Raw genomic sequence first — 60,948 nt, forward strand, 5'->3', positions numbered from 1 at the left:
CTTCGCTTCCAGGCAGGGCAGGTGACTGCAGACAGCTGCAGTATTGAAGTTGGGTGCTGTCACCGTGCCAGGCATGACACAGGGCTGCTTCAGTGGCAGGATAAATTGATGACACCATCGCAGGAGAGCTCACTAGTTGATGCCAGGTTTATTTTTGTAAGTGCAAACTAATGAAATTTAGAGTTTTTAATAAAAAAAAAAGTAGATGCTACAGTTTAAAAATGAAATTCATAACCGAATCGAACGACAATTGCATTAAGGAAACGACCAGCTCAGGCTTTTTCCCAGAATAGCCCCCACGTTTTTTGGCAAGAGGCAGAGAGCTCCAGTTTGTCCCGGTGGAGCTCCTGGCTCTGAACAAGCCATGGACCAGGGCTGTGAGGAGGCGGGGGCTGCGCGGGGTCCCTGCAGACACCACACCATCCGTCTGTCCTGCGCTCAAAGAGAGGGAGATCACCATGAGGGGCTTGCGATGCTGCTTGCCCTGCAGCAGGCACCAACCTCTTACTAGAGACCTTTTATCCCTTTCCCACTCCCCCACTGCTGAGCCGAGCAGGAACCTCACTGATTGTGTTCTAAATTTTAAAAGGCAGCAAAGAAACTGCTTAAAAGGCAGAGAAAGGGAAGGAAAAGGAACCATAAACCCACAGCAGAGGCATCCCAGTAAATGAAAGTGAGTATCCAGGAGGAGAGCCGCTCAAAGAAGACGACAACCTTGAACATCTCCCAACAGGAAGGATGCATAATTTAGAGCAACCTGGAGGCATTTTGTAGCTAGTTTATTTTACAGACTTTCTGCTCACTTCTCTCATACTTCTCCACTTCTCTACTCGCAGATTTGCCCCTAAATACTCTGCTAGATGAAGGAAGATGGAGGGGGTTATTTTCAACAGCAGGGACAGGCACATCCCCAGTCACTGAGCCCAGCAAGGGCTGATTCTGGAGATTTTCTGTGGTTTGGTTTTGTTCTGAAACAGCAATTCTCTAACGGTCATACACTAACATGCACCAGCTGCAAATAAAATCACCCAGACGGGAGACTTTTCAAAACCATCAGAAGTCTCTGTTCCAGCCCTTGGCTGCAAAATGTTTAGATCCTGCAAGAAAAGGGTTGCTTGTTTTTTTCTTGCTTTCCAACAGAGCCTGTTAAAATGAGCACGAGTGTGTTATACGGCCAGCACAGCTTGGCCTGGGCTTGTTTCAAGCCAACACAACCATGAAACACCTGCCAAAGGCAGGAGATGGGCAGGTGCCCTAAGCACAGTTCTTCCCCTCTCTTGGCATAGCCCCCCCCCCACTGGAGTTCGCAAAACCTCTGGAAATCCCCTGGGTATCAAAAGGCAAGTGAGATTATTCCCCAAATGTGATGGTTTTGTGGCAGCCCAGTAAAAGCTCTTGTGTGTGCCCGGGGAACGGTCACAGCAGGTCGAGCTGCGCCCAGGAAGTGGCTGCCAGAGGAATCAGGAGGTTGGAGACCATCTGAAGCAGACGGATTGCTTTTTGAGTCATCCTACACTCATTGCTATGACGAACCTGAAGGGCATCCGTGCTGCGACAGGCTGTGCCTGGGCTGAGGTTTCTCTGCTGTTGTGTTTCTCCTGCCAGCAATTTGGGCTCATGGGCATCCATCCCCAGCCCCAGCCCAAGGAAGAAAATGAAGCTGCTAAGAAAAGAGCAAATGAACACACCTGGGCAAGTGAGAGGAACATTAGTTGCCTGCACAGTAGCACGGCGAGCCTGAGCAATAAACAAAAAGTGGGAGCAACTAATTTATGAGAACAAATTCTGTCTGGAGAGCATGACTTAAACTTGGGGAGAAAATCCATGTTCCTGGAATATTAAAATCAATAGTTGTAACATATTTAGAAAGAATTGAGTCGGCAAAGAAGGTGCAGGAGGGGCAATCAATATCAGAAGTGACATTGCTCTGTTCTACGCACCACTAGAAACTTAAGAGAAAGTGACCTCAAATACAAAGAAAAGCCAGAAGAAGATGCTGCTCCAGACTATCAACTCTCACCAGAAAACAGGGACTCCCGGCTCCTTCAGCACATATCTGTAATATTTGAGAAAATTTTCCTACGTTGTCCTGGGGAATCTCAACTTGAATGATGTGAGCTGGAGGGCTTTTGGAATTTCTAAACGTCGTAGAAGAGAGTTTCCTGACCAAAACCAGGGGGATGCTCTACAGGATCTTCTTGGCAGCTGGAGAACGGATCGCAGATCCATAAACTAGCTATAGCCAGCACAGAGGTGAGCCTGCTACAATTGTACGTGCTGGGCACAGAGAGAAGAAAGCCTGAGTGGGCAGTAGGCTCCTTTGCTTTCCAGCCTTGTAAGCCAGGTCACCTGGAGGATTTTAAACAGAAGACATGAATGATATTTGGCAGCTCTTTGTTTAAAGGCACTCTGGTTTCTAGGGAATCTAGTAAAATCTCAGCACTGGGAAAGAGAAGGTTATTCTGGTTAAAAACAGAAGCTCAAAAGGGAGTGAAAGTAGGTCTAAATTCACAGAAAGGAAGGAACGGAAAGGGAGTAGTAATGAACATAAACCAAGCAGAAGGCTGTTAGGTGAAACCTACGGCTAGCAGAGCTGAGGGCAATAGGGAAGTGCTCTTTAGATATAAGAGACTAAAAGTAGTTGTCTAGACAGAATAGCAGACATTAAAAAAAAATGCATAAAAGGCAGACTCTAAATATTTAATTTCTCTATTTTGGGGGAAAAAAGCTAAGTGAAGCAGCAATGTAATATGATGATGTGAAATATCTTCAGTTCCAACTCAGGATGTTAAACAGCTGCTCCTACAGCTAGAGGATTTTTGTGATCAGCAGCCCCCGATATTCAGTGCCTGAGACTTTTAAAATCCGTCCCAGGAGCGCCCTGGGCCGGCAGCGTCTGCGAGGCGAGGAGTTTTCCAGAAGACTGAAGCAGCGCTGACTTTGTGCCAGTGCATGAACGTCGATGAGGAGGATGACTTGCATAATTATAAATCTGATTGTCTGATGTTGATTTTGTGAAAAATAATGGAAGAGCTGATAAGAGACTTGATTAATAACAATTTAAGGAGAATAATTAATTACAATCAACATGAGTTAATGGAAAACAGATCTTATTAAATGAAATTGATATAATTTTTCAAGAATGTGATTATAGATTTGATTGATTTAGTACATTTCATCAACACTGTTAAGTTTGACTTCTGCTAGGCGTTTGACTTAATGTAGTCTCATTTATTAGGAAGCTAAAACAATGCAAAATCAACACAGCATGCGCTAAACGGATGAAAACCCCGCTGATATGTTTAAACATATCAGAGAATCATCCCAAGTGGCTGTGTTTCAGTTCATTATTTTTAGCAAATCGTATAAAATCAAAACCCAAAACCCATTACAATCAAAGTTTGCTGGTGAGGTTTGGAGGAAGACCACAGTCAGTATGTGGATCAGCCTCTTCCTCAGACCTGCATCTTTCGTGAACCAGAGATAAGCAAACACCAGCCGGTTTAATGTGGGCACACACGAAGCCACACTTCTAGGAACCAGGATTTCACTGGGGAGAGGAGGGATCCTATTACACAAAGCTGGAAAGTTGATAAATAGCAGAGTGAAATATCTCCGGTGCAACATCTAGTGGGACACTGCAGCTATTTCTGGTGTCTGCAGCTCAAGAAGGATGGTGACGAATGCGAGAGGGCACACGAGAATGACTGGAGCGTTGCAAAACATGCCTTACAGTGACAGATTCAAGGACCCCAGTACGCTTAGCTTAACAAAGAGAAGGTTAAGGGGTGGCTTAATGACAATCCAGATGTATTCAGACAGGGGACAGAAATGCAGAAAGGGAGAGCTCTTCAATCTAATAGACAGAGCTATAAAAAGAGCTGGTGACTGGACGCTGACACTGTTAAATTCAGATGGGGAAGGGTATGCTTTTTAGATTGGGTGAAGTAACACCAGCACAACTTCCCAACAGGCGGTTTCATCATCACTGGCCATTTCAAAATCATGCTGAGGGTTTTTTTGTTTTAAGTCATATCCTGGATCCACCCAAGATCACTGTGAATCGACATACAGACACCTACACTGCATGGATGAGGTGGTCCTTTGGTTTTATAATGTTCCTGATAATGAGTATTTAAGTCATCATCCCTGAGTGCTAAGTGGGACAATTCCCTTTTCTCAGAGTTATTGGTCCGGCCTTGGTGGAGACTCACGCAGACACCTCAGTGTTATTAGTACTTCATCTTTGTCAGTGGAAAGGCTGGAAAAGTACTATAAAACCAAATAAAACAAACCCAGCCTACATCCCTCTGCTATAAAAACCCTGAAATGCAGTGCCAAAGAGAGCAGCTCAAAGCAAGTACATGAAGGACCTGCGTTCCAGTGGTCCAGTTAAATCCTGCTGATCTCTGACTGCTGCTTTGGTTTGATAGACTTTTCAGGGAAGTGACACATCCGTATTCCTTAAAAGCTGCTAAAACTGTGAGTAAAAATGTGTAGTTTGATAACACACTCATCTGCTCCCAGGAAACTGCAGAATGAGAGCGAGCCATGGTCTTGCATAGCAGGGCTTTCTGCAGGGGCTCTGCCACCTTTCTGCTCACTGGTTTGGGAGCTGCTGAAATTTCTCCTTTTGTGGAAATTCTTCAGCAGGAGCTCTGGCTGCAGACTCCTCGGGCGGGGAGCTCCAGGAGCCACCCATTGACTTCTCCTAAGACTGGTCTGCAAGCCCCAGCTGACATCTGACTGTGCATCCAGATGCACTGGGGACAAAACAAGTGTATATATATAAGTTAAATTTCTTTTTTTCTTTGGGTACTGGGACATAATTTCTGGGTCTTCGAGCTCTGAAAACAGTGTCAGTAAAAAAATTTCCTTCCAAAGAAATGCTGTGATGGGTAGAGGTGGTGAGATGAGAACTGATATCCAAAACCAGGACAATTAAAGTCATTTCATAATTGATTTATGTATAAGGGATTTTATCTTCTGGTAAGGTCTTTAGCTTTAAAAGCAGGTCTTTACCTTATATAAAGGATATAAAAGAGACGTAATTTGTTCTCTTAACTTGTAACGAGATCAGCAAAGAAAGACTTTTAAGCCTCTCCACAGCTTATTCACGAATTCTCTGTGGTTCTTCAATAGCAAAATCTATCTAGCTGTAAGTTTAGGGCCTTGTCCCTGAAGCTGGGAGGCTGCGACCTTGTCCCATCCCTGCTGTCCACGCCACGGATCTAGCTGCCCATGCTGAGCACCGCTAAGGACTCCGGGTCCTGAGCCATGCTGGATTTAGCTCTGGCATGATTCAAGCTGTCACTGCTGTCCCCACCTCCTGCCACCTCTTTGCTGCTGTGGCCAGCACCCGAGAGCCACAGATGATAATCCAGATTATTAATGAGTGGGGAGGAGGCAGCACCGTGGGATGCTGCCGACCGCAATAGCTAACCCCTCCTTGCCCCCTGTCACTTCTCTGTCTCCTTCTTAGGGCAGAGGGCATCAGGCAGCAACTTCCCCAGCAGTTCCCACCCAGCCAGCAAGAGCCCCCTGCTCCAAGTGCCGTTTAACCCAGCTCCATTTTAGCCAGCCAACAAGATTTCCATTGACTTCCGGTTTTGGCCCAGGAACCGTGTAGAGGTTTTTGGTCTGAACAACCGAAGCACAGCACTTCTGTTTTGTCAGAAAAGAGCCGAACCAGCAGAAAATCTTTTAAAGCCAGGGCAACATCATTACCATGGACATAAACATTACTTTAATGTGGCTCACTGTAACAACAGGCCGTTTATTAAAACACTTCACCATTTAATTTATTCATCATTTTATATTAAAGAGTATTTTCATTAGGATTCCACTGCAAAACTGAAGAAGACATTAAATCATATAACATACTGACAGCTCACTGAATTTCTTTAAGCATAGGAGTCTAATTCAAAAAGGCAGACCTTACACAGAGCCCTGTCTTTGCAGTCCTGGCATACAAGGTCCTTTTAATTTCTGGGTAGGGTGTTATACAAATTTAGTTTGAGACCCTTTGGTCAGCAACCTGCTGCGCTGCTGCACCTGCCAGAGCTACCCTTAGGAATCCCTCCTGGTGCACACCAACCCAGCCCCACGCTGTTTGCTCTTACTAATGCTTGCGAGCATCTAGCCCTTTGTATGCGGCATCTGGCTTTGTTTGGACCTTGATGGACCGCAGAGCAACAAGCATGGTTGGAGCAGCAGAGATCAGCAGGGAAACAGTGGCAAATGCAGCAAGCTCTGATGTCCTCAATGAAGCTTTCAGTGTAACTCTTGTTAATTGGCGTGCCTGGCTCTGGAGCATTTCGTAAAGTCTGGGAGATCCACTGCAATGTACTCCTGCCTTGGTTTGTATTGAATTAATGAGCGACACTCAGTTCTTCAGCGCTGGGGTGATGTATGGTCAGGGTCCACCAGCCCTGCCTGTGGAGGTTCTGGGCAGCATCAAGACTGTCCACAGCTGTCACATCAAAGCTGTACACCCTGCCTGAAGCAAAACCTCCACTCAGTATTCTGGGTGTTCAATTCCTTGGACAATCAAACCCTTGTGGCTTATTACTGATGTTCCCAGATCTGCTATAATAAATGGCAGAGAAGAAAATTGTCACCTGTGACAAAGCCCTGGGTGATATTGGGGTCCCCGGTGGCTCCTGGTTTGGCTGCTTTCCAAGACTGGTGTGGAAGCAGAACCTCGGAAACAATAGCACATTGTCAATAGGATGCACAGGACACCATTAATAAACATTAGGGAGCTTGATACGATCTGGCAAAAGCAGTACAGTGAAATGAGGTACCAAAAGCAGGACGGAGAGGAGGGAAGAGACCTGAACAGGGTGTTTAATGACTCGCCGGACTGTGAAATGCAGTGGAGAGCAAGGCTGGGCTAGGAAACCTTTTAATGAATTCAACATGTGTGCACCTTTTGAAAGCTTAGCTCCCCATTCCCCGGTAATGTTTGACCCCCCTGAAGATACTGATCATATAGAAAATAATAGCCAGTAAGTAATAATAATAGTAATAATAGGAAGAGCAGGACCTTCAACTCCAATTCATATTCATAATCCAGCAAACATCTCACCTAAAGCCAGAAGATTTATGGGTTTGCATCTATAATTAATATCCTTCCTTAAGCAAGAAAGGGTATATTTTCATACAAATAAATCTGGTGCTCTAGACCTGGATTTTTGAAGACTAACATTTAAATCCCCAGCAAGACACTGTTATTGATCGTATAGAAGTGCATACAATAGAGACACACCATGCACATGTATATAGATAGCATTTTACATTTATTTTTTAAATAAATAGATATAGTTTCACTTTCAAATGCAATCGATGAAGCTTATGTGGGAAAAAGGAGGAAGATGGGGAGGCTGGCTTGGTGTCTGCTTCAAACTGTCCCTGTTTCCCAAAGATTCAATTTGCATTAGGCCTGTTACTAACGGCAGAGCTGTTCCTGGGCGCCAAGACACATAAAGGGCTTTGAGACAAAGGCAATCGATCTCGTTTTAGTTTTATGAGGAAAATAAACAGTTAGGCTGATATAACAGTAAAAGGGTCAACCAGGGTCAGGGCTAATGAAGTGACTCACAGCAGACTAAAATTAAAACACCCTTCCTTTTCTCCATCCTGCCTTGCATACCTCTCCTCCACGAGTGACCCCAGTGTCTGCCCAAGATCACACGTGTGGGCAAAGCAAAGCACCAGCTATGGGCTGAGCCAGCTCTTTCGGGGCTGGAGGCAGGATTTGGCTTGGCTGAAGGTTTCCATCTCCCGCAGCATCCGCTGAGCGATAGAAACCTCTGGCCAAGGCAAAACCTGCCCTTCTGCTCCTTACCCTGACCACAGCGTGGGCCACAGTCACTGCATGCTGCCAGGGAAGCTGAAAGGTGCCCAGAATTGTTTGATCTGGTCTTGTTTAACATCTTCCAGTCTTGTTTAATGTCTCCGGTCTTGTCTACCATCTTTATTCCAGTCTTGTTTAACATCTTTATCAATGATCTGGAGGAGGGGATTGAGTGCTCCCTCAGTAAGTTTGCAGATAACACCAAGCTGGGCGGGAGTCTTGATCTGCTTGAGGGTAGGAAGGCTCTGCAGAGGGATCTGGACAGACTGGATTGATGGGCTGAGGCCAACTCTATGAGGTTCAACAAGACAAAATGCCGAGTCCTGCACTTCGGTCACAACAACCTCATGTAATGCTACAGGCTTGGGGAGGAGTGGCTGGAGAGCTGCCCAGTGGAAAAAGACCTGGGGGTGTTGGTCGACAGCCAGCTGAACATGAGCCAGAAGTGTGCCCAGGTGGCCAAGAAGGCCAACGGCATCCTGGCTTGTATCAGGAATAGTGTGGACAGCAGGAGTAGGGAGGTGATCGTGCCCCTGTACTCAGCACTGGTGCGGCCGCACCTGGAGTACAGTGTTCAGTTTTGGGCCCCTTACTACAAGAAAGACCAGTTGCTGGAGCATGTTCAGAGAAGGGCAACAAGGCTGGTGAGAGGTCTAGAGAGCAAGCCTTATGAGAAGCGACTGAAAGAACTGGGGCTGTTTAGTCTGGAGAAGAGGAGGCTGAGGGGAGACCTTATCACTCTCTACAGCTACCTGAGAGGAGGTTGTAGTGAGGTGGGTGTTGGTCTCTTCTCCCAGGTAACTAGCGATAGGATGAGAGGCAATGGCCTCGAGTTGCATCAGGGGAGGTTTAGATTGGATATTAGGAAATATTTTTTTACTGAAAGAGTGATCAGGCATTGGAACAGGCTGCCCAAGGAGGTGGTGGAGTCCCCATCCCCGGAGGTGTTCAGAAAACGTGTACATGTGGCACTTTGGGATATGGTTTGATAGGAGTGGTGGTGTTGGGTTGACGGTTGGACTTCATGATCTTAAAGGTCTTTTCCAATCTATGATTCTATGATTCTATGAAATCACCCCTCCAGGGCTGAAGTGGCCAACAGCAGTTGGAGGCTTCCTTTGAGGAGCTGTGTTGTAGGCTTGGAGCTTTGCAACCTCAGGGCTAGCTTGGGTCTCTCGGGATAACCCCATCACTAGCCCATGGCGGGTCAAGACTGTGGGCTCTGGTCTGCACTCAGGGTGTCTCCTCGCTCTCTGAATAGTCTCTACAACCAAATTTTAAAAGGTTTATTTGTTCTTTTTAATTATCACATTCCTGAGTTGTAACTAGCAGAGTGGGAATGTGCTGGGTAAGCAGTTGAACCAAAACTAGGAAGGGACAGCTTCTCTTGTGCAAGCAGGGATTTATCTGAAAAGCATTGAGAATTACTGGAAATTTAAACGTAGGCACTGTTCCAAGGTTCAGAGTGTAAGCATCACCTCACTTAGTGGTGCACTTACCAATGGAGGTAAAGTACTTCTGCTGTTCTGGATCCAAAGCGTAAAGATATGAACAGAGTCCAGATGCTTGTATTTATACTATCCTAAGCTGTATAGCATCCCCATTTAACTGAGATTTTAATTATTCATGTTTAAATACTATTCATAAAAAAAAAAATCCCTTATGCACTCGATCCTTTAAGGAGCTCATCAGTGATTGTCTGCCAGTGCAAGAGCCCCATTCAAACCTCACGACACTGGTCACCACAAGAGGGGAGGAGCTTCTTCCGCCGAAATTATGGGCTCCCAGAAGAGAAATTATACCAGTGGGAAGGAGCAGGAGGGAAATGGCAGCCATAACGGTGCAGTGCAGCCAGATTTCAGTGAGCCCCAGGCAGGCTGGCTGCACCCTACTTGGGGTATCATCTCCATCACCCGCGGGCTGCATGGACAGGCAGTCTCCTTCCTTCAAACATCACTTTCCAATGTCAGGAAACCTCTGTGGAAAGGGGAATAAAAAAAGAACCAAAGGAAACCTTCTGGCGAGCACATGAAGGAGTTGTGCTGCTCCAAGACCTAGTCAAAAGCTTTCCCTACAGATGTGTTGCCCAACGCACTCCCTATATTATTTTCACCCCCATGAGGAACACAGGCTATCGATGCCCAGACACTGCTCTTACCTGCAGCTGTGAAAGGGGGAATAAATTCACAGCTGTTACTCTCCAAGTCCAAGTACAAATAGCACAGGGGCTTGGGAAGCTGCAACCAGTGTGGGGTACTTAACCAAGGCAGAGCTTTTCTGGAACTTCATTTTCATGATTTAGCATTCCCCCTGTAAATAATTGATACTAATGTAAGTGAGATAAGAGACAGACTGTCTGTGGGCTGGGAGGAAGTGGATCCTGGTGACATCCACCCGAAAGTGCGCTTGTGGATTTATCTGAAATAAAAACGTTGAAAAGCCGAACGCAACATCTGAGCAGTGGGGAGGGAGGAGGGATAAGAAAGGTAATCTGTGGATCAGCTCCAAGGACTCTCATCTCTCTAAGAAAAAGCTCCCAATATTAATTTCATTACCAAGAGAATTCCTGCACTAAATAGCACTTTTTAGCTCTCCCTGAACATCGCTCTCACACCAGTCAATAAGCTGTGTTCATGCACTGCCAGAGAGCTGGGTGGGTATCAGCATGGTTTAAGAAATCAAAATGTCGTTACAGGGGATACATGGAGTGCACCCCTCCTCTTCAGAGACCACAGGAAAATGCCAGTGAGCTTGGTATATTTGATGCCTTTGGCTTAGGTTGTCTGCAAACCAGCTGACTACCGGGAAGGAGCTTTCCTGCATCTTAGACTTTGAAACCAGAGAAGGCAAAATTATATATCTGGTCCTGCGAGGGCAGCCGTGAGACGGGCGATGGAGACAGCCGCTGCTGGGGTGGAGAAGGGGAGATTTCCCTGCTGCGAGCGTTTGAATCCAGCGCGTCCCAGGGGCCAGTGCACAGTATCCATTTCTAAATGCTGATTTTTGAGGCTGCTGTTGGCATTTTGCATCCTCTGAGCAGTCTGTGCCCAGCAGCAAACGGACATTCACTTCACCTGTCAAGACACAATGCCCACTTTGATCCTGTCTAGCATATATAAAAAAAGATAGCGTCAGCAGAAAAAAAATGACCCCACCATTGAGCCACATTTACAACTCTCCACTAAACTTTCTCTCACTCTATCTTGACATCCCACCTGCATTAGCGGTTGCTCATCAGCCCAAGGACCTTCCTGTACCCATTGTAAAAGGTGAACGTGCCTGGTGTTTTAAATTGCTGGAGGATGCCAAACGCAAGGGAAAGAAGCCCGCAGTGGCAATTCCTTCATTTTACTCTATTTCCTTGTAAATGTAGTAGAGGGTGGAGAGTGCCTCAGATTGTGGGTCTCCCATGCCTAGAGCAAGCAGGTTCGTTGTACTCGTGTCCCAAATGTCATGACTTTTTACAGATGATTCTGGTAAGCACATATTCAGAGCTCTGAATTTGTTTTAAAATATACTTCTTAAACCATACGTTTCGTGCAGGAAGGCAGCTGCAAAGAGCTGCTTCGGAAATGCTAGCAAAGAGCAGCATGGACTCCTCAGTGATACAGAGGGAGAAAGCTAGAGAGACTTTCTCATCTCTAACGTGATTTTATGATTCAGTGAATAATGTATATTAGCATAATACTGACTAAAAAAATCCTTACTCATCATTTACTATTAATTAGTTATCAACATTATCCTATTATTAATTATTAACATTTACACTATCAATCAGCCCCTGGCTGACTGATAGCTTAAAATCTTGCATAAAGATTGTTACAATAGCTACAGTACAGCGCATAATGTGCTTCACAGTCGGGTTGTCGTATCCTCATCTATAAAGCTTTTTACTAATGCACTTTACAACATATCTTACAGTACACGGATGAAGAATGTGGCTGCCCCCAGTAATAATTCCATTAATTATGAATAAAACATTTACAAATGACATCCTTATTTAAAAATGGTGATGAACAAATTTTCTTTTAATGCGGATGCACTGTGTAATTTGTAATTCCATAAAGAGCAATGCTGGCAGCATGGGTCAGGGGAAAAGGGCCAAGATCTTACGATCTTTACATCAGAAAGGGGAAAAAACCAGTGGAGAAAATAATTGACAAATAACAAACATTGGGATGAAGCTTACCACACTCCAAGGTGAAGATGAGAAGGGACTTATAAAGGTGCCATGCAAAGTTAAAGGCCGAAAGACCTTATGCAGTGACTTTGCATTACAGCTGTGTCAATAAAACTCTATCCTACAGTAACAGTGAGTCTGTATTTTCATTGCTTTCTCTTATTGGCGATGTTTTCAGCTGGCTGGCAGCTCACCAGGACTCCTTAGCCGTGTAGAGGTTGCCTTTGCAGTACCTCGGTACCACTTTGTCCTATAGGCTTTCGGAGACGGCAGAATATTTATTACATATGATATTTCAGCAAGGCTACTTACGTAAAGAGGCTATAAATACATTACTGTTCCTAGTTTACTTAAGGGATAAAAAGCGAGTAGCTAAGTTTACAGATCAGGCTCAAGCTCTATTAATGTGTGGTCTGTTCATTTTCATATACATCTCAATTGTTTGAAATGATTTTCCAAAGTAATCTTATGAGTGATTCTTGACTTACTGATCATTTCTGAGTACTGCTGGTCGACTCGTGCAGCGAGTCTCCACATAAATATTCACAGCTTTATATTTATGTTGGTCATAGTTTTCAGGTGAGAGCAGTGAGCCAACAGCTTCTTATCCCTTCCCACCTTCACCTTGGAGTGTGGTAAGCTTCATCCCAACGTTTGTTATTTGTCAATTATTTTCTCCACTGTTTTTTTCCCCTTTCTGATGTAAAGAGGTTCAACCATTTCAAGAGTGCTAACTCGGGATGTAAAATCTGGACAACTTACTTCTGACCACACCGGTGAGTGGCTGAGAGCTTTGGTGGTCAGCAGAAAGTCAGCAAACTCCTCCCGATTATTATTTTCTTGAAGTTCATCGGTGTTTACAGCAGTCTGGCTCAACAAGGTGCCCGGAGAATTCACAGCCCATGGTGCCGTGTATTTGACAGCACACAGCCAAAGCACCGCATTGCGGTGAACGCTGAGCGTGGTGCAAGTTTCTGTAGAGTCGGAGGGTCCGCAGAAAAGAGACCTGGATCCGTCATGGAAAGATAAGAAAAAAGATTGCCTTGGGAGGGACCTAATTTTGGGTTCAGCCAGACCTTTTTGCAGGCGTCCTACAGAGATGAGGCTGCAAACCGGAGCCAAGGCAGCAGGAATTTCATGTGCATTATTTCCACTGTCCCTTTCAACATCCCATTCTGGTATTCACGGGCGACACTTCGGCAGTACAAAGCGTGACACCCGACACGGCCCTTTCCCCACATTTCCAAGTCAATAAACATAGTGAAAAGTTATTACATGGTGTTTATTGCCAGCACTGTCAAAGAGGACATTCTGCGGTCCCCCTCTCCTCTCCAACCCAGGGAAAGCCAGGCAGGGCAGGAGAGGCTGCTGTAATTACAGGTCCCCTTGTGCAAGGCTGCTTTGAAATTCCCAATATTTCTCCAGACCACCAGCAAGTTGGTTTTCAGAGCTGGCTGGCAGAAGATTTATTTATTAAGGTTTTGGCTGTTTGCAGCAGTGGCTGGGCAGCAGCAGTTCCGCAGTTATCAAAAATCTATTTCCTCGCAGAGTCACAAGTAAAATATCAAACTCCCTCTAAAAAGCCGAGTGCAACATTTACATTTTAATCTCACAAAACACTTTCGTTTCTGACAAACTGGGTTTTTCGGTCTGTGTGCTACAGAGAGGAAAGTCAGAGGGGCTACAGGGGAAAGCTTTAGAGCCCTGGGAGTGAGCACAGGCTGCGGACGTGACACAGCCAACACGGCACGGTGACCTCCCCATCCGCAGCGACAGCAAAGACTGTCACCCTTCAGCACTTCTGGAGCCAGATGAAGAAGAAAAGTAACCTGGTCCCAAAAGCTAAGGGTGCACAGGCATCTAGCGCTGAGCCTGGTTAGCGAAGGCGTTTGTATGTGTAAAAAAAAGGTCCAGGGCTGGAGGAACAAGCAGCCCAGTGCTGCTGGCTGCCGGGCACAGTCACTCCTGGCTACAGACAGAGTCAAGCCAGGGGTTTGAAGGTGGGCTCATGTGGCATTCCCACTAGCCATCTTCAGCCTCGGCTGCCAGCGACCCGAGAGCAAAGGTCTGCCGGGATGCCCGGCTCTGAGCCGGCCTGGCCCTCCCGCGCTGTGGAGGTTTTTCCTGCACCCCTCAGCAGGCTGTGTGTGCCCTGGCAGCTCATCCTTCCCCAAACCCAGCCGCAGCCCTTATTTCACTGTCCGTTCACATCTTTGCCTACAGGGCAGGTGGGATAAAGTGGAGGTGTTGGCTGGACCCAAGCTCTGCAGCTTGCTGTCCGGCGATGAAATGCATCTCTCCCTTTTCCTTGCTGCCACCAGCCCTGAGGTCCTGCGCTGCCTCCGTAGAATCGCTGCAGCAAGGTATGAATTATGGATGAAATGAAAAATCTCAACCCGGTGCACAGAGGGAATATGCAAAGTGCAGAGCAATCACCTCTGTGCACGAGCCTTTCTGTGTGCTGCCTTCAGGCCCACGACGCCCGACAAACGCTGCTCAGCCTCAGCCGGTGACTCCCTCATCCCACAGGTCTCTGGATTCCCTCCTTCCAAGGGCTTCAGATTTTGAAATGATGACATCCATTAATTTGAAAAGCATCCCCTCATGCTTTGTGGGACCTTCACGTGGAGGTGCTAAGGGCACTGTATGGGTAAGCTTTCTTTTGGATTTACACACGGAGCATCTCCAGCGGTGCAGGCAGATGGCAGGGCGGGTGTCTGCTCCCCACGTGGGAAGGGCTTGCTCTGGGGAAATTTGGCACCTTGCAGAACCCCCTGCTCCAGCTTTGCTCCCGAGCGCACGAATTCACACATTCGCAAACGAGGTGATGCAGGGAGTTATGGGCAGGAGCCCCAACCCGCGGCTGGTTTGCAGGGGTGAGCCTGGCACTGCTTCGCCCTGAGCAGAGGAGCTCCCGCGGGGATCTGCAGAGGCAGTGGCGGGTTCCTGCCAGAGCTCCCTTCTGCAGAAGCAGAGGAGTGTTGGACAAGTGCTTCAAGGTAGTCACATACTCTGGCTTTAAGGGTCTGTTGTTTGGGGAAGCTCAGTCTCTCTACTCATAACACGTCTTTCAGAGAAGAAAATGCCTTTCAGAAGGCATTTTTTAAATGTCTTTTAATTTTTAAATGCTTTAATTTCTCCCTTGCAAGCGCAGCTCTTTGCTTTTGTGCACGATCTAATAGCAGACTGCAAATGTGTTTCCACACAGCTATTTCTGAGTATGCAATATCAACATCTGTGCTAAAACCAAGCAGAAATTTTCCCCTGAAGCAATATTTTGCTCAGTATTATTGTTACTTTTTCTTTTTAATGGTTTGCTTGTCATGGGGGTTCCTCAGCCTCTTAGTTTCAGGAACCGCAGGCTCCCTGATTCTCCCTCCTTGTCAAAGCCAGCCCTGGCAACGAAAGAAACATCACCCTTGTTCCTTCTTGTAAAAATGTTTTACTTAGTGCTCACTAAAACTATGCTGCACTGAAGCACCTCGCTGAACTGGGGGTTGGCCACCCTCTTCATCATCACGCAGAGCCCAGGTCGGCATGCCCAGGTGTGGGAGAAGGGCCACACTCCGCAGATGGCCAGACATCCTTCATCAGAGCTTAGCTTTGCCGCAGGCAAAGACTGCTGGTTGGAGGTGGAAGAGATGAAAAATAACTAAATAGAGAGGTTTCTGCTATAAAACCCCCCCCTTGGGAGCTGGTGGTCAGCCTCCCGCGGTAGCTGAGATGCTGCAGCTGCTGCTGGAGGTCTGGCTTAGTTAATCCTTGCGCAGCACTGTTAACCTGTCTGGGATAACAGGTCAAAGTTTGTCCTGTTCCCAAAACCAGCATGGGGTAACTGCAGGTACACAGGCCCTCACTGAAGGTACCAGCAGCACCTGTGCTGAAGGTGCTGATGAAGCTCACAAACAGCTGAGCAAAGTGCTGATTGCTGCCTGAGGAACAGCATTTAAGTGCCAGTATCCTACCAAGGCTCCCTTGCAGAAGCTTCAGTAGCCTCCTGTGTTTGCCCTGGCTTATTGCCTGCACCCTTTTCTTTGGGAACTGCTTTTCCAGGCCAGGTCACTGCCCTTGGTGCCACAGCCCTCCGCAAGCCCACCAGCGAAGGCCATGACCTGAACAGGCTGCGGGATGCTGCGTGGGTGATGACTGCTTTCCCGAGAAAGGGCTGATGTGCAGGACTGGCCCAGGATGGGGAAAGGGAGTGGGAATCACTGGTTACATGCACCTGTAGCATCTCCAGCAGAAGAGAGCATGATCAATTTTCATCTCTTGGAAGCTAAAATAGGCCTGATGTGTAAGAGCTCACTTTTGGTTTCTTTCTGATTTGTGTCTCTTGCCTTGCAAAATCCTTGGATGATTTTGTGTGATGGTGGCAGTGCAAGCAGCGATGTCTCCTGGGGGCTCGCGGAGCGGCTGCAGTGGAGGACGAAGCAGGGCTCTGGGCTCTCCCTGCATGCCATGCTCGGAAACGGCGATGGGATGAACAGCTCGTGCCTGCGCAGGGCTCGAGGGGACGGGCAGCGCTGCCTGCACAGGATGACTCCAGCTTGGCCTGCTCTGCTGGCAGTTTGCAGGTCTCTGGGTGACTGCCTTCTCACCCGTTGTCCTTCCCCTGCCTGACACGCAGCAGGTTGGCAGAATTAATTGATCAATGTTTGTACAGGCTTTTGAATTTTGCCTGTGAAGTAAGTGTTAAATCTCTGTATTATTATTATTATTTTCTGCCATAATGGATGTTCCCCTGTGCAGGTACTTAAGCTATCGAACGTGGGCTATCTTGTTCTTAACTTTGATTATTTTAAGGAGTCCTTTAGCACATCACATAGTCTCCGTGGATGAAGATCTATAGGAAGGTCTCGAGAGCTGTCAATGTAATGTTTTTTTGGGTAGTGAAAACTTAACCTGCTCTTATATCTTTATTTCTGCTTGGTCCTGGATTTGCCATGTGATGAAAAGATGGTGTAGCTGCGGCAAGTGCTCGGTTACAGCTATCAGGATGAAGCAGGCGTGTTGTCAGTTGTTTTATTTTTGATCCTATTTGAATGTGTCAGTCAACTGTCTCGAATCAAAGCAAGTGAGAAAAAGCCTTTAATAGTTGTGATTTGGAAACTTCAAACTTACCTCTTTTTTTATAGACACTAAGTAAATGGTTGGCGGGCTCTTGTAAATCATAACATTTCTAAATATACCGGAGAGGCTCTCAGCCAAGCTGCTGGCAAAGACTGAGTCTATTCTTATTGACTTCTTTTCCTCCTTCAGGTTTCTTTTGCATTGAATAATTTCAAATCGTAATGCAAAAAATCAGGCACTCTTAACGAGACTAGCTAACACTGTGATTAATGAAAGTGTAATGCAGCCCTTAGAAACCAGCTAGCTAATTAGTGTAATCACAGAGGTGGAAATAATTAAAAGACCACAAAATAGAGGTAGCCTAATCACAACATCTTCCTCTGACCCAGAACCGGTGAGAAAAGGGTGGTTTACTGGGTTAGGAGTAGCAAGGAGCAGAGACTGAAAGGTCTGGAGTAACCGCCCTCAGTGAGGTCTCGGGGCTGGATCAGACGAGTAGAAATAGAGCTGATTTCACAGCAATGTAATCCAGATTGCAGCAGAGTCCTCTGGCAATGGAGCTTCACAGTACAGCACCCCTCTTCCATCTTTATCCATTGCCACGAGTTTAGTGGCAAACTGAGACACGCGTACTCGCGGTGAGGCAGGATCGGGCTGGCTCTCTTTCTTTCTTTTTTGTTCTTTCTTCTTTCCCAGGTTATTAGCAAATATAGTATAAAAACTTCATTCACCTTGCAGTCCCTGAGCCCTCCATGTTTGGTTTCAGGAAAGGGAGAAATCAATGCCCAAAGGCGCTTAAGAAGAAAATCCTGTTAGAGGATTCCCTATATTTATATAGCTTATAGTGTATTTACGTATGTTATTCATTATAAATTTCACAGGACTCTGACAGCTGGTTGAAAAATCTCTTGCTAAGAGGGAAAAGTCTTTCTGGGTAGAGGAGAGCGGTGAAGTGACTGGTGAGGGTGGCAGCCATTGCCAGAGCTGCTCTCAGGAGCTGGGTGCCAAGCTGACCTGCCACCCCGTTCAACCCTCACCCAGGCTGGTGCAGGCAGCCCCGAGTCCTTTGGGCAACACCAGCACATTCATGTGGTGGTGAATCCTAAACAACCCCCAAAACGTGTGCCCGGTGCTTCTCCAAGGGATCTCCCAGGCAGGACTGTTCACATTCATCTCTTCTTAATGGGAGACGTGGGATGGTGTGATGAGCTGGATTTCACCCCTGGAGATTAGAAGTGACCTACCTCTTGCTGCTAGATGAAATCGCTCCATGTAATGGGCTATAAAAAATCCTAACTGGTAATTTTCCAGTTGGGATGGGTCACCACTATGGCCATCTCCATCGGCTCTTCTCATTTCTGCCATGGTTTGGTGTATGTTTCATTTGACCTGGGTATAATGAGCAAAGAATATAGTAGCTGCAGACACACAATCAGCGATCATCTGCTGAAGCTGATGAATATGCTGAGACTGCTAAGTGGGTCTTCATTAGCTATTCACATGCTAAGAGCAGTTCTTATTTAGTCTTCTTTCCTAGGTGAACCTATTCTTGGATATATTTTGTACTGATCTTGTCTGGGGGGTGGGAGGTTGGATGGAGGATACCACCACTGCCAGGTAACCGGATGCTTTTCATGAAAAAATAGACCATGACACCAAGTTGGCAGCAAGCTGAAAAGAAGAAACAATGTCATGCCATTTAGAGAAGGAAGGAATAATTTTCCCTGGTGACACCTCTAGTGGGAGGCAGAACTTTATCTTCTCTTCACAGCTCAAATGAAGCATCACAGCAATAGCGTCTTTTCATTAACCTTTTTTTATTGCTGTAACAGGGAACACGCTTTCCAGGGAGGGTTTGCAGGGCTATTGCTGGAGACGCAAGCCCAGGATGTCCCACCCAGGTCCCAGTGCTGTGGCACATGTGGTACCTGGTGGCCTGTGCTGCATGTAGATGAGCTTGCAGTGAAGAAGGAAAACCTGATATACAACTTCAAGTGTGCTGGAGAGGGGATTCTGGAGCAGCAGCATGTGGCCAGCCTTGCTCCAGGGGCCCTTCTGCCCCATCAGCTCAGATGTGAATCGCATCCCGGGACGTGCTTGCGGATACAGATAGGACAGTGCTTAACCCCTGGTAGCGTTTTCATGAGAGAAAGTTACCCCCTTTTCCACACTGAGCATCACCTAAACCTCCTCATTTAAGCATTTTCTTAAAAGTAACATCTCGCGCCGTGCTGGGGCCGGTTGGCTGTGGATGCCTCCAGCTCTCCTGGCCGCATCCATCTGCAGCCAAGGCTGCCCTCTCCCGACACGCCAAGCATCCGAGGGCTGCGGTGGCTCAGCTGTGCCCCAGCAGCGTGAAGGGCCCAGCACCACCAGCCAGCACCCACCTTGGTCCCAGCTACACCGTGCACAGCCCAGCGATGTCCCATCCCAGCAAGCACAGACTGACACGGCTTTGTGCATCCTCTGAGGTGGCTTGGCCCTGTTATCGTCTCTTGACAATGCTGGACCCAATGCATCCCCCTCTTTCAGCTGCCTGGAAAACTACCTAGAGCACTTCATTCCTTCTGGCAGAAGATTTACACCTTACCTGGCCCATTCCTGCCCTCCCAGTCTGCTCAGAACCTTTTTTTTTTTAATAATCTGACAGTGTGGGAGTGAGTATTGTACTCACCTGAGTTACCTCTTTCCAGCTGAGGTGATTCACGCTGCAGACTACGTGGGTGACACCCTGCAAAAGCCAAGTTTAGCAGCGTGCTGCTCCAGGAAAGCCCTTTTGTGTGAACAGCAGTGTGGGCTGAGCACTCATACCTCCGGGGTTTGTAAACAGCGGATCTAAGAGAGATTGCTTTTATTTTTTCCCCTTGTGCTTTTGACCTTATTTGCTGAAAATGAGTCATCGTCTAACCTTCCAGGAAATGCTATGAGTCTTTGATCCGATAAGAGAAGATAAACCTTCTGTAAGGGTGCACCCATTCTGCATCTCAGGTCTCTGGCACTGAGTTCTCGATTCCGGAGAGGGAATTGCAGCATCCTGAACCTGGGACAGGAGGACCTGAGCCCCGCACCTCTGCAGCCCGGCGAGTGACAGCCCCTTGGAGCCAGTCACTGACTGAGCTGGTTCCGCACCAGTTCCTCATGCAAAAATGGGTATTTTGGGGGCCTGAATCACCTTGACCACCTTAAAGTTTTGTGGGAAATGTGAAACCCTTCCCATCCAGCTCTGTGGGTCTGGCTGAAGTAAAACACAGCTTTACAGCTCAAAGTAACCCACCTTGTCCTGCTTCAGCCTCCCCTAGTCACCTCCTAGAAGGGACCTTAAAGGCTGTTGCACTGCTGAAATTTCAGGCTCTGCACGCCGTGCTCAGCGAGCGCAGCCCCCAGCTCGCATTTCCGACGGCGCGTTTCCTGAGCACGATGCCTGCGGGTACCGAATGTTGTCTGTACAATCAGCCTTTGTGGGTTGCTATTTTTGGGGGACCGCAGAGGTCTTTCCAGGAAGGCAGCGGGGTGGCCCTGGGGCTTGCATGTGGGGTGGCTGGGGTGAGCTGCAAAGCTGTGTCCACATCAAGGACGGAGCAGCAGCGAGGGCTATTTGAAGGCAAGAGGTTATTCGGGGGAAGAGGCGGCTCTCACGCTGCTCTACAGCTTTGTGCCTCACACGCATCATGAGTGGTTTCAGAGATGTTATTTTGCTTGAGAATCTTATGCTTCGAGATCCAGACTGTTCTGGGGTGTATTCACCAGCGTGCAGACCTCTCCCCTTCATGGCTTATCCCCAGAGCAGGCCCCGGGGAGCGACCCAGAGCCACCTTTGCCTTTTGCTGTCTTTCCCTCTGGATCCGGTCGGTGACATTCCTGACCCTCAGCACGCTGGGAAAGATGGGTTGAACTGAACCCACAATGACACCCCCTCCAGAAGCCCCAGAAAGCTAGAATTTCTTTCTTTCTTTCTGCCTGGACCACCTTCCCTTGTTTTACCACTAGATGGGAGAGTGAGACTGGGCTAACTCCGCCGCTCCCGTCCTCATCCCGGCAGGAATTCCGAGGGGAGACCAGAGAAATGCCCGCGGGTCATCCTGCAAATCCTCCCACCTCGGGAAGGGAGCGGGTAACCCCCAAAATGCCCGGTTATTGCCTAACTCCAGGGGTGCATGGTTAGGGGGGATTATCCCTGCCTGGTTCCCTCCACACCAGCATCCCAGGGGTAGCAGCCCCTCTGCCCTCATGCAAGGGGGAATCACTTACACAAAGACTAGATATATTCTTGGGGTCAAATACTCCATTTTTTTTCATATTCACCTGTCCTAGAGCAAAGGGAGGCAGGGAAAGCACTTGCAATTCCCTTCTCTCATCCACACCCCAAATCCTGCTTACCAGGAGGCTGGGTGACCCCAAGAATTGTTACTGGAGGTAAAGAATGAAGCAGCACTTTCTCCTCCATTCTTCCACATCTTTCTCCTGTAGGACTCCTGTATAACAATGCTCCCAGCGATACCATTTTCCTGCAAAGATTAAAAGTGGGCTGGTGCAATGATCGCACATGCAGGAGGAGAATTCATGTCCTGGCCTGGCACCGCTCGCCTCAGGAGCTGCCGTGGGCAAGCGAGTGGAGGGCGCCCGGTTCATTAACGTCTTGCTAAATTTACTTTCACTGCAGCACTTCCCACCTCCTGAGCTTTCCCTATGACTGGGTGTGTCTGGGAATTATATAGTTGCAGAAGCACTTCCTCAACCGAATCAATGATTGCCCAGTTTTACTGCTGTTATTATTATAAGGCTTGGGTTTTTTTAAAAACGAGCACCTCTTCTTCCTTCCTGAGATTTCTCCTAGCAGTCAAATTCTCCATGTTGCTATGGCAGAATATGTAATCCTGTAACTTGGAAATTCTCTTCTGAAGGGGGTGTGCTGTCTGTCCAACCTTCCTAATTTGCATGATTTTTAGAGAAGGGACTTAACTGATTTGTTTGATGCTTGGCAAAGTTGGGCACTGAAATAAGATAATTCTAATAATGTCTGTAATTATGGTGCCCTTGTTACCTCTGTTCGGGTCTCCTGGCCTTGCCTTCACAGAAAGTATCTGCCATTATCCTGGTAGAGAGCAGTAACAGCGTCTTTGGAAGAGGAAGTTTGTTTTTTCACTGGATGTAACTGCTCCTATTTTCCGTAAGCAACATCCACCCCACCCTGCGTGCGCAACGAGGCCACTGAGTCACCCACACGAAGCACTGACCGGCTCATGCACCTCGCTGAGCAGGACCCAAAATCCCCTCCGAAGAAGAGAAGACACATCTTTCTTCAGCTGATAATTACAGATGGAAAAATGTTGCCTGGAAGCAATAAAAAAAAAGACATTCCAGACCTGGCAGGTCCAGGGCAGGTTTGCTTGTGCAAAGGCAGCTTCTAGCTGCTGGGGAGAGCCCGGGTGACAGTGGCAAACGGGACAGACAGGGTGGGAGCATCCCCTGCCACAGTGGGGGCCAGGGCTGGGTTTCCCCTCACCCTCTGTCTGTGGGATGAAGGTGGGAGCAGCCCTGGCATGCCTCTAACAGATGGTTATTCATGTGTCTGCTTCTGGCCATGGACACTCGTAGGAGAAACTACTGCCTTTGGCCAGCTGCCTGCTGCTCTGCGGGACCCTCGGATGCTCAACTTTGGGTAAGGAAGCGGGGGAAACAAATCTCAAATACGCAGGACCGCTGCAGCAACTCTGACCTGCATTTCTATGCTCCCAGTGTTTATATCTCTTTCCTCCCCTATCTCCCTCTCACCATCCTAGAAGAGAATCAAAAAACCAGAAAAGCACTAACAGAGCAGAGGAGCTACAAAATGACTGGTGGCCTGGTGCGCCCTTGCGATGGCATGGGACCGGAGGGACAAGGACACCGAGACCGACTGCTGTCCTCCGCCAGCTGCAGGAGACGCTGCGGCTTGTTGCTGTCTGATGGCTTTCAGCATGCCAAATGCAAAATCAGGCCTACTCCAGCAAGAAGTTGAGCTAATTAAGTTTCTCTGTAATTGTAACAAGGAAATGGCATGTGCGAGTGTTTCTTCAGGTGATAAACAAGTGGATGTTACCAAATTAAAGCTGTATCCTGTCAACCTTCCCAGTACGTGAGGCTGAGCCTGGATTTCCTGCTGCTGCAGGGATCAGGGAGAGGAGAGGAAAGATGATTTGAGCATGGCCCAAGCTGTGGTCGAGGGGACTTGTTTCGGGTGTGCTCAGCTCCCTGTGACGCGTGAGCCCTGCCAGGGTTGGGGCAGAGTCCAGCGCCAACGCGTGTGCACGCACAGCCTTTACTGCACTAATAGGCAGCTCCAGCAGCGATATAAAGAATGTAGAGGTTAAACTAATACAGCATCGATGCAGAGACCAGGAGGGAGCAGCAGACCAGCAAAATGCAGGTTTGCTCGGAAATGTTGTGGTGCTGCAGGTTGCAGCCAGAGCCCTTTAGAAGCTGGCTCACGGCATCACAGCATCCACGTGGACCCTCGTGATGGTGATTAAGGGCAGCTCCATGAATTTGGAAAGGGGGCAAAGGAGTCTGTCTCCTCCTCACAGGCTTTTTGAGCTCCCCGCTGAGGGCAGAGGGCTGCGTGTGCTGGGGACGTGTTTGGGAATGTGCTCTGTGACCTCCTTGGAGGGGCAAGAGGCAGCTGTGTGATGGCAAGCACAGAGCACAAATTAAGTGAAAACCATGACGTGGGTGAATATCGGTCCCAGCACGTCAGGGCATCCCCAGATGGAGGGCTCTGTGCCGCGGGGGATGGCTGAAGCTTCCTCTGATCCTGACCCGCACGGGCAGCTCCTGACCGGGACACAAGCAGGACTTGCAGATGCAGAGTCCGATCTCTCCTGTAGACCTTGATCCTGCAGGAGGAACTATAGGGATGGATTTGCAAAACCAGCTGCAACGAGTGAGATCCACGCCTTATCTGAGATAGCAACAGAATTAGCCATGTGATTTCTTCTCTGCGTTTACAGGGGCAATGTTTTTCCAAAGTTCAAAGTCTTTCTCTGCAGAAAGCATGTGACATGCTTCAGTCACAACGCAGATTTGGTGCTATGAACAATTAAAAAAAATCCATTTCTGGAGCGATATTTTCTATGTTTGTGATCTCTGAACTAATTACAGAACTGGAAAATCAATAGCTATCTGGAAATCTTTCCAATACGGCTAACTAAGCAGGGTACATATCATGCTGGAATACATTCTTCACAAACACATGATGCTCATGACCATCTCCCCGATCATATGGGCAGATGATATCCCTGCCAATAAGCATCTCTACTTCATTATCCTGCAATGGCAACATTTACCAAAATCTGCAGGGGGGATTTGGCAGAGTGAATAGCACAGTACGTGAGATCTGGAGCAACATTTAGTGCCAGCATTTTAAGCCAACAACAAAAAGAGTTGAAAGATTCAGTTAGTTCAACAGGAATCTTCAAAAACATTATGAAACAAAGTCATTAAAACATGTCATTGTGAAACAAAGTCACGCCTCAGTTATAATGTTATTTTTACATCACACTTTATTTTTTTAAAAAAAGTAAAACCTTTGGTGATTGAAAATCACCTCTTTCTCTAGTCTTCTGACAAGAGAGAAGCGACCTTAATGGGTAGCTAAATGGCAATTACACCACAAAAACACGCGTAAAGCGGAAGGGTGTTGCTCTGATGAATATGATCTCCTCTTGCTGTACAAACACGCTGTGTTGACCACGGCTACTCAGTTGGAGCCAAAGCCAAACCCTTGTGCCGACGCTCTGCATCACTTCCCGGGCACCCCAGGCGTTGCTGGGATCTTATTTGAGATGCTGCCACCTCACTCACGCCCTGCGAGATCTCAGCGTGCTCTGCCTTGGTACCAGTGAGTTTGTGCTGTTGCTAAATGAAGAGTAAATATTCCCATCGGACACGGTGCCAAAAGCACAGCAAGTGGATAAGCAGCAAAGACCACAGCGCAGGTAATTTTCCCCACGCTCCCATTTGCATCGCTGCTTGGTACAACAGAGCGATGAATTCTGATCTGTCACATACCCATAAAAAATTTGCTCTTGTTTTATATGTTTTTTTCTGTTTATTCTTCATAATATTTTTCCCCCCAGTGAATCAAGCAGAGAAGTGGGGCTGGGCTACATCTCTGCCCTCGGTCCGTCCCCAAGCCGGGGGGTTCCTAGAGCTGCACCCACACCCGCAGCTCTCCGAGGGGTGATCCTCATCCCAGAGTGGAGCTGCGGGTCTAGCAACCCATGAAGGTAAGGCACAGAGCGTCCCTTGTTCCAGGCCTCATCTCAGGAGACAGGGCACAATTTATAGTCCCTCCTAAACAAGAATTTAGCAGGTTAATTCATGCTCTAAGAATTCAAATTTTGGAGCTGGGCATGACCCATGTAATGATCTGGATTGCAGTTACTGTTATTATTAATTACTGTTTGTGTTTCTGTAGGACTCCCACATCCAGCTCAGGAGCTCCTGAGCACATCAGCACAGAGGAAGGAGCCCCTCGAGCTGCTGATAGCCTGCCTGGAGCAGCGGGGCCGGACCCGAGTGCAGCCGGGGCGTTTTACGGTAGCAGCACTGAACAGAACATACACTCCCACAGTGTGGCTTTGCCAGTCTGGGCTCCTTGCAGCCACAAAGCAACAGTTACAAAAATATTGTGCTTATCACCCTCACAGGCAGAATTTCCCTTGTAACTCCCAAGCCTGAAATGACCTTGATGCTAGCTCAGAGCTGCCGGGTGCCACGTGCTGCTCAGGCTCTATGGGAACATACCGACGGCTGCGGCACTCGGCTTCAGCGTGTCTTCTCTTCAGATGATGCTGTCTTTGGACTTTTGCATCATTCTTTCCAATGTAATGTCATATTTCATTCAAATAAAACTTGATGGGAGTGTGAGAAATCACTTCTGTTCCTCTTTGTCTTAGGAAAAAAAAAGTGTGTGGTGTCTCCACATCACCTAGTGGAAAAGACCTGAGAAAACAGAGTTCAGACCCTTCTGAAATCTCTCAAAGAGGAGCTACAGCTCTCCCTTTTCTCTTTTAAAAGTAAGACATCACACTTTGTGCACGCTCAGCAGCAAAGTTCCTCATATTGTTTCCCGATAACCCAGAGGTACGGTATCGCAGCTCTGCTGGCTGGTTCACACAGCGGGCGAGAGCAGGACCAGCAGCGAGGGATCGCTGCCTCTCGCGATGCTCCCCTGGCCACCGGCCATCAGCACCTCGGGGACATCCCGAACGAGAGGTTTGCACGGAGATTATCAGCTTCAGCAGCCGCCAGAGCACGTGTCACCCACGAATTTGTCTAATCCTTCCTCCAACACAGTTACACTTTCGGCTCTGCAATGCCCTCCGGCAGCAGTTGCCACTGTTTAACCCGGAGCCTTCAACCTCCTACCTCAACCTTTCCTTTACAGGATTCCTTGCTCCCATAGTGATAAACGTAGCTCACAGGACTGAGCAGGATGGATTCTGATGCTCCAGTTTGCAAAGCCGACGGGGTCTGACAGAGGTAAGATAACACAAAGTCTGGGAAAGATCCCAGAGGGGATTTTCAGCAGTGTATTTCCCACTGCAAGCCAGCACTAGACAGCGCGCCTGAAAAATCCCATCTTTATTCGTTACTTGTTATATGTTTCCTGTGAATGAGTTTCTGCCTCAAATTAAGAGTTATAATAAAACTCTAAAAAAGTCTTCTTTTAGAAAAAAAAACAGTTCTGTACTTCCTTCCTGGAGATTTGTTGCTTGTTCTGCAAGAGGAGATGTGAATCATGGAAGTATTTATAACAGCAATACTAGGAAATGATCATTAAGCACCAGAAATCTGTTAGACATTATGTCTTTAAATAAATTTTTTATTACAATGTTAACCTAATCTTGTAAACACATACACACTTAATTATATTAAAAATGTAAATGCTCCCACAACAGGACTTTACATGACGAATATATAATAATTCCCCTTATTTCCTAGTCAGCTCTGTGGATCTTTGAAAAATGAGGGTAGTTTCATTTGATGGGCGTTGATCAGCTTTATATCTGCACACATTTACCCCAAATTGTCGTGATCATCTCAGGTCCCACACAGCTTACAGGACTGAACTTGAAGAAGCATCTTTCAACAGCCACTGGTGACGGAGCGATTCCAGCTCTGGGAGCGCCTCCAGCCAACTGACTTCCCTTCTGTGCCACTAAATTTGCATTCATTAAATGCAGAGTTTTAATGATTTATGAAAACTTACAAAAAATGGCAGCCCAGAGCTCCTGACACTCCCCAAGCTTCTGACCGAGGTATAACACATCGTAAATCCATACCAGCATGAAATACTGAACGAAAATCATTGCAGGTATATCTGCCAGTGTCAACACGACCCATAAAATCAGGGTTTCAGTCAACCTAAAATGATCAGAGCCTCCCAACCCCACGGAGATAGCAACCCACACAATAACGATAATATAATGATTATAACGTTAGCAGTAATGCGACTAATACCATTACCAGTCTGCTTGTCATAGTTTATTACCGTCACTGCCCTGATAATCCTCAGCTCTAATGATGGACAGCGGCAGAGATGGCCCCATCCTTTCAGAAACCTTTGTGCCCATCACCAAGCCCTAGTCAAGGAAAAACTGTGTCCTCTTCAGTTTTAAAAGAAAAGTCACCAGCAGCGCCAGCCGCTAGCAGAGCCCCGTGTCCAGTCTGGCTGAGCTTGACAGGTGAGGGAGTGAAAGGAGCTGGTTCCGAGATGAGAGGCTACCAGAGGTGAGGAAGATTTAGGCCAGCTGCTGTCAAGCCAAGCTGATCGCGTCCCTGGCAGTGCATGGGACAGGGCTGTGCCTCCCCATCGCCCTACCCCACCTCCCTTTGGTGTTGGTGGCTCGCAGCAGGACCTGGACTACGCTCTGCCAAGTACTTTTCTAATTCTACAATACCTCGATACCTTTGCTGCCATTGCATCCTTCCCCTTCACAGGTTTGCAGAGCCAGGAGATACCAAGCGAGGCATGACCTCAGTTCATGCCAAGTCCCCAGCCCGGGACCCTGCCACCCTGCCCTCGCTCCCTGCTGTGCTCACCGAGGCTCTGCCGAACACTTGCCTACCCTTCACCACTGCCTCTCCCAGCTTCCATGGCATCACGCACGCTTCATGCCTTTCTACAGCTTTGGCAAATGAATTTCAGCTTCTCCTACCCCCTAAGACTGCCACAAAGATCCTTCTGATGAGCCCAGTCCTGGGAAGGCTCTGGAGGAGCCTTCTGCCACTCAAGCAGCAAGACATGCATTGCCCCACAAAGGCTGAGCCCCAGGGGCTTGAAAATCGAGTTTAAACCAAACTCGCCCCTGGGACAGACTCCTCCTCATTTACAAGTGAATCAGCAGAGATGGCAAGACTGATTTGACATGCCTCTGCCCAGCATCTTTAAAAGATTTTTGTAGGAGACAGATTTCCTTGCCACGCCTCCTCCCTTGGACGTGTTATCACAGTTACTATTAGCTCATGCAAGCCCATAGGACAAGCGCCGTATCTTTACATCTCCCTCACCCAAGAGGTAACGTATTTTGAGATGCTGTACAAAAAACCACCAAAAATTAAGTAAAAGAATTACCCCACAGCTCTGAGGACAACCTCACCACAGGCAGGATGGACCAAAACGACTGCGGAGAAGCGAGCAGAGGCTGAGGAGCAGGGATGCATCGCCCCGACGCCGGAGCCAGTGGCGAACGCCGCTTGTCACGGTTGAACAGGAAACTCGGGGGGTTTCCCCAGCTCGGATGTTTTTGACGCACCACTTCACCTTTGCACAGCTGCTGCCCTTTTCTACTCCATTTATTTAAAATATAAACGGTTTGAAACAGGGCCTTACTCAGCAGTGATTGCACAGCACCAGTGAAAACAACGCTCTGACTGCAGTGCACAGGGAACGACTCCTAACTAATGAGCCAACATCAGTGTGTCCACAGAGCCAACGCTTCCTGGTTTTCCTGACCACAGCATGTCGCAAGCAGGCTCTTCCATATTTAATCTTGCTTTAAAAGCTTACTTAATAGCTCCCAATTTAGCCCAGTAAGTGAAAGCAAAACCTGCAAGAAGCTCATCCACCTCCAAAGGGCACAGCAAGGATGGGACAAAAAGGCAGCACCTTCCAGCTCCATCCTGGAGCTCCATCCTGCTTCAGAGGATGAGGAGGCACCAATGCGAGTGGCACGTTGCCACAGCTGGGGATGAGCCTTGGTGAGCTGCAGGGTCTGCTTCTGCCCCAGCCCCTGCACTGGTCTCGGGCACCTGCGGGTCCCTGTGCTCCGGCAGCAGCCGTGGGAAAGGCGCAGCACTGCAGAGACGGGCACCGCAGGGCGGCTGGAGGTCAGACCTCTGCCCGTATCTGTGCCTTCCTCGCCGCCTTGCGCAGCATTAGCCGGGGTTTTCCATTACCCAGGTTATCCTGCACACTCTGGGTGATGGAGAATGGATTGCACTTTAAAGAGCTAAACATACAGGCCTGAATTATTTATCTTTGAACATGCAGAAACAGGCCAAATTCCCCAGTGCTGTGAAACAGCCCTTGTAAGAAATGCAAAGGGAGCTGCAAAAGCTGCACTGGTAGGCACACGAGACCCATGGTGAGACCTTCACATGTCACATCTGCAGAGATTCTTCCCACCGAGGTGATTTATGCCCTGGAGGGTGTGGAGTGCTCAGGTGTGGGTGCTGGTCCGGAAACCCATCTGTGTAACCGCACAAGGGCCCCCTCTGCGCCTATAAACCAACTTCTGTGACAGCAAGTCCCCAAACTGCAGAGGAAAAGGCCCAAAACAAATGTGTTAATGCAAATCACGGGGGTTTGGTGTGTTCCCGCAGCTTTCCTGCACCGCTCCTTCAGCTTCACCTCCTCCGCAGTCGTTCAACCCGGCCGTGCCCAGCCTGATAGCACCAGGCTCTATATTGTACCAATAAAGATAACGCCGTGGTAGCTGTGTTTATGCTCCAGATGAAATAATACCCATGCATCTGCTCTCGTACTCTTCCTTCCTTTTACGCGAGGTCAGCTCGTTGTGATAGCCGGAGGTACAGATTAAATTCCCGACATTGCTCTCTGCCACCACAGCAATGGATGTGGCTCCTTTCAGCACAGTTTCTCCCCTCGGTCTGGTGCACGGATATATCCCAGAATTTCTCCCTGAGTATCCCGGGGGTGCAGGGCGGCTGGGATACCCCAGGCAAGTATATATATACACATACATAGATATAGATATAGATATAGATATAGATTAGATATAGATATAGATACAGATATAGATATAGATAATATAGATATAGATATAGATATAGATATAGATATAGATATAGATATAGATATAGGTATAGGTATAGGTATAGGTATAGGTATAGATATACACATACAGTCCAAGCCCTGCCTGGGGGCTGTGAGGCCCCAGGTGCGCAGCGGGATGGGAAATTGAGCATTTTTCACAACATGCCCCTGCCCATGCCCCTGCCCTCTCCTTACCCCATTTCTTCCCTCTCCCCCATCCCTCTCCCCACCCACCCCTCGCTGCCCCTGTCCCTCTTTTCTCCTCCCCCCCAAGACGGGATCTTCGCCCTGCCCTTCCTCTCCCCCTCTCCTGCTCCCACCTATTCCTGCCCCTCTCCCCCCCATCTCCTCTTCCCCACCCTACCCCTCCCCATCTCCCTCTCCCCCCGCACCGCCCGCGTTACTCCCGCTCTCGCTTTAGCCTCAGTTTCCCCGCCATTGGCCGGGTCGCCGCCGGCCCCCGCCGCCCATTGGAGGAAGCGCACATCCGTCAGGGCGGGGCGCCCGCCTCCGCGGCGGGGGCCGGGGAGCGCGGAGGCGCCGCCGGCGGCGGCGGGAGGGCAGCGGCGGCGGCAGGTAGCGGGGCCGGGGCGGAGGGGTGCGGGGGGGATGCGGGAGGGATGGAGGGCCGCGGGGCGGCACCGCGGGGTGGGGGCTGCCCGGGCACCACCCACCCCCTCCCCACGGCAGGACCTACCGGGCGGTACCGCACGTGTCTGCGGGAGCGGCGTGGGGAGCCCCGGGGAGGCGGGGATGGGCGCGGAGCATCCGCCGCTCCCCGCGGCCGGGTGAAAAGCCCCGAGATGGGGCTGGGGGCGGGCCAGGGGAGGGGGCTCTGGGCCGGGCAGAGCGGTTCGGTCCCCGGGGCAGGCAGCGCTCCGGTCCCGGGCGTGCGGGAGCGCTTTTGGGTGGGATCCGTGGGTTGGGGACAAGAGCTCGTGGGTGGCGTCCGGGAAAGCCCGTCTTATGTCGGGGGTGGGGGGGGAGTCACCGAAATAGCCATATTTTCCATTTGCGAGCGATCTCCGGTGATGCTTCAAAACCAGTATTACTACCTCGTAGCTGAAATTCGTTAGAACTGGTTCGCTGGGTTTGGGTTTTTTCCCTTTTATCAAAACCTCGCCTTTCTGTGGGAAAGGAAAAAGCTGCAGGGAAAAGGCAAGAAAGTAAGAAAAGCCGGTAAGGTGACATGGCAGAATGATCCTGACCACAAGTCAGAAGTACGACGATCTGTGTTTCAAGGGGGTGGTCACCGAAGTCAGAGGAGGAAGTGGCAGGCGGCACGCTGAGCCGGAATCGGAGCACTTTGTCGCCTGACCTGTATGACTCTTCCTAACCTATTTGTTCAGATGATATGGATCAGAAGCACTGTTATAACAAAAACGTAGTTTTCAGCTCTGAGAGGTCAGAAGGCTCCAGTGGACGTTAGTCACCTGAGTTTGTCGCTTTAACATCTTATTGCCATTTTATAGGCTGCCTGGTTTTACCAGGCAACACGCTACAAACATGAAGTTGTCCCAGTCTGGCACCTTGTTTGCTTTTTTTTCGGATTTCTGGGCGCCTGCTTTCTGTAGTGCCATTTGGTTGTAAAAACACACGTTAAAATAGCATTTGAGGGGGAACGAACACAAAGGAGGTCTTTAGGAACGTATGCCTAAAGATGAGAAAAAGAATGAAAAAGGATGAAATGGCGGGAAGAGAGGGTTAGTCAAATAATGAGAAGAAAAAAAAGACATGTAGCTATTTATATGCAAAGAGGTCTAGCCAGCAGGCTACCAAAAATGATCGGAAAGTGAAGCGGCAGCCCTCTGCGCTGGGGAGGGGCAGACCACAGCCACCTGCCCTGCCACAGCTCGGCCGAAAGCCTGCCGGCATGTGACATGTGTGTGAGAAGCGCGCCCAGGCGTGACGGCGTCAGCTGAAGCCGTCTGAAATAGCCACTCCGCTGATGCTGCTTTAATTTGCTCCACGCGTGGGGCGAACTCACGAAGTGACGATGGCAGGAACATGAAGCGTGAGCCTGGGATGACAAATGCGGTGGGAAGCAGCAGTTCCTGCGAGGGTTTGGTATTCTTGGCCAGCGAAACCAGGAACTACCTGAGCGAGTAATTGCTAGAAATCTTTACAGAGATTAGAGCTTTACAGGCAAGGGGGAAGATGGGATGAGCCACTAACAAAAGAAATATCCACCGACTTAGGGAGATCGGCATCCAGCTGCTCAGTGCCTCCAGATTTCTGACAGCCAACTCCTCGAGGCAGCTTTCATCATTTTTGTGTGTGTCTTTACAGCCTGGAGCCTGCTGGGGAGGATCCTGCTCTCTGAGTTCGGGCTTTACACCCTGTAGCAGCACAAAAAGTGAATCAAGGCTCTGCTTTACACTGCTTATTTCACTCAGTCCATCCCAATAAGCATCGTTGCGCACTTGATTTGCTTTCCTTTATTTTAATTGAGTGTGCCAAGCCCAGAAACCTGCCTTTGCCTTCGGGCTTGGTCACAACCCCCAGGTGAAGGTGCTCGTATGCCCGATTACCAAATATTCTGCTTTACCATTTGGATTTCTTGCCTTTCTCACCTAGTGCCTTGAGTTGCTGGCCGTAAGTTGGTTATTTAGAGCCTGGGACCTCCGCATCTTGCAGAATCCCATTAATGCAACAGTGAGTGATGGAAATGCTCTGCAAGACTCCGTGAACACTTAGCGGAGCTGAGGGCTTGGTGCTGCTGGCTTCGTGAGACGCTGAGTATGATTTCAGGGGAAAGGTTCCCCCATTGGATTTTATGTTCAGTAAACCGAGATTGCTGTGTTACAGCGGTGTGCGGGAGTTGTCACCCACGCGCTGGTTGTTTTGGATGCGGGCTGCCCTGAAATGCATTGGCATTAGAATCATAGGATCACAGAATCATAGAATGGTTTGGGTTGGAAGGGACCTTAAAGATCATCTGGTTCCAACCCCCCTGCCATGAGCAGGGACATCTTCCACCAGTCCAGGTTGCTCCATCCAACCTGGCCTTGACATTCTGGCCTTGATTTTGGTGGCCACCCTGTAATACGCTGTGCTTTCCTAGTACATTTAAAAATGCGTTATCTTGGCCCGGAGAGGGGCTGATCCTTGTGCAGAGGAGCAGAATTTGGGAGCGGTAATAGCCCAGCACATGCTGTGGGCAGGATCCCGGGGCTCTGCCCGCAGGGTCGGTGGCTGCATGGCTCTCCTTGTGCTATGTTTCGGCAGGTTCCTCAGCTATCCCAGTTCTCTCCAGCTGTGGGATCTCGATGCAAGAGCTGCTCCGATCCTGGAACTGCTCTCCTTTCCCTTTTCAAAACTGATTTGTTGCTAGAGGTCGCTGTGATATAATTAGTTTTGTTCCATCTTGGCCTTGAGCAACCTCCCAGCGTACGAGTGGTGATGCTGAGTGGGGGGATTTGAGAACAAAGAGTTTCTGCAAACACTTTCTGGGAAAAATGCTCTGAGAGAGGTCAAGGACTTCATCTGATCAATGAATTCCAGACAGCAGTATCCGTCCTGCTTCAGTACCTGTGGTGAGTGATGTAGACAAGTGCTCAGAGAGGGCCACTAACTTTAATGGATTTTGCATCAGACCTCTCGTTAGTACAGTGGAGAGCAGGAGATGAGACAGTGAAGTGTTTAATATTAACAGAGTAATGTTATTCTAACCTTAAATCTCTCTTCTGGCAGAAGTACCCCGAAATCTTGGGTACTGCTGTGTTGCTGCTGTCACAAATATTGTCATTCCACTTCTGGGTTGTAAATGAGTTTATGAGCAATGGGAATATGTTAGCAGTGGGCAATGCTCTGTTTATTCTTGTTCTCCTAGCTTGCCTTGTTCAGCAAAGTTCCAAGCCTTTCCAGCAGTTTTTGAAATTCCTGGGACAGCGAAGACACTAGTCCCGTTTTATCTCTTGTGCTGTTCCACCGACGTATGTATAGTTACACTAAAACTGAGTTTGATTGCTGTTGTTAATGGGTAAAGTATATTGCTCGATGGCATTGATGATCTTCAGTCGTTTGAATTCTCAGAGCTTGGCTTGGTTGCTTCAAGCAAGAAAATGAAATCCTGACAGGCTTTGGTTAACTGTCGTCCGGTGGTTTGAAGGAGTTAGGGAGTTGTTCGGATGGTGAGAAAGCAAGGCCAAACACTTCTTTTCCCAAAGAATACTTTGACTTTGCAATGTTCTGGCTGAAAAAAATCCAAGAAAAAGTACTTTTTGGCATTTTTCTAGTTATGGTTTCATATCTGTGAATTGAAGTGCTTTGGGTATGCTGTGAGATAGGATTTTATTTTTCTAGATGTCATTAAGAGATACAGAAGTATGTTTAGATTCTCGAGTTCTGATAAATGATACCAACCCATGACACAGAAATAAGAAGTCTCCAAAACATCTGAAGGACACAGGTTCTTTTAGATTTTCTGTTCCCTCATAGCCTCTCCTTGGAAAACAGCTTCAATCTTTTTAGCTTACCATACTCCAAATAAATTGGATTTGAAAGTTTAATTTGAGATTTCTTTTGCTTTAAAACCCCCCTAGAAAACAGCAGCTCAGCCCCGGTCCTAGCCACAAGCCGGAGCAGCTGCAGGGCTGCGCTACCTTGCCTGGGCTGGAAGGGCTTGCTTACGCCTTCCCTCCCTGCCCGATCCGATCCCGCACCGCTGCGGCACGATCCAGGGCAGGGCGGATGCTGTGGCACTTTACGTCAGCATCGTGATTCCCCCCCCCCCAAAAAAGGGATTTCTCACAGTGCTTTCAAAGCAACTTCACAGTCTTTTTTGTGTTGCTGGAGCGGATTCAGTCTCATGGAGGACTGAGACCCTTTGAGCCAGACGTGGGTCTTGGTTACAACAGAATCAGCCTTTTCTGGAGGCCCCCTACAACCCTGATCAGCCTGTGATCCCTTTAGTGTTGTGTATTTTCCTCTCATTTGGCGGAAAACCTTGAAAGCATATTTTAAGATGCTGAAGAAATTAAATTAAAGGGAGTGAAAAGTAGGTATCCAGCCTGTGGTACACTGGTTATCTATCTCCAATAGTCTGGTTTTAAAATAATTTAAAATGTAGAACATTGCCTTTTTCCAAGAGGCAATAAAAAGACTTCCTTGCCTACAACCACAAACCAACCAATTTTTATTCCCCTGAATTATCTTTTACTTTCTGTGAGAGATCTCGGGAACCCCACTTCAATGCCTGGTGTGAGCCAACGCTGCTCATGAGTAAGCAGCAATGGCGGGATCAGGCCCATCATTTCTTAGGGGACACTGATCAAAAATCCATCCTCGGTGACCTGCAAGCTGGTAACCAAGAGCAAGGTTATCCCGCTGCATCCGTTTCTCGTAGCACCTTGGCGGGGGCTGTCGGATGCGAGCAGGTCCTTACCAAGGAAAATGAAAATGTTTCTGAGCTAGAAATGGAAACCCCACCACGCTGCTGCGTGGAAGCAGGGATCCTTTGAAGGCAGTTTTCCGATTTCCAAGTAAACCTATCCTCCAGCAGCTGCTGTCCAAGGCTTCAATTCCCTATGCGTGCGAAAAGGGAGAGTACAAAGTAGAAGCCGTCTCCACATTGCGCATGGACAGCAAACCCCTCTGAACGGCAGCAGATGTTTTGGGTTGACAATGGGAACATTATATGCCTGTTTATTCCTTTATCTCAGGAAGAAACCCCATTTGGCAGCAATTTGCTCCCTGGCAGTAGGAATGAATTACGGACCCGACTGAGCGTTGTCGGATGAAAGACGTGCCAGCCTGCAAGCGGGGCAGCTTGCAGACGGCGTGGTGCTTGCGAAGGCTGTGCGTGCACCTACGTACACTGGTATGTAGATTGATGTATTTATGTGGGGGATTGCCGTTTCATACCAAGCTGGGTTTCTTAGAGAGGCCTGTTAGTGCAGAATGGTATTGCTCAGCGTTTTTCCGCCAGCATCTCTCAGAAGGATCAGCGGAGTCTCGCCTCTTCTGATCAGCAGTGATATTTATTTATTTAAATGCAGCCAGCCATGGAAGAAGCAGGCAGCTGAGGACAGCGCAGCCAAGGTATACCTGCCCGTTTGCAGCCTGGTGTGCTTTGTGGCCATCCTTGAGATTTTCAGTGCTTTCTACATCAGACGTTTGCTGTAGCCACCGTTTCAGGTTGGCTTCTTCTGCCCATCCTTGGTGGCAGTGGTCAGCAGCCCTGCACGCTGCCAGCGTGCTGGTCTCGTGCTTTGTCCCATTCCCCTTTGGGTCTGGGTTCCCACCCTTCGTCTCGTAGTTGCTGTAGCTGTAGTTTGCGGTTACGGGACTGGTTTGGGATTTTGAGTCGGAGAATGAAGAGAAGTCATCGCTTTGCAAGTGGTCAGTGTTTCCTCTCCATTACACAATAGGGTTGTGCCCTCTTCAAAGAAATCCCCAAATAAACCGCAGTGTGTCAAGATCTAGGGTGTTGCATGATCAAATGCAAATTAACTGCAAGCTGACGTGGTGTTTATTCTGAGTGGATGAAATATGATAAAGTATGCTGCTTTTGTTTAGCTCCTCTGTGGAGGGTGGATGGGGAGTGCTTGGTGTCCAGAAACGCAAGGGCTGCAAACACCAAGTCAGAAATCCTACAGCTGCGTGAGCCTGTGCACTGGGCTTGTCCAAACTCCCTTGTGCCAGATCGGGTTGGTGCTGAAAGGGTTAATTTTGCACCATCTGGCTTTGTGCTAGATCAGATATTGTTTGCATTGTGGTAGCCGACATGAGGGCGGAATAAGCTCAGCATAATATGCTTGGCTAATCCAACAGAAATATGATTATGTGCCCGTTCCTGCTCCAGATCGTATCTGCAGTAATGGGTGATTTAGTAACACACAAAATAGTGATTGTGTAGACATGGCTTGAGGGCTGTAGGTAACCTGGATATGATGATCTCCTTCCAGTGGGCAACAGAGAGCTAATAGGAAAGTCTGACTCAGATTAGGTACTTAACTTTAAATAAGTAATTAGGAGCAATAAATCCCACTCTTAATGCAGAATGACTTCCTAGGGAGTCACCTGAGACGTAGAAATCGGGGTTATTTAACTTTGTATTTTGCGTGCCATAGTGACTTCCTAGGTGCTAATGTGAGGTTAACCAAGAAATGAACAGCTGGAGTTCTGCTGTATTTCACAGAACGGCCCGTTTCAGGCAGGGGGTTCACTGAAGTGCTGGCTCGGAGGCTGTGCTGTTCCCCTGCCTGGCAGGAAGCTCCAGACTAATGCCGAAGAGGATTAGAGAGCATCGCTGAATGTTAAACAAGATCCAGGCTAAGCGGTGTGCACCAGTGAGCTTGTGCTCTGGGGGCTCTTTGGGGAAGCTGTTACTTGTTGATCTGGAAAAGAAGTGGGCTTGTGTGGGAAATAGTCTTCCCTCAGCTGAATCCTTCCTGTAGTTTCTGTTTCTCTCGTGCTCCCACTTGACGCAGCGTTTCCACCCGCTGCCCACCTCATGGGATGTTCTCAGGCTCACTGAGGATGGCAAATGTTGCAGGGACTGATGATGGTCAGCAAGTTTCTTTTTCCGTGATGGATTTAGCTCTTCTAATGTGCTCTCTGTGTTGTCTGGTTTGAGAGGGGAATGGGTGGGCATCCAGCCCACCAACATGGGATTGAGCTGGAGAACTTGTCATAGAGAGGTCAAACTAAAGACGATCGTTGGCTGGTAGAGCAATATGACCTCTTGGTACATGATTCTCTCCAGGAAGTCCACTTACTATGGAGAATAGAGATTGGAAGGTAATCATGTCTCAGGAAAACTTGAAGTACTGGTAGTTTGGATGTTGACCTCCAACCTCCTTTGTCCACAGCGTGTAGAAGAGACAGCATGGTGCTATGCCCCATGCCAGATCTTCTCTCCTTTTACCGCACCACGTGATGCCCCAGGATTTCACATAGGTTTCTTCCCATGCTGCAGTAGAAATTGGGGATTTAAGATTTGTATTTCATCTCCATATTTTGATCTATGTGATCCATTTGAAAGGAAAAAGGCATGAAGACCCCATGAAGGAATGGTTCTTCAACAGCGAGGGCTCATGTGAAACCCGCTTCTGGCAGCTCCTCGCTCACAGTCTGCAGTAGCACAGGCGTGGCGGGTGTTTTAAGGGGAAAAACCAGCTGTGGAAATCTGCAAATTTCTCTAGGTTTTTTGAATGGGTGACAGTAAAAGGGGGGTAGTGGCCCAAGTTTGGGTATAAATAGTTCTGGCTCCAAGCACGATTGTGTTTCTGCTTTTGCTCTTACGATCAAGCCAAAAATAGATTCCTGATACTCTGCAAGAAGAGTGCAGCCTGGTGTAATACATGAATTGACCATTCAGTGAAAAAAAAAAAGCAAGGCAGATGAAGGAGATATCTCAGTGAAAAGGCTGTTATCCAGCAGCGATGTAAGAGCCTCTGGAAAGCCTTTTGGAGGCTTTGCTGCTCCAGTGATGGCTGTTGCCCTCTGTGTAGGAGGAGGATGCGGTGGTTCTGTATAGTATGAACACACCGCTTACAACAGAAGGGTCTCATATTATTTGTGCCAAATCCTTCTTTTTGTGGTATGGCTTCCACAAAGTTTCGTGTATGGTTTCCTCTGGTTTGACCGTTTTGTTTTTACCTTCATACTAACCAAGCCAGGAGGATGAAAAAGACAAAGTTCCTGTAGTCCATGGTAGATGTCAGCGTTATTCTATTTATCCTGTACTCAGCATCCTTGCATTGTGTAACATAGGATGTTGCATTTTTTGCATTTTTATTGCTTCTTTCTTTAGAAGCAGCAAAGAATTGTGTCTCACATTCTTCATTTGGATTTTTCTCATTTTGTTTCATTTCTTATATCATAGAGGATTTGCCTGAATCTGCATTGTCTGCACGGAAGCGGGGAGATATCTATAGGAACTAACGGGTAGTCGTTGGGAAAAGCTGACTAATAGCTTATGCAGGAAACATTATCCTGAATATTAAATGTCCTGAAATGGGTTGTAAGAATCCAAATGATGGAAAGTACTGCCATGCTGTGGGCAGGGCTAGATAGTGGGAAAACGCTCCTGGTGCATCTGTGCTGGGAGAGCAACAGAGACACCCAGCTCCATGGGCAGAAACGGCGGCTGGAGAGAACAGTGCAGTCCCAGCATGAAAACCTGCTTGTCGTTGATCAGACTTATGGGTAGGAAAAAGATATTAAAGCAAGAGTGACATTAGGGAGAGGGAGTTAGGTATTATAGCATAGAATCACAGAATCACAGAATGGTCGGGGTTGGCAGGGCCCTCTGTGGGTCACCCAGCCCAACCCCCTGCCGAAGCAGGGTCACCCAGAGCAGGCTGCACAGGACCTTGTCCAGGTGAGTCTGGAATATCTCCAGAGAAGGAGACTCCACAGCCCCTCTGGGCAGCCTGGGCCAGGGCTCCGTCACCCTCAGAGGGAAGAAGTTCTTCCTCGTGTTCAGGTGGAGCTTCCTCTGCTTCAGTTTGTGCCCGTTGCCCCTTGTCCTGTCGCTGGGCACCACTGGAAAAAGTTTGGCCCCATGAAAAGAATAAAAGAACCTTTTGTCTGGCTAATCTTTGCTATGGCAGAGTACAGTGGCCCAGTTAAATCTGCTTTGTGCATTGGTACTGCAAGTTTTTAAAGATGGTTTAAGGCAGCTGCAGCCAACTGTATTTGCACAGATAAGCTGGAACAAATAAGTAGGCTCAGAAAATCTGGCTAGAGTTATCTTCAAAGCATTTTCAGGCAGCTAATTGAAAATTACCCAAGCCACCTTTCTGATTTCTTGCATATTATTGCATTGATTTGCCGGCGAATGGGAAGTGCTTGGAAAACGTACAAAGGATTTGTGAGTGCTAAGCTTTACTATTTGGAATTAATTTAATTATTATATAATAATTAATAATAATTATTATTAATATAATTAAATTAATGCTAAATGTGTTTAATTATAAATATTACTCATGTAATAATCTAAAGCCAGTTTCTGCTGCTCTCTAACATGCTTCAGACTCCGGTGGGACTAATCACGTAAAAACACGTCTCTGACGGGAGGGGTGGGCCAGGTTGTATCGGTCGCCCTCCGCTTCTGGCTACCCCCTCCACTGCACTTCAGCCGTCCCTGCAACACCGCCGGTGAGCACAGCGTTGGGTGCGCGGTCAGCTGGCTGCCCTTCAGGGGCGTTTCCCTTTCCTGAGATGTTTCCGTGCTTGCAGGACGATGCTGTTCCTGTAGGAATTGCTCATGAAAGGCTCCAGGCCACTCCCAGCAACAGCAGCATCCTCCGGCTTGCGGAAGCAAAGGGATGCTTTTTCAAAGCATGCTAAAAAATCCAGGGTTCACACTTCATAAGAGCAGAGGAAAATTCCTCCGCTGCCAGGACAGCAATTCAGGGTTGCACGTCAACAACCCGGTCACCCTGCGCTTGCTTTTATCTCCCTTTTAACTGAACCAATGCCCTGAGGACAAGTCCTATTCACAGGACCAGGACGTGGATTTATCTCACTTCTGGGAGTCTTCGCCACTCCTAAACCAGCGAGTGGATTACACTTGATCCATGTGGTGCTTATCAGCTACGACAGAAGTAGTACTGATAATCCTCTGAAGCCAAACTATCCGAGAAAAATTCGGTATGTGTCGCCAAGAGAAATTAAATGTATGAACCCAGATGAACTTGTCCCTTTCTGAGTAACATGAGCGTGGTAGCGGGATGTGGACTTTCCCAAAGTCAAAGTGTCTGTTCAGCAAGGTCAGGCTCACTCGCACGTCGAGGAGAATAACATAGACTGCCCAGCACAGCCACCGAGCATTGCCTGGGGCTGCTCCTCCCTGGTTTACAGTACATTTTGTGATCATTTTTTAATCCCCCATTCCTGTTTATTAGCAAATATCTCCATGTATGCCATAGAATTGAAAAAATGATGAAGTCTGCTCATAAACCGTAAACTGTGCTCAGCTATGGAAAGCCAAAGTTATGAATAGATGTTATTTGCCACAATAATACCCTATAAAAGTCAAAAACCAGAGAGTGAAAGGGAAGATTAACTATTATTGGGCACGCTTCAGCACACGGGATTATTTTGCACGTCAGTTATGAGTTAATTTGTAACATTAATCTAATCACAGTCCTCGGCAGAGACACAAAATGTTTTTAATTGGTCCTGTGACTTTTTAAATGACCACCTGATGAAAAGCTTGTAAGTTTTACCATTGCTTTAATGCTAAATATTTGGGGGGGGGGGTTCTTTACAGATTTCATCACGAAATACAAATCATATGCTTTCACTGCCTTGCTACTTCTGTTGTGTTGACTTTGTAATGCTGGCAGTCTGGAACCAGCTGTACAGCTGAAAAAAATCGAGTTAAAATCTTGGAGCAAAATGAGTAAATCTATAGCTGGGAGATAATAGCATTGGGACTGATTCAATGTAAGCAAGAAATCACCAGCTGAGTCATTAAAACCAGAGATGAATGGGAAGCAATAAATGGATGGCTCAGATGAATAAGAATGATTAGGCAGTGCATGAAGTTGGTTGGGGTTTTTTTCCCTAAAGATTATATTTTGTCCTCTAAAGTGGCATATGGCTCCTATGAAAGCTAATATTCCCTGTGAATGTGTCACCGCCAGTTTAGAAACACTCGGAGAGCTAAAAGGCAGCTTGGCAGGCAGCACTGAGCAGGAAGGGGCTTCCTGCCCGGAGCACCTGGGTACCAGTCGCTAGTCCGGGTCCATCGGGAGATGGCCAGGATGTGGCTTTGCGGGCAGAGAGGGCTTCTGCGTGTGGGGAAACATCTGCTGCTCCAAGGAAGGGCTGGTAGGTTCCATTTCTTGGAAATGTTTCACCCTGAGTTTACTGCTAAGTAGGACTGAGGGTAACCAAAGTCAAAGGGGAGGGTGATGTGGTCACCTGTGTCCGGTGGTGCAGACTCCTGCTACTTCAAGGAAAAGAAAACTTGAATGAAAAGGCGTAATCTCTTCCCTGACTCATGAAATATTGAAGTATCAGTATATCTTAATGAAGTATCAAAGGAGGTATCCCAGTGCTGGTCAAGAGGCAGCAGGAGGGTTTCCTCCAGGGTGAAGGGGTGCCCATTTGGGAGCTCTTGCCTCCTGGTCGCACCAGCTAACTAACAGAGATGGGCTTTTTCTGTCGACTGAAATCGTGATAGAAATATCGGTCCTCAGCCAAGCAACCTTCTTTACAAGTGCAGTCAAATGTGACATCAGACTTGTGTTTGATATGGGAAGCAAGCAGCTGAAGTCGGCCGGCTGCCATGGCAGGAGGCATGTTTGATTTACACCGCGGCAGCATGACCAGTTCTGCCCCTTAGAGCCTGATCCAGTAGCTAATAATCACTGCGGAATTTAATAAAGTTAGAGTGCTAGAGCACTCTTATTTATTGTTTCCAATATTGCATCCAAAGATGAGAAAACAGATTTAGACCTGTAAGAGTCATGAGAACACTGGAGGGGCGAAAAAGTGAAAAACTATAGCTTTGCGTTCAAGGCGCTACCTTTTTGTGCCAACACATTACGGCAGTCTGTCTCTGCAGCACCGTTTCAATGCCTGCAGTTAGTTTCTGCATTTACACGTTACACATCAAAGTTACCCTGTGCTGAGCTCAGCCAGCCAAAGTAGAAGTTACCCAGAGGAGTCTGGCGTGGACCTGAAAAGCAGTGCCCTTCTGGCTGCCAAGCACTCCCTACCCCTGCGCAAGCATCAAATTCCTCCTAAAATCTGGACCCTGAAATATTCTGCTCACTCTTCTCCCCGGACAGGGTCATTAAGATAGAATTATTTGCCAACGGAAGGTGGATCTCATTTGTTCAACTGACCTTGAGGACCAGACCTGTTGTAGCACTACTGACCTGGATGTTTAAAGCTCGCTTGCATGAAGTGGTCCGTCCGCTGCCCATCTGGGGTGGGAGCAGGACCTCGGTGCTCCCCTGAGCATCACGTTCTGCCGGGCCCTCCTGCCCCAGTGTCTGCAAGAACTGCCAGTGCAGGGAAGGACATCAGTGCTCATGCATGCCATTTTCTACCAGGCAAATGTCAGTAAGTTTTTCCAGGAACACACAGATGAGTATTAATTTCTTCACCAAAAGCTGCAATATTCCCAGGTTACAGCGACCTGAACATGGTTCATTTTATTGGGGAAAGAAATGCCCTTTTTTCCTGTTCCCTGCTGATGAGGCTGATTGCCATCTCAAGAGGAACATTTTTATAGGAACCTCTTGAACAGATGTTGGCAAAAAATATTGGGAAATACAGGGTGCTTTGAAGATACTCTCTAATAAAGCAGTTCTTGCCTAGCACTTGTCGCATGTTGAAGATCAGCATTCGAGGGACAACCTTCTGTTTTCATCATTTACAGTTCAGCCGAGGCGTTTAAGAAAAAATACTCTTGGCTGCTGGCGTGATCAGGTGCTGAGACGCACAGGAACCGGTTGCGAGAAGGCAGCCCGCATGGGTAATCAGGTTAGAGTCAGCTGCCTCTGCCCTCCAGCTGGCTCTGAGATGGCACGGAGTCTAATTAGTTATAGAAAGGATTTTACCGAATAGTTGTAAACGGATCTGAGGGCTTGGAATGAAATCAGTCTGACTGTGGAATTTTTCAGGATAATTATAAACTACTGTTGGCAGAGTGCGAAAGAGACCAAAGGACTTTTAACAGGGGGAAACTTGTAGCTGTGCACGCCGTTCTCTGCAGGGGGAAGGAGAGGGACAGAGGTTGTGAGGGTCTGGCGTCCAACTGGCGTCTCTTTGAGAAGAGGGCTTTGGCTGGTAGGGAGACTGCCTTTAGAGGTGGTTTTACTTTAATCCTCTTGAATGTTGTATTCTTTTCTGTAATGTTTGTGGTACCCCAATACCTGGGGTACCAACACCCCCGAGGTGGAGGGCGCGCATCCAGCTGAACTGCACAGTGAAATGCTAATACTTATTTAAAAAAAAAAAAAGGAACAATATTTCAGGATTTTGAGCATGGTTTTATATAAAGGCATGTTTAAAAATTATCTCTTCGCAGATCAGAATGGTCTTGGCTCAGACCTTCGCCATCTCCCTACTGATGTAAGCGCTGAAAATTGCACCTCCTGGGTAGGCAGGTCCTCGCGGCCCTGCGAAGCCACCGCAGCCACCAGCCCCACCTCGCCCTGCCCCTCGACTCCGCGCCCCCGTTCATGGCAATGCCCCAGAATTCAACCGGACAGAATGGCTTTTGTTTCGCTCAGACGCTCGACTTCTCCCACGCACCTCCTCCTCCCGGCGAGGCCGGCCGGACCTTCGCCGCCCCGAGCGGCACCACGCTGAGCAACGGCACCGCGTCCTCCGGCGTACCCAGCCCCTCCGACTCGTGCGCTGAGCCCCTCTGCTCCACCACCCCGGGAGAGGAGGAGACCCAGTTCAACGAAGGGATTAAATACGTGTCGGCCGAAGGGGAGGAACTGGCGTGCGGCTGGGGGGGGTTCACCCCCGGCTGCTTACAGCTCTTTAACACATCCAAGGGCGTCTTGTTCTTCCTCTGCGTGGCCTCCTTCCTGCAAGGCATGACGGTGAACGGCTTCATCAACACGGTCATCACCTCCATCGAGCGACGCTTCGACCTCCGCAGCTACCAGAGCGGGCTGATCGCCAGCTCCTACGACATCGCGGCGTGCGTCTGCCTGACCTTCGTCAGCTATTTTGGGGGGAACGGCCACAAGCCGCGATGGCTGGGTTGGGGGGTGCTGGTCATGGGGTTGGGCTCCCTGCTCTTTGCCTTGCCCCACTTCACCACGGGACGGTACGAGGTGCGTTCGGCAGCGGAGGTGGGCGTCTGCGGGGGGAACCAGAGCCTGCCCTGCGCTCAGGCTGCCTCCAGCCTCTCCAGCTACAGGTTCGTCTTCATGCTGGGGCAATTCTTGCATGGGATGGGAGCCACGCCGCTCTACACGCTCGGCGTCACCTATTTAGATGAAAACGTCAAGACTAACTACTCCCCTGTGTACATTGGTGAGTCGAGATGGAGGAGCAGCTTGGACCCCTGGGCTGGGCGGTGGGAGGGAGAGCCGGTCCATCTGCCTCGGCACCGAACACGCCACGCTGAGCGGTGTCACGAGCAGCGCACCCAGTTTTTTGTTCCCAATAACGGGCGAGGTGGTAATCAGAGGGAAACAGCAGCTGTTGGGGAGGGTTTGATTGTTTATAGGCAGGAACTGGCAGTGCAGCTGGGTATTTTCCCTCCTGCAGCGCATGCCCTGCGGATCAGGACGTGCCTCCTGCTCCCGGCACGGGGCCAGCTGGGGAGACCCCTCCAGCCTGCCCCAGCATGTGCACGGCATGATCATCTCTGGCAAATGACCAGAGATGAGAGCCATACACCACAGAGATGACAGTCACAGGCCATACCCTGTCCGTGCGAGGGGACATCACCCCTTTAGTGCTGTAGCACAGCAGGGATGGTCACAGGGCTGCTCGGATGCTGCTGGTGCAGCGCTCAGCCAAGCTTCACCGAGGGAAGAGGCTCAGCTCACTCCGCTCTGTATCACTGATGGCTTAGCAGCTGCCAAATACTGTCCTATTGGGAGAGAATGCTGAAAGGGCTGACCTTTTAGCAATTTCAGAATTTAGCCGTCTGCCCATACTGGTGTGTCGGAAGGCTGTGCAGGGAGAGGAGGAGGTCATCAGTAAGCTGATGATCTTTCCACGGCAGCAAACCAAGAGAAGTGCCAGCGGTGCCACGTTTAGCACAGACATTGGGTGTTGTCCGAGGGCAGACAACGCCACTGCTTGTCACACCGGCAGCCGGGACGCGGCAGCGGGGTCAGCTACATCCCTGTTACATGAGAAAACAGTAACTACATAAATACGTTTTTTGACTGAACCAATTTTGCCTGCTCCATGCTGTAAAAATTCCCAGGTTGGCTGCAAAAGTTTCCCTGGGACATAGTGCGAGATGAAAACTTGTTAGAACTGTCTGGCTCTGTTTCTCAGTGGCCGGGAGCGGGGTGGGAGGCGGCAGGAGACTGAGCATCCCGGATCCAGGAGGGAACCGGGCTGTGGTGGGGCAAGCGGTGCTGGGCACAGCAGCGTTCCGCAGCATCCCTGGCTGAAACGCTGCCGTTTCAATAACGCGGCTTGTTTTCCCTTTCAGCTGTTTTCTACACTGCTGCAATCCTTGGGCCTGCAGCGGGTTATCTGGTAGGAGGAATGTTTCTAAATATTTATACTGAAATTGGCAGAGAGTAAGTTGCTAAAAAATAATCTTGTTCCTTTTCCTTTGTGCTATATGTTGGGGTAAAAATAATAATAATAATATTCTGGAGAAAAGACCTGGTGGCTGGGTGGAAATGTGCCCATGGTGTTCAGCGGTGTTTCTGCGGGGGGGCCGAGGCTGGAAGGGTGGCTTGCAGTAGTGCTGTTGCTGGAAGAAAAATGCTGACAAACCCGTCAGCTTAAATCCGTCCTCACGCTGCTGTGCCTGCGCTAATGAGGCTACGAGCAGCAGGTGGATTTCTTGAATGAGTTCCCCGATGATGCAACGCTACCAGCAGTGCTGCTCATCCTCCCGGTAATCCACCCGGGACGCTTAGTCCCTCTTGGCTTCCCAGTACTTGTAATTTATTCTTATTTCCCTACAGGCTTCTTGGCAGATGAATGGGTTAAAAAGGAGGACTGGGTTTCCAGGGGATGGAATGGGTTATTTCCACCAGTTTTCTTGCAAAGGGTGGCTCTGGGGTGGAACAAGGATTGTAGCAACCCCCGAAGTGTGAATGAAATGGGGAGAGGTGGATGTGCAGGGCAGAGATTCAAGGAGAATTAAAGGGTGTTGTTGCCGGGGCTCGTTTCGTGTAGTGCTCCCCGGCGAGGCAGGCAGTGCTCTGGTGTGGCAGCAGGGATGGTGGACGTGGCATCCCCAGTAGATCACTATGGGAGAGGCCAGAGCTCCTTTTCCTTCGCTGACATACCCCACCCTGTGTCCCCCCGACCCCTGCCATCTGCACCCAGAGGCACGCCGAGCTGTCCCGCTCCGCTGCAAACCGCCTCCTCTCTCCCTTGTGTCCTTTCGGCTGCTTCTCTTGCAGGATCGACATCACCCCGGAGAACACGCTGTGGGTGGGGGCATGGTGGATCGGTTTCCTCGGGGCCGGAGCAGCCTCCCTCCTCATCTCCATCCCCATCCTGGGGTACCCCCAGCGCCTCCCAGGTACGTGACCCCACCGCAGCTCGGATTTGGGGCTGGGGGGCTCGCCTTGGGGCTTGCATCCTTACACACATCTCGAACTGGGGACACAGGGGCAGAGGAAGAGCTTCCAGTGTTGAAATTGTAATTCCTACCAAAAAAATTTCCTGTTTCCCTGCTCCTGCCTTGCAGCCGTTGGCGGAGGGAGGATGTCGCGTTGCATTTTGCCTCTGCAAATCCACCGGTTCGGAACCATCCGCGTCCCAGGTCTCATGTGCTGCTTGTTCCCGTTTGCCTCTCGTTTGCAGGATCCCAGCGGTACATCGTTATGAGGGTGTCAGAGGCTCATCAGCTAAAGGATGGGAGCCACAAAAAAGCATCGGATCCGGACTTTGGGAAAACAGTTAAAGATCTGCCTCGGTGAGAAAACCGCCCCACGCACGAGGTTGAGGGAGCCCTCCCCAGAAGCGAGGGCAATGGGCCCAAACGGAGCTTGCTTTCCCCAATACTCCTGAAAAGGTTTTGCGCATCTGCGAACGTAGCGATGATGGTTTCTCACAGAGGAGGTTGCAAAGCGCCTGGTCCCGTCAGCAGCCGGGGGCTCTCGGGAAATGGGCTGAACTAGAAACTGTGCTGGGGATTGCACGGGAGAGCAGGGGATGAGGTGCTGGTCCCGTCTGTGGTTTTCTGAAGCTTGTGTCCACATGTGAAGATCCACCTGCAGTCATAAGCAACGCGCTGAGTTGCACCGGGAGCAGCTTGGTGCCAGCCCTGAGGTGATGGGCGATGCACGGGCGTTGCCACCGCGCTCCCTCGCCCCAGCGCCGTGGTTTCTCCCAGTCTGCTTGTGGCTGGCCTTGCCTGGCCCAACTCGGTGTTGTCCAGCATTGCCTCCTCTCCGTCCCCTTGGAGCTTTCTTCTTGCTTTGTATCCTCTGTTTTAGCTTGTATTCAATCCCTGTTTTGTCCTATTAATGGGAAAAGAGAGGAAACAAAACCCCAACTCTTAGAGCTCCGTTCCAAATCCAGGGAACAAGATATCCTGCACTGTAACTTTCAGTTCTTTTTCTCTTTTATTCTTAGTTGCCTTTTTTTTTCCTTTTGCCTTGGCATCTTCCAGCCACCTTTTATATGTTACTACTTCTTATCTCTCCCGCAAAGCAGTGGCAGAGCAGCGGGCTGCATCACAGGGCCGCTGCTTGGCTCGGTGCTGTGGCCGAGCACGCTTGCACCCGAGGAGGTTTGGTAGGAAGCGGTTTAAGGGGATTCCAGGTGGGAACAAGTGAGTGGCCAAAAGAAAAAGTGGTCTTTTAACCTGGAAACATTTGCTATGGATCATTGAAATCTTTTTGTTTGTGTGTGTTGGGTTGTATTAAAATGGCCTCAAGTTGCACCAGGGGAGGCTTAGATCGAATATTAGGAAATATTTCTTCACCGAAAGAGTTGTCGAGCCTTGGAACAGGCTGCCCAGGGAAGTGGTGGAGTCAATAAGGGGATTTTTCTTTTCTGTATTTCTCCCCGGACCATTCTTAGGGAGGAGTCTGCATCTGCGTGTGACGGCTGCACCATGCAAAGGCAAACGTTCGACGTTGCCGAACCCGGTGCCGCTGCCAGCAGTTACTGCTGGACTTCAGTTGTGGCGTTCGCCTTTGTGCTGGCGGAGGAGGGCTGACGCAGGTGCTCGGGCCGGGAGCTGGCAGCAGCCGTCGCTCTGTGTTGTGTCAACACAGCTACTCACATTGGTCTGACATTCTTGGAGACTTTGTAGGAAGTTTACCAGGGGTTACGGCAGTCTTATGAAGAATATTACATTGAACAGATTTCAATGCTGTTATTAAATGGCATTCTTGACTGGGTGCCATTTTCCGAGGTCACGGCTTATTCTCCGCACGGAAATTAAATTCAAAACCTGCATTTGAATAATGATAAGGTTATGACTAAAACCAACACAAACAGGGTAGAAGAGAGGGGTGAAATTCAGTGGCTGATGCTTTTCTTGCTTATCTGGAGCAAAGCTCCCACTGTTTCTCGGTGCAGGCTGTCTGGCAGCAGGTACGGAGGCAGTTGTTCTCTGGGAGCATCTTCTGTCACCCCTCGTTCCTGAAGAACAAATACCCAAAGGTGGGCGACTCGTATCGAACAGTTCGGATCAGTCCAGACCTTAGTGTGGGTTTCGTTTGAAAGCAAAAAACCCAACAGACTCTTGTGTTCCCTGCTTTTGATTAATAAAAGGGAAGTGCCTTAAAGGGTTGCTATTCTGGAAACTTGCATTAAAGATGAGACCACATCTGTGCCTGCAGCTCCTGGGGACACGTGGACCAGGCTGGAGGGCGAGGCCAAAGAACATGGTTGCTTTTGGTTTAGTAAGTGATCGGGTGCTACACATTTTCTCACAGTATGGACATTAAGAGTCTCACAGAGATAAGCAGAAATACTGATGAAATGAAATACTGTTCCATGCTGTCAGGTCCTGTCTAGGAGAGCTTAATGAATTGCTGTATTCACAGTGCTGCCTTAGAGCAGGAGCCTGCAGGAATCCAGCCCATACAGCTTAATCCTCTGCCCTGAGAGACTTCTGTCTTAATTCTTGGGTTGAAAAAGCCAGATAAAATAGCATTTTCTTTTCTCTGGTTCCATATGATTGCTTTCCTGAAATAACCCCTGCTGTCAGTGCAGAGGGATTCAAACAGAAGACACACAGAGCTGTGCCAGGAGAGGAGGCTGCGTCCTAGTGAGCTATGGGACTGAGTTTGTGAGGAACACTCACTGCTCTGTCAAGCCCTGATCTTCAACACGAGAAGCTATGGTCAATATTCACTCATCCTCTTGGATTAGGTGGTAGGGGGGGGCTTTGGTTTGTCCCGTGGCTTTACTACAGCTTCTGTGCATTGCAAAGGGAGATCGGTTCACATTCCTGCAGGACAGAGGTGCTGCCCTCCATTCCCTTGGTGGTGGTGACAGTAAGTGTCATTTTGTGCTGGAAAAGTCCTCATTCACATGCTCTGAGATTGCTTAAATATCCATCTGTCATTAATGACTCATTAGCTTGTGGCTGTACTCTGTTACAGTTGGGCGTGTCCTGGGCATGCAAGTGTTCCTCAGAGGAGCAGGCTCTGTTTGTAGAGGTGGTCCCAGCTCACTTGGCAGGACCATTACCTGAGGAAAGAGTCGCTGTATGCGCCCGTATCAGTGAGGACTTGCAGGATCAGGGTTTTATAGATGGTGGGATTCTTCTCCTGGCAGTGCTGAGCTTCCTGAAATCCCTTCGTCTGCAAGAACTGAGGACAGTCAAGACTGTTGAAGAGTTAGGTGGTTGCTGGGTATGGTTAAAATCCTTCTGATAGTAATGAGAAGGTCTGTGTTGACTTTGGTAAGGTTTTATATGCTGTACCTCCTCACAACTATATGTTCTGTCTGCAAACAGGTTAAATTACGTAAGTAAATCCTCACTCTTAGAGCTGAAAGAAGTTCCTCTGTTTTCCTACCTGCAAGTCTAACCTGTACCCTATGGAAAACAGGCACAAAGTCGTGCTAGTGCCATGGAACAACTCCTCTCTTTTCTCTTGAACTGTAAAAAGGTGAAGGCGTTCTCCGTCAGCCATAAGGTCCACAAAAAGTGTTTTCTCACTAAGATTAGGCTTTGTGCTTCCAAATAAAGCACAGTCAAAAAGATCATTCCTGGAAAATAGTTTAGTAAATTAAACTAATCCCAGCAGCTAGACAATGGTTAGTATAAAGCCCCCTGTAATGAAGGTGTGAAAATGCCTGGTATTTCTGTCTTTCAGCTTCTTTGTTCTTTTGGTATAATGAAATTCTCCACTTTACGTGAATAAAATTGCTTAAATCTGATGCTGAGCCTTGGCACATCTCACACTTGCTTGTACGATGTTTGATCAGAGATTTTCTCTGATTTCACATTACCTCCAGAGCAGTAGGTGGTGAGTGACTGTGCTTTTTACTTCAGCAAGCATCCCACTGCATCCCCGCCCCTGCCGTCGCTGCGGGACGGTGGGGTTGTGCCCATCTCAGAAATGGGGTGAGCTGGGGGACTGGCCGGGGCTGGGCTTGGGGAGAGTCCCGTGGCAGGATTTCAAGCTTGTTACAAAATGCTCCCTGCAAAGCAGTGTCAACCCTCTTGGTCCAATATCCGAGACAGTGAGAGATAATTGAGACCATCCCATGTGCCCGAGGGTGTTTCTGTGTCTCGGAGATGGAATCGTTACTGGATCATCTTTCCGCATATAAACGACACATGGCAATTTTTCAGGCGTATCTGTGGCTCTACTAAATCCCAGTGGGTCGAAAATAAAATATATTTGCTCAACTTACACATTAACCTTAAAGTAATACTCTGCTTAGGCTATGGGAGAAAGATTGCTTTCTGTTTTCCAGTGGGATATAAGGTGTCTTGGAGGTGTTTCCTCCATATAGAAAGGCTTGCTTGGTATTTCCCCTGAGCTGCAAAACATCCATGGTGATCAGAGATTGTTGTTCTTGTGAGGACTTGGGTGCACATGAGCAGCGTGTGTGCATGTGAAGATGCAGCACAGCTTTGTTCCCCGCTCTTGGTTCGGTCGAGAGTCCCAAGGTAACTGCCAACAGGGACTAATAAAACTTTGAAATGATTGGGACTTGGTGAGGAGTAGTGTCATTTCAGTTTTTCCCCATTTAGGGAGGGAAAATACTCAGCCTGAGCCTAAATGTTGGAAAATTACTGCTTAAATCATCCCTGTGAAAGTCGTGGGCACCCTTAGTGTGAATTACATCACACACACACTACTGGGATCTAATCTCCATTTTGAACATGGACATGAGAGAAACAGACCCATCTGGTGCCCTCATGAGATCCACAGAGAAGAGTCCCAGATTATTCCCTACTGTTTTAGGTGTTTGGTTGGTGTTCCTCAGACTCTCTTGGTGTCTGGCTGTAGCCAACAGAGCAATAAAAGATGGCCAGGGTAAGTACATCTGTCAGGCGCCTGAAGGTATTCAGGACAACACCCAGTAGGAACAACAGCCAGAGCAGGCTGGCTCATGAGAGACATTATATATAAAGGCAGAGCTTGAGGACAAACTTGCTGATCCCCACCTGCAACGGAGACTGTCTCCACAGAGCACCAACATCTAGTCTGTGCAGGTACACAGGGAGAGGTGAGGGTATCCTCAGCATCTTCTGTGGCTGGGATGACCCAATAAGCCGAAGTGGAGAAGCTCGTTGCTCTTTCAAACTCCAGTGAGCTCCCTTTTGCTTTTTTCTTTCAAAGAGATGCTGCCTCATCTGATGTGTGGTCCTGACTTGAAGACAGGGGACAGATCTGAACTCAAAACGTGCCACAGCGATTCAATTCCAGTGTATTTGTCCTTCCCAGGTCAGTACTGCTGCTTCTGAAGAACCCCACCTTCATCTTCCTCTGCTTAGCGGGAGCAACTGAAGCCACACTCATTGCTGGGATGTCCACATTTGGACCCAAGTTCCTGGAGTCTCAGTTTAGTTTAAGTGCCTCTGAAGCTGCTACGTTTTTTGGTAAGGAAACCAGGTTTTTGCAATGTTTTCCCATTTTTCCTACAAACACAAGAGCACTGTAGCTCATTTAGAATGGAGACAAACACGCTTTGCTGTTCATTTACAGAGCAGTTATTGTCTTCAGCCATCAGATAGGATTGTTTCCCGTCAGCCCATTGGCACTAAGTGCGTTTTTGGAGCTGTGTCTGCTGAGATAAGGAAGAAATGTGTCACTTCTGTAGCCATCTGTTACCCTCTAGAGGAAGACAAAATAACTGTAGTCTGTTCCTTCTAGTGCATTACTAGGAAACATTAACTAAATGTTTCCTCTGACGAGGGGTGTCTGAACTGGGGGACAGATTTTGTCAGCATCCTGAAACTGGGAAGATCCTCATTTAACTGTCACGTCCTAGACCAGGAAAGTTTGATCTGTGGTGTCTAATAAGCATCAATACTCATGATGTGCTCCTCAAAGAGTCTGTTTTAAGATCTTTGGGTAGGAAAAGCTGCCCTACCAGTCTCGTGTCTTGTTACCCGAGCTATTATGGGGGACCACCTACTGCAGCAAAGTCCACTGAACTCCCACCAAGAAGCCACGCAGCCGCCGAGGGGTTATTCTCATGCAGACACACTGTTGTTAATGCGTTCAGACATGAAAGCTCCTTGCTGACATTTCTAAACTCCGCTTGTGGTTTGTTTTTTTTTTCCTTTTTTTCAGGTTATCTGGTCGTGCCAGCCGGAGGGGGAGGCACGTTCCTGGGAGGGTTCCTTGTGAATAAATTTAAACTCCGCTGTTCAGGAATCATCAAATTGTGTTTACTCTGCACCGTGTCAAGTCTGCTGGCTATATTCATTTTTTTTATTCACTGCCCTAACATGCCGATGGCGGGAGTAACCCAGATGTACGAGGGAAGGTAATAACGATCATCCCGTCGGTCTTGTGCTGCGTGGTCCTGGTCAGAATAGAAGGATAACTGCGAATACATGGTGCTGGTGGTGGTCATGTGTGAATGTGGTGGTGATGGAAGATGATGTCCTGTCAGCCTTACAGGCAGATACTGAGGGTGAAACCCAGACTACAGGTGTCCTGATTTTTGCGTCTAGTTGGAGTTTGTGGAAGAGTCTTGTGCTGTAGTCAGGGAGGGGAGATCAGCAGCGCCAGAGTGTGAGATACTCCACTCTTCAGTTGCCTTCACAGGATGCACCGTCTCTATCTATGGGATAAACTGGACTAAAAGCGGGAATCTCCTCTCCAAATGGAGGTCTCCCTGTGAGCTGCTCACTTAAACTCCCTTGGTAGCCTTGGGAAAGAGACAGCTCCAGGGCACGATTCCTGTTCATGGGTAAGAAGGAGTGAGACAAACCCTTCCCAAGCCTGGGTTGATGCTGCTTGGGGATCCACTGCATCTCCTACCATCCCTGCTTCTCCTCTTGCTCTACCTATTCCCTTCTGGAAAACGCTGCTCGGTGTCTCCCCGCTGACTGCTCCCGTGTTCCCCTTAGTGCTTTGCCTGGCGGCCGCCTAAACCTGACAGCAGCCTGCAACGCCGGGTGCGGCTGTCTACAGGAGACCTACAGCCCTGTCTGCGGGAGCGATGCCGTCATGTATTACTCTCCCTGCCACGCCGGGTGCAAAAAAGTGTCTGAAATCCTCAGGAATGGCAAGAAGGTATGTCTGAAAGCACTGTGTATTATCAAGGGGGTGGCATATCTTTGGAGTGATTTGGCTGGCTCTGCAGAAGTGTCCACGGGTTTGAGCTTTGCTGCCAATCGGTGTAAAAGCCTGGTGCAGTGTGGATGCTTTCGGGCACCACCTGGGATAAAGGCAGAAGGTACCCTCAGGTTGCCCTGCTTTGCTTCTCTCAGTGTGTCCAACCGGTTTTGCCAGAGGGTCAAACTGCTCTGAAATCTGTGATAAATCACCCAGGCAGGTGGGGAGCTTGGTGGGCACCGAATTCCTGTCCTGATGCTTGTTCTGGGTCTTCAGCGAATGCAGTGCATCTCCTCATCCCTCCAGCGTGTCCCTCCCTGAGACAGGCACAGGCTTAAGAAGGGTGGTAACAATGATATTCAGCGTTCAAGGGCTTCCTGGCAAAGTTTATTGCTGTTATTTAATCACCGGTTTTGAAACAGAGGTGTGTCAAGAATGCAGTTTGATTTCTGCTTCGCTCTGCTCTGCGACTGAAGCCGGCTGGTTTCTGCTCTCCCTGAATTTCTTTCTCTTTAAGGTTTGACCATCACCGTGCTCTGCCTAGCAAAGCACCCACCAGCCTTTCTCTCCCAGGTCTATCACGAGTGTAGCTGTGTTGAGAAAACCCTCCTGCCCGGCCCCGGCGACGCAGAGGCAGGGAAATGCACCTCGTCTTGTGCGAAAAGGTCCCTGCTCCTGTTCTTCATGTTCATGGTGATCCTCTTCACCTTCCTGAGCAGTATTCCTGCCCTGACCGCCACTCTGCGGTAAGCACGGGATCGCCTCGCCCTCCGCCAGCGCGGCAAGAGTCCACCTCTCCGCTTTATCCGGCTGGCTCAAGCCATGGGGAAGGCGTGATGGGAACCACCTCGTTACTGGCAGCCTGGAGAAATCAGGTCTAATTCCCTTCCCTGTGTAGCTGGGAAAGAAAATTACAGCATTGGCAGCTCTGTCCTCTGACACCAGGCACCCATGTGTGCGTCCCAGTTTGCAGCAGTGGCGGGGGGGACATGGCACTGGGGTGAAGCTCGGTCTGCAGAGGGGTGGAGGCCCCAGGCGGGGCGTTGCGGGGCGCGGAGGTGCCGTGCAGCCTGGCAGCGTGTTTCAACAACCCCCGTTTGTTCCCCAGGTGTGTCTCTGACAGGCAGAGGTCATTCGCACTCGGGATCCAGTGGATTGTGGTGCGAACGCTAGGTATGGAACAGAGTGAACTCGGGTGTCGATATGGTCCGTTGGCTTTGTGGAGCGTGTGCCAAGCTGTTACCTAAGAATAAAACACGTTGGGTTGGAAGAGAAGGGGGTAGGAAACACGCTGTTGAAAGGAGGATATTTTCTCTGCTTTGCTGTCATTCAGAAAAACCTAATTCCCTTTGCATATGGTTTGCAAACAGAGTGAAGGATTCTGCAACATAGCGCAGGTGGAGTGGAAGAGCAACATCTGGGCAACGTGTCCTTATTTTAAGAAAAAAGGAGCAGAGGTGTTAAGGCTCCTGTGTTTGTCCCTTGGCTCTTCTGCAACATGTGGGTCAGGATGGTCAAAAGACCCGCTGGACTCTCAGATCTTCAAATTCAATGTATCTGGGGTACCTTGTGGCTCTGAGCACAGCTGTAGGTGTTGCAGGAAGAGTTTGCAGAGCCTGATGCTTTGCTGCGAGCACCTCGCGTCTTGCAAGGCTGGTGCACAGGGGCTGCCCAAAGTGAAGGTCCGCTCTCTCTTCCCGCAGGAGGCATCCCTGGCCCCATCGCCTTCGGGTCCATGATCGATAAATCCTGCCTGCTCTGGCAGGACCAGTGTGGTGAGCAAGGTTCTTGCTACGTTTACCAGAACTCAGCCATGAGCCGATACACCCTCATCGCTGGACTGGTCTACAAGGTGATGCTGCCTGTTAACTTCCCTCTGTGAGAAAGCGAGCGGGTCTTTAGGAGACAGCATTTTGCTCTGGGAGAGAAGTTTACAAAATTGAGTTGTCCTGATCTGCCCCCCCCCAACCCAAATTAGACCTTCACACAAGAAACGTTTTCGGGGAAGGAAAAAGCTCCATTTGCTTCTCGCCAGGTAATGGTGCTCCAGACACCATCATTCTCTTAAATTCTCATTGCTTTCTAGGCTTACAGCTTCTGTTGCACTGTATGAAATATCTCCTCTTCTCCCAACAGCTACCAAAGTGATTTTTTGCTAGAAATGGAATAAAATACATAACTGCAGTGTGTTAGTGAGAGTGAGGGATGGCTTTGTGGGTGGGCTGTAAATAACCATTCCCCAACCACGGCTAGAACATAAGAGAACTTAGCTGTGTGTTTGTTATTTATTAGCTGAAAACCATCATTTTAAGTGCTCCCAGAGAAGCACTTGGGCTGGATAGTGGTGTTAGTAGTTGCTGTGATAAAGAGGTTTTCAAAAGCCTTCAAGCAAATGGCTCGCACAGTGTTGGTCCGCACAGCACTGTGCTCCAGGTGTCCGTGCGGGGCCGAACTGCTTTCCAGATTCTCGCTGTCCCATTGCTATGGGGCCGGCTAAATGCAGATTTTGACGCCCTCCGACTCTGCCCACTGGTCTGCTGCTCAGGCTGGCCCTCAGCATCGTCTGCCTCCCAAAGCTTGGTCATCAAATCTCATGCCAAGTGAGAGCTGGGCGCCTGGTTTTGGGGGGAGCAGAGAGTGACGGGGTGTCTTTGTGGCCGCAGGTGCTTGGGACAACCTTCTTCATAGTCGCCTGTTTACTCTACAAACCCCCGCCACCAGAGTCGGCTCCGGGCAGCTCGGATACGTCTGAAAACGGCAACGGTGAACTTCCGGAGCACAAACCATCGCTGCCAGCTGAAGGGGATATATAGTGCTGTACGTGTGGAAGTGACTTTCTCAGTCTCAAGAACATGATGAGAAGACGTTATACAGTCCCTAGGGGGTTTTAAATTAATAGTAATATTATAACTTTTTTAGTTCAAGACAAATAATTTAATTAACCACTGGTGCGCTTGCTATTTTCTTAACAGGAGAAGCACATTTAAAATTGTGCACTGATGCCGTATGCAGTTATTTAATTTTATTTAAAGAAAGGGCTACCCTAGCTTTATTCTATGTCTGTGACAAGCAAGGACCGCATTCTCCACTCGTGGAATTAAGCACCGGTAACTCCAATGGAGCATGTGGGATTTAAAACACCAGAGGATCTGGTCCCTAATATCTCAGTTGTAAAGCCAACTGTAGCAAAGCTTCTGTTGAGACTTCCTAAGCCTGACAAGAGCGCTGCTGTCCTGCAGTCTGCATTGCAAAGAGGACGACTGGCCCTTAAACTGGTGTAGGCAAAGCAGACGGCCCCGGCAGTGTCCTCCTCCTCCTGCCTGTGACACACAGCGTCGCTCCTTTTGTTCAGAAGCTGCTTATCTAATTACGCAAATTCATCTTACTGTGCAATGGGAGACAGGTTTGGGAGGAGATTTGTCTAGCAAATTCATCAGTACACTACAGGCAGCCGACCCCGAGAGCTGCTGAGCACTGTACGTTCACTGCCTCATTTCATTGCAGGGTTTACACCGTGGTGACACTTCATTTTTCTTTCCATGCATTTTTTAAAGGTGATGCCTTTTGTAATGTACTGTGCGAAACTTGAACTTCTTTCTTGCTCTTTGTTGGGCGCAGGAGGGCGTGAGATACAGATCTATGCAATGCTTCTCTTCGGTTGCGCTGTGAGAACGTTGAGTTTGGGTAGATGAGAAAAGTCAGAAAGAAGTGAATTTGTCTCTGGACTGGTAGTTAAGGGCTAGCTTGGCCTAATGACAGATTGCCTTCTGGAAAGGGGGTGCTGGCTTGTAACTGGGCTGCGTGCAAGTAGAGAGGGCAGCGTTCCCGCAGTGACCTTTGAATGTGCACTTGCAATATTGACCAGGACCTTTCTGAGGTGAAAAAGTGGAATTCAGGCGGGCGTATGTCTGACTTCCCTCTCAGGCCAGATCAGGTGAGGTTAGTGCTTAGTCTGCCTGTGTTTGCACAGCCACACGATCCAGGTACAGGTCTGGGGCAGGGCTGTGGCCGGCCCCTGGACTCCTACACTGTATAAACCGCGTTTGCAGGGACGGGACCTACAGTACTGAGCTGCAGAACTGGCGCTGCTTTTGTGCCAGCTGCTACTTAAAATTACTTTGTAGAGGTTTTTGTATATTTTGTGTATTTATGCTTTCGTAAGCGGACACGGGATGGGCATTTGTTTCCTTCGTTAGCAAAGGACCAATTCTCAGAGCGGAGATGAAGCCGTTCCTGTTGCAGACAGGGATGGCGGCGCTGGGAGCGTGGTCGATCTGCAGGTCGATAGCGGTCAAGAAAGCAGCTTCTTCCATTCACAGATCCCCTTCCACCAAAGCCAGGTAGTGACCTTCCCGCTTCCAAAGGCCGTGCTTCCCAGGCTCTGTCAAGCGCTGGGAGAGACCTGAGCATCTCTAGTAACTGCTGGGAAAACTAGAAGTGCTAAGGGTGAGATGGAAAGTGGCTTTTGGGTGCTTGAACATGGGCAGCTGGTGCAGCTTTGATGGGGCAAAGCATGCAGGAGAGCCCTGTTTTTCCTCGGAGGCAGGATTAGACCCACTGATGCAGGAGTGAACCCCTGACACCACCCAAACACCAAAGGCTTCTTGACAACCTCTACCTGGGTTTGGAGCCACCTGCAAACATGACTCTGTCTCCAGGCCTCACCCAGCAATTGCCATTCCCGGTTTACAGACACTTTGGGTACGAGCAGGGATCTTAGATGGGGAAGATGCCTGAATGTATTTTGGGACCATATTTTATGTATGATGTATTTATGAAAGGTAGAAGTTTTTCTTGAGATATGTATGTGTATATATATATGGATATTGCAATGCAATTCTTGTGTTTATAAAATGAGCTTTATTTGAGTATGTTGTTTTCAGAGCAAAAGAGCAAAAAGCTCATGGGATTCTGGGCATTTATTATGTTGCTGTGAGACTGCTAAGTCATGGATCTAAGTAAGCATCAACAAGGCGTTCCTGTGCCACAAACAGGTTATGTAGGTGTACAGGTAACTTAAAATATGTGAAAGTATGTTTCCCAGTCTCATATGAAGTATTATATTGCTATAAAAGCATAGAAATGTGATCAGTATTTCACGGGTACTTGTGTGCGTGTTTTTCATCAGTTGTCACCCTTTCCCAGCTGCTGCTCTCAGCAGGCGTGGGCTGGATCCGTGCTGCCTGGGAAGCCCGTGCTGCAGAGCCTCCTGCTAACGGGGCCACAGCCACCCCGTGGGGCTCCAGGCTTCACTGCAGGTCATCGCGGGGTCTCCAAGGAAGACAGTTTGGATTTAGGTTTGTGGTTAAATCGTAGTGTTAAGAAAGCCCCTCGTGGAATCAGGAGCTGCAGGCAGCATCGTCTGACTGGTAGGACAGCAGATGGCATTGAGACCCTGTGGGTTGCTGTCTCCTACTGACTTACCCTCTCCTCGTGAGACAGAGGATGATTGCTTTAGAAGGCAAAATGAGGCTTTTGGTTGTTGGGGGAGAAAAACGAAGAGGGCAAGGTAATACCTTCGCTGCCCTCCTCCCTCCACAGACCACTCCCCTTAAAGCCATGGAGTTTCTCCCAGACCTGTGCTACGTAAATGAGGTCAAAGTCCTGTGTCACCTATAGTTTGCTTAAGGGGTATTTTGTGTTGTTAAAGAATACAAATAAACAGTGGAACGGTGGTTGGTATTGAGGAAAAGCCACAGGGAAGTAAAACAAATGAGAACACAGAAGGGAGTCCAAGCAGGAAGAACCGAATGTTATTTATTGTAGACAAAAACCCAGGCAGTCAATGAGCCATTTTTCTCTAGTAGAGATTTTGTTTGGAAGCTTCCTGGAGGTTTTAAAACGACAGCAAATAAAAGCTTTGAATGTGATGCGCAGATGGTTTTGCAGAGCTTTTTCCTGCTGCTGTGGGCTCTCTTCTGTGCCCGGGTGAGCGGAGCAGCCTCGATGCCTCCCGTCCCGGCGGCTGCATCCCCCGCAGCCCAAGCTTCGTGCGGGAGCAGGAGCAGATACTGATAATGCACTTTTTATACTTCGATTAATATCATTCAGCAGGAAAAAAATCCCAACCGACTGGCATGTTTTGATTTCACCAAAAGAAAGAACTTCCCTTTTGTTCAGGAGCCCGCCAGACCCTTTTCCTGGCCGCAGCCCGTCGCGGTGGGTCGGGGTC

The 60,948-nt window shown here is 48.8% G+C and overlaps 1 protein-coding gene and 1 long non-coding RNA gene across 3 annotated transcripts; both read left to right on the forward strand.

Moving 5' to 3' along the window:
• The first annotated feature begins 15,880 nt into the window (after positions 1-15,880).
• Positions 15,881-26,004, forward strand: LOC142363565 (uncharacterized). Of its 2 annotated transcripts, none has more exons than XR_012765817.1 (3): positions 15,881-25,081; positions 25,223-25,372; positions 25,564-26,004. It is a non-coding gene; the product is annotated as an uncharacterized LOC142363565 (long non-coding RNA). The 2 variants fall into 2 exon arrangements; XR_012765818.1 differs by having other exon boundaries at positions 15,881-22,767; positions 22,889-25,372.
• Positions 26,005-30,931: 4,927 nt separating this feature from the next.
• On the forward strand, positions 30,932-60,572 carry SLCO4A1 (solute carrier organic anion transporter family member 4A1). Its single transcript, XM_075438756.1, has 12 exons — positions 30,932-31,005; positions 44,429-45,393; positions 46,535-46,625; positions 47,466-47,587; positions 47,872-47,983; positions 52,932-53,086; positions 53,784-53,979; positions 54,569-54,734; positions 55,350-55,522; positions 55,885-55,949; positions 56,480-56,628; positions 57,440-60,572. Exons 2-12 carry the CDS (start codon positions 44,583-44,585, stop codon positions 57,587-57,589), a joined length of 2,190 nt encoding a protein of 729 aa, XP_075294871.1. The 5' UTR covers positions 30,932-31,005; positions 44,429-44,582; the 3' UTR covers positions 57,590-60,572.
• Positions 60,573-60,948: the final 376 nt, after the last annotated feature.

This window comes from Opisthocomus hoazin, chromosome 18, assembly GCF_030867145.1.
Source record: "Opisthocomus hoazin isolate bOpiHoa1 chromosome 18, bOpiHoa1.hap1, whole genome shotgun sequence".
Taxonomy (NCBI): Eukaryota; Metazoa; Chordata; class Aves; order Opisthocomiformes; family Opisthocomidae; genus Opisthocomus; species Opisthocomus hoazin.

Excerpts from the sequence above, each read along its gene's own strand:
- SLCO4A1 (XM_075438756.1), top strand. The coding sequence starts at position 44,583 with ATGGCAATGCCCCAGAATTCAACCGGACAGAATGGCTTTTGTTTCGCT. Across the intron at positions 54,735-55,349 it reads TCCTCAGGAATGGCAAGAAG|GTCTATCACGAGTGTAGCTG; the intron begins GTATGTCTGAAA and ends TTTCTCTCCCAG. Across the intron at positions 55,950-56,479 it reads GATTGTGGTGCGAACGCTAG|GAGGCATCCCTGGCCCCATC; the intron begins GTATGGAACAGA and ends CTCTTCCCGCAG.